Source organism: Globicephala melas, chromosome 4 (assembly GCF_963455315.2).
Source record: "Globicephala melas chromosome 4, mGloMel1.2, whole genome shotgun sequence".
Lineage (NCBI taxonomy): Eukaryota > Metazoa > Chordata > Mammalia > Artiodactyla > Delphinidae > Globicephala > Globicephala melas.
The window spans coordinates 57,336,857-57,408,945 of record NC_083317.1 but is presented as its reverse complement, the minus strand read 5'-3'; the positions used below and the strand labels follow the sequence as shown (position 1 = coordinate 57,408,945).

Genomic DNA, 72,089 nt, shown 5'->3' with positions numbered 1-72,089 from the left:
GCAAGGATTAGTGGAGAGAACCAGTTCACTTTTAATCTCAATTCTTCTCCTGTTTCCATAGTACAAAGGGAGTCTGGGCAAAGTCACATGGCCATATTGGTTGATCTCACTATTACTTGGTTTCTCTGAATGTAGTTGGTGCCTCATAGTTCTTGAGTAATCCTTTATTCATTTAAGTTGACTCCTTTTCACATTGATCTCATTTAGCCATGCAAATCTTTTTTGTTCTGCCAGGCTTGTATACTCATTCCTGATTGTTTAAGTGTGAGCTGACACAATTGATTAACTCTTAATGAAGGAAACTGTACATATTTATTATGAAATTTCCCAACTTTATTTCCTTCTAAACTATCTTTGTGCTTTTATGCACCATCTAAACTGTCTTTGAAGTTTTATTTATCTTCTGATTTTTCCTATTTCAAAAAATATGTGTTTCTTTTCCTCTTCAAGACTGTGCCTAGGATGCCATAACCTCCATCTTTTGGGGGGCCTTGTCTAAACAACCACTCTCTGTTGCATTTTTTTAGCCACCTTTTTTTGTATTTACTTTCTCCTAGACCTATACATTTTATTAAATTTCCCCCATCCTAAATTATAAACAAAGAACTACAAACAACTACTAGCATAAAAACGTTCCCCTCAATTGTTTTATATTTTTGCTTTGTTTCATGGCCTAATCTTATTTTGAAGAGCATGTTTTTCTGATTACAAAAGTAATGTATATACAGTTTAGAACATTTGGAAAACAGAATTTAAAGTAAAAAATTCACAGTTGAAAAATAATAATTATTAATATTTTAGGGTATATTCTTGCATCATTCTTTTCATACTACGCCTTTTTTTCTGTGATAAACATGGTACAATTCAGTTTATATACGTGTCTTTTATTGCATGTTACAAATGGCAATATAGTGGAAATATCTTCCTACGTCAGTTTTTTTTCCCCTGCAATTTGATTTTAATGACTACATAGCATGCTATTGTATAAATGTACCAAATTTACTTGGTGAATTCACAAATTTTCTATTGCTACTGGAAATTGTATCATATATTTATTTATTTATTAATTGTTGGTTTTCCCTACTATTATGGAAGTAGGGAACTTGATTGTCTTACTCCTCCCTGTTCAGTGCCTAGAGCAGTTCTTGGTACATAGTACTCAATGAAGGGATATTTATTTGTTATGAGTTAATATATTGATACATATTTAAATTATTTCTAGTTTTTACCATTGTAATAATACTTCAAGACAATTCTTATACATATTTTTGTGCAGGTTTCTTATGATTTATTTAGTATTAGTTTTTACAAGGTGAATTTCTAAGTCAAATTTTGCAAAATTTAAGGTTTGTAATAAATTGTTTGATAAATTCTCTTGACGGTACCAATGTACACTCCCATTAGCAGTGTGTATTCTAGCAGTCTTTTCCAAGATTGTATTTTAGTACTAAAAAAATCATTTCCAAGTGAGTAGGTAGAAAATGTTATCTTTATTTTTAATTGCGTTTCTTTGATTATATGTGAGGTTTGAGGACCTAATCTGTGTAATTTCAATTCTTTTGTATTTGTTAAATTACTCAGAAGATGGCTTATCTTGTTGAATGTTTCATGTGCTCTTGAAAATCATGTGTATTCTGCTGTTGTTTAGTAGTGTATTGTATAAATATAAATGAAGTTAAATAAGGTTGATAGGTCTTCTATTATATATCTGTATTGATTTTTTTGCCTAATTATTTTTTCAATTAATGAGAGACATAAATCTCCAACTGTAATTGTGAATTCGTTTATTTCTCCTTTTATTTGTATTAGTTTTTGCCTTATGTATTTTAAGCTTTGTTGTTAAGTCCATAAACATTTTGGATTATTATTTGTCTTCTTGGAGAATTAACCCCTTTATTGTTCTTTAACATTTCTCCTCATCCCTAACAATATTCTTTGTTCTCATGTCTACTTTGTCTGGTATTAATATAGGTACTCCAGATGTCTATCTTTAGCATTTGCATGATATATCTTCTTTTTTCCATTTCCTTTTTAAATTTATTTATTTTTGCAGTATGCGGGCCTCTCACTGCTGTGGCCTCTCGCGCTACGGAGCACAGGCTCCGGACGCACAGGCCCAGCGGCCATGGCTCACAGGCCCAGCCACTCCGTGGCATGTGGGATCCTCCCGGAGCGGGGCATGAACCCGCGTCCCCTGCACCGGCAGGCGGACTCTCAACCACTGCACCACCAGGGAAGCCCTCCATTTCCTTTTAATCCATCTATGGCTTTATATTTAAAGTGGGTATCTTTTAGACAGCATATATTTGTGTTTTGCTCTTTTATCTTAATTTATATATTAATAACAGTTATTTTTAATTCCTAGTCTGTTGTTTTCAACATTTATATCATATCTGAGATTGGGTATGTTTGTTGCTTTGTTTCTTGACAATGCATTGTTTTTTATTTACTTTGTTTGATGCCTTCTAATATTTTGTTGGCATTTGGATATCTTGTATAGGATAGCAAAGACTGAGATAAATAATTTTTATGCTTGAGGATGATGTAACACCTTTCTTCTGCTAGGCCTTTAGTATGGAGAGAGGTTGGGTCAGTGAAGTCAGGAGTTGAGCTCCATTTGTATTTTGTTGTTGCTATGGTTACCTTCTGTGCAACACAAACTTTGAATCTTTTAGCATTACCTTCTACCCACAGTGGAGGCTGGTTTGTCAGGTTTTTATGATGGCTGCTCTACCCTCTGCTTTAGATCTTCCCTTTGAGAGGGTCTCCCTCCACGATCTTGCTTGTTTCCCAAAAGCATACTGGTCTTCCTTGCTACTCACCTCTAGTTGCATGTTGGGGTGTGTGTGTGTGTGGTTGTGGTGGCATATTCTCTGTTGTTTTGATTAAGATTTAGTTTTAGGCAGGTACTGTGAACTGTGTCATAGGAGTGAGACCTCATGATATTGTTGCTCACCTAGCTGAAGAAGAGCTTCTGTGGTCTGGGCCAGCACTTGTTCTTACTCCTCCTTTAAAGGTGGAGAGTTGTTTTTCTATTCCAGTCCCTTAGCTACAGTGGGTTTCAACAGTGCCTTAGGGGAAGGGAGACAGGGCTTGTTTCCCTTCTTCAACAGTTGAAGGCCTTTGATCCTAGGAGAGATTGGAGAAAAGGATACAAGTAGGGGTGTGCTTTTCCAACAGACTGTTCCCTCACCAGGAGTGCATCTCAAGGGAAGCTTACTTAATACTTTCACAGTGTTTTTGTGAAAATTCTGCAAGGTCTCTGCAGAGTGGGTCTGCAAGTGGGGGCAGTTACCCCTTATGTTTGCAGCCCATAGGGATTCTATATTCTCCGACTAGCCAACACTCAGCCTGTAACAATTCTTTAAATATTTTAGATGAATTCTTATTACATGTGTCCAGGAGCATCTACCCCCAGCTCATCAAGTTCTTGCTTTCCATTTATCCTTGGAGTGCATTTTTTTTTTTTTAGATTTCAGGTTAGTTTGTTGCCCTGCAACCTCAGCCAAATGTTGGGTTCAAGTATTGTAGATTTTCCAGCATCTATTGTTGCATACTCAGTGTGAGATTATATGGAACTTAAAAATTGAACCACCGCACCTTGAGTATAGAATTGAAGCCGGTATTGAAGGCATAAGGACTCAAGCAGGACAGCCAATCTATACTGTTGTTCTATTCATAGCACTTGGCTGTTGGAGTGCTCCCAAACTGAAAATTCTTGTTCCTCTTCTGGTAGAGAAGATACTTCTATTTAAGGCTCTGTGTCTAAGAGGTTGGAATAGTGATTCTTGACCTCTTTAGAGTAGAAACAATGTAGTGAAAGAGTTGGATTTTGCAATATTCCTTGTTTTCAAGTATCCTTGATAGGTGATTTTTTAAAAAGCATAAAAATAAAAAAGAACAATGGTAAAAAGACAACTGAGTTCAGAATAGTGCTGAACAGTGCTGGAAAACCTGCTGGCCATCTCAGTTCTCTCATATCATGGCATCCATTTACTGATAGTCTTAAAGGGTATTTGACCAATTTAACATTGATAGTACATGGTGAGACTGCTGACTTTTTGGTCTGTTCATTTATATCATCTGATTATACAAGCATGGAGCCTGGTTGGATCAGAGAATGGAGCAGCTATTATTTATTGCAAAATTCAGCCATCTCATTATAAGTGAATGAAACTCAAATTGTCAGAGTATCAAGTACAATAAAAGCTTTATCTGCTTTCCTGTCCTTCCTGCCAAATACACATGACAAACACACATTTCACTTTTGGAAAAGACTTAAAAGTACTCTGAGGTGAAAACTATTCAAAGGTCTCCAGTTTCTGCAGAAAAAACTCACAACAGCAAGGCAATTGCAGATCAGACTGATCTTCAAGGTAATAGGATACCCTTTAAATCCCTTGAACTATGTCTCTTTTGTATAAAACACTACAGAATTGTCAGAGAAGAGAAAGGAGAATCCCATAGTACCTTTGAACCTTAAGCTTTAAAAAGCTAATTCATTTTATATTCAGTTATTAAAAAATGTAGGTCCTTAAATCCTGATCTGTAGTTTTCTTGATGGGATTGTATTGCCACTGAACACTGACAATGACACTGTTTAAATAGTGTTCTTCTTTCTTCTACCTGCTCTCTCTCGCTTTTCTGTCACACCAAGGCCCCTCCTTTGTGGCTTAAAAATTCTATACAAACTCATCATTTTTATGCAGCTTTCACAGATAGATGTCCCCAGGGCCTGGTCTCTCAGCAACAGTACAGACCTCATGTCTGGTTCTTTGCACAGCTGAAACTAGCTGTGTGTGTAAGTATATGTTTTTATATATTCGTATATTTATGTTTATCCTGTAAGACAGTAAGTCATATGCTTTTCAGATACCTTAAAACATATCTACTTCCTTCACACCTCTGTACAACATCTAGTATACTGTTCTGCTTAATAGTGTTAGGAGTAGAATTATGAATAGAATGATATAAAATCAAGCTATGAAAGTACTGATATTTGAAAAAAATCTTACTTGCCAATTATAATTGCAAACTGGTTGGAGTGTAATATGCAAAGGAAAGATGCTAATTTTTATTGAGCAAAGGGTTATGGACAGGCAATGATTTAATATATATATATTTCTCTTTAACTTCTCTCTCTCTCTCTCTCCATATATATGTGGTGTTTGTGTATATGTGCGTAATGAAGGCAGAATTAGAATTATTCCAGTTCTTATAGATGGGAAAAAATGAGCTCAAAAATTGAAGAGAGAATTTAAACATAGGAGTGTCTGCCTATAAAGCTAGTGGTATAGTCAACCACTGACTCTGACTCCCCATATAGACTCACCAGTGATTCTCTTGACATCCGGATGGGCTTCCATGAAATGAATAACCCATTAACTACCCCCCAGGGTAAGACTTTGGCACTCCTGGTACTTAAGTACCAATTTTACAAGAGCCCATATCGTGATACCAATTATGGAGCAATGTCCAGTTGGTCTTATTATTGAGATCTGATGGCTGATAAAGTCCACCTGGATTTAGCAATACCTGCTAACGATAATACTTATTTTTTCTTCCCCCAAACAAACAATTTTTTATTGAAGTATAGTTGATTTACAATGTTGTATTAGTTTCAGGGAAACTATAGCACAGTGATTCAGTTTTATATATATATATGTGTATATATATATATTCTTTTTCAGATTCTTTTCCATTATAGGTTATTACAAGATATTGAATATAGTTCCCTATGCCATACAGCAGGTCCTTGTTGTTTATCTAGTTTATATATAGTAGTGTGTATCTGTTAATCCCAAATTCCTACTAATTTATCCCTCCCCCCCTTTCCCCTTTGGTGACCATAAATTTGTTTTCTATATCTGAGTCTATTTCTGTTTTGTAAGTTCGTTTGTATCATTTTTTAGATTCCACATATAGGTGATACCACATGATATTTTCTTTCTCTGACTTACTTCACTTAGTACAATAATCTCTAGGTCCATACATGTTGCTGCAAATGGCATTATTTCATTCTTTTTTATGGGTGAGTAATATTTCATTGTGTATATATAGCACATCTTTATCCATTTATCTAACAATGGATATTTATGTTGCTCTTATGTCCTAGCTATTGTAATAGTGCTGCTATGAACTTCGGGGTGTATGTATCTTTTCAAATTAGAGTTTTTGAATTTATATGTCCAGGATTGGGATTGTTGGATCGTATGGTAACTCTGTTTTTAATTTTTTAAGGAACTTCCATACTGTTTTCCATAGTGGCTGCTCCAATTTACATTCCCACAGACATTGCAGGAGGGTTCCCTTTTCTCCACACCCTCTCCAGCATTTATTATTTGTGGACTTTCTCATGATGGCCATTCTGACTGGTATAAGGTGATACCTCAGTGTAGTTTTGATTTGCATTTCTCTGTTAGTGACGTTGAGCATCTTTTTATGTGCCTGTTGTCCATCTGTATGTCTTCTTTGGAGAAATGTCTATTTAGGTAAAGATATACTCAAAGGTGTTATTGTATTGGGTCTTTGCATATAAATTCCTAGTGGACAGTAACTAATACTAGTTAATAAATAGTTGTCCTAGACACACGTACAGCATTCTTTAACTGGGATGGAAAAATGCTATTTAAAATAAGAGCCAACTACAAAAGCTTTTGCACACAAGGGGAATAGCCAGATTGATATTGGAAAGATGGCTTTGGTTTGGAAATGGAAGCGATAACAGATATGACAGACTCACTCTTCCTGAATTCATGGTCTAAAACAGGGGTTTGGAAACACCTAGAAAACTAAAAATTCTGATGGCTGGGGTGAGGGCCCAGGCATCAGTTTTTAAAACTCCCCGCATGATTTCAGTGTGCCACAAGTTTGGAAATTACTGGTCTAGAATCTTGCTACTAGGGTAGTACGGGGTGCTTATTAGAAAGGCAGAATCTTGGGCCTTCACTTCACATCTACTGATCAGAATCTGTATTTTAACAAGACCCCCCAGTGGTTTCTATGCACATTAAAGCCCAAGGGGCACTGGGCTAGAAAAGTTTTCAACTTTGGCTGTACATTAGAATCACTTGGGGAACTTTTAAAATGTAATGATATTCTGGTCTCACCCACAGAGATGGTAATTCATTTGGTATAGGATGGGACCTGGTCTTTGGTATGCTATATGTTTCTCAGGTGATTCCAATGTACAGTCACTGTTGTGAAATAGAAGGCAAAGCTGAGTGCTGAATAACTTTGCATAAAAGAGAATCTAGAGGTAACTCAGGTAGCCTGGGAGAGAAGTTAGGGACAGTATGAAAGGTGAGATTTAAGGATGCTTATGCTGGTTGATGCAGCAATGTGTTAGGAAGCTGGGCTTTTTGAGAGGAAAGTTTTTCCAATGAGAGATTTCCATGGTGGTAGGGAGGGAAGAATAGAGGTTGATTGAAGGACTTTAAAAACAAAGATGGGTAATATTTGGTTTCAGGTTGTTGACTTTGCTGTGAAGCAGCATAAGAGGTGACCATGAGAGCATTTGACCCTAGTAGTTCTCAGAATTCTTGTGAAATATGTAAAATCCTCCGAGGATTATGACGGATGAGGCCTTGACCTACTTAAAATATAAACTACAGGAAGAGTGACCCCAGAAAATTGGAGAACTTAAAGATGGCGGCATCTTGTTATCAGTCATTTGGGAAATAAACTTATCGTATAAGGATAGTTTATACTTTGATCACCAGCTGCTTCTTCAGGAATGAGTAATATCTTTCCAGTTTGAATCTAGGTCAGTATATCATTCTTGCTTTTTTGTCATCTAGCCTTCTTTTTGCTCAATCATGCTGCCTTCTTCTTGAGTTTCAGGTTGTCCATTTATTGTTATATGTTGTCCAATAGTTGGAGGGACTTTCAGATTCTCATGTCTAGTTATTAAGGCAGTAAAACTTTTCATTCTTTTTTTAATTGAAGTAAAATTGACTTACAAGATTATATTAGTTTCAGGTGTACAACATAGTGAGTTGATATTTTTATGCATTATGAAATGATCACCACGATGTCTAGTTACCATTTGTCACCATACAAAGTTATTACCTTATTATTGACTATATTCCCTATGCCATACATCACATCCCTGTGACTTATTTATTTTGTAATTAGAAGTTAGTACCTCTTAATCCCTTTTGCCTATTTAGCTTATCTCTCTACTCCCCTACCTGCTAGCAACCGCCAGTTTGATCTCTGTACCTATGAATCTATTTCTGTTTTATTATTTTTGTTCATTTGTTTTGTTTTTTAGGTTCAACGTATAAGTAAATCATATGCTTTTTATCATTCTTTGTCTGACATATTTCACTTACCCTCTAGGTCCATCCATGTTGTTACAAATGGCAAGATTTCATTCTTTTTTAATGGCTGAGTAATATTCTATTTTATGTATATACCACATCTTCTTTTTCCATTCATTTCTCTGTGGACAGTTAGGTTGCTTCCATATCCTGGTTATTGTAACTAATGCTATAATGAACACTGGGGTACATATATCTTTTCAAATTGGTGTTTTCATTTCTTTCAGATAAATATCCAGAAGTGGAGTTGCTGGATCACATAGTAGTTCTATTTTTAATCTGAAGAAACTTCATACTGTTTTCCATAGTGGTTGTACAAATTTACATTTCCACCAAGAATGCACAAGGGTTCCCTTTTGTCCATATCCTTGCCAACACTTGTTCTTTCTTTTTTTTTTTTTGATAATAGCCATTCTGACAGGTGTGATGTGGTATCTCATTGTGATTTTGACTTGCATTTTCTGGGTGATCAGTCATGTTGACAACCTTTACATGTGCCTGTTGGCCATTAGTATGTCTTCTTTGGAAAAATGCAGGCATGGGGTCTTGTGGTGCCCTGTGCTAGGGCCACCTTTAGCTGGATTGCTGTAGCTGGTATGAGCGAAGGGCTTGGGGTGCACTGGGGCAGCCTTGGCAGACCACCTAGAGTGTGAGCCATATTTCCACCTTGCTATCAAGGTGGAGGAGGAATGCAAAATATGGTGCTCTCTGGAACCTTTGACCACAGAGAGAGTTCCAGCAGTTCCCCACTTTTTTGGCAGATCCTCTGGGGTTAGTAAATGGATTTCCTTAATGTATAGTCTAGGTGCCCTTTAAAATCACTGTTTTTTCACTGTGTCCCAGGGTGAGTCTACAACCTGGCTTCTCAGTGATATCCTTCCCTAATGCAGATTGCAGTGTTGGGTGTGGGATTCCCATTGGTACCATGTCTCTGTCTTTCCTACCCATCTCTGTGTAGTCCCTCTATTGTTTGCTGTGCAGAATCTGTTATCAGCTCTCAGTTCTTCTTCAGGAAGAACTGCTTTATGTGTAGGTGTATATTCACTGTGTCTGTGGTAGGAGGTGAGTTCAAGGTCTTCTACACCACCATTTTTAAACTGGAAAACCCAAGACTTTTCATTCTAACTTTTTATCTCTGATTCTTTGTCATTACATCCAGTCACCCCTAAGCAGTGAAGAAACTTTTCTGATTGCTGAGTGAAGGATATATGCCCCTCCCTTTTTTTGGAAGGCAGGAAGGAAAAGTTTATTCTTGTTTGTCTTAAGTATTTGATATATGATTGACTTAATTCTTTTCAGATAACATCTCTAGTTAATTCAATCAAAATGAGACTCACTTTTTAAAAATTTTTTATATCTTTATTGGAGCATAATTGCTTTACAATGTTGTATTAGTTTCTGCTTTATAACAAAGTGAATCAGCTATACATATACATATATCCCCATATCTCCTCCCTCCCTTTTAAGCACTTTAGATCTACACAATTCCAAGAAGCCATCTGTGTTTTTTCTCAGAGCAGACAAATGGGGAGTGCATTACGTCTTTTAAATAATGAGACAAACATAAAAAAAGCCAAATGACAAACCTAGAACTCTGTTTCCCTCTGAAATAAGAGGGGTCATTTATCTACACCTTCTTATTTCAGAGGGAAGTATAAAAAACTCCCCTTGAGGCATCCAGGTCATTTGTATTAAACTTAGGTACACATTCATGTTTAGTGTAGCTGTATCTTATATCTATGACATTTAATCCAAAGGAAATATTAAGTATAGTTGCAAGGTTAAGATATTGAGCAAGCAGATTCTCAAGGGAGGAAATGCTTACTTCATTTCATCTAACCTCTCCTGCCTCCTTTCTGAAAGAAGGAATCATGGACTAGACGTAGGAGTTGGGAAAGATTTTGTGTTTAAGGTGGTGACATGTTTTCCAAAAAATGCTATTTTTGTGTATATCTTATCTTGAAGCACATAATAGAGTGGGACTTCTTTGGAGCTTTTGCTGTTGCACAGAAGTGTCAATGTGAAAAATTGGCTAAAGGCTGAGTGTGGACAGTGTGCACAAGGGTGAGTGTAAGGCAAAAATCAGATGAGAGAAGGCAAGATGATAATAGCAAGGCACTCTCCCGCTACCTGTCAAGTAGTATATAATTTTCACTATCAAAATTTAGCATAAAATTTCTCTAAATCAGAATCAGCCTATGCATGAATCTCATACATTGTGCTGTTTAGCCGAGTAGAACCACATTTTTCCTTTGTGAGTCAGTATGACACAAAATGACTAAAACTAATTTTTCCTCTATCAGCCTTTACTTCATGTTAGGTTCCACCCAGAAAGTGAGCAAAGGATGTCTAGGAAGCCAGCCTAGGGATAAAGGAAGAAACTGCTTAAATAACTAGAGCAGCAGTCTGTGGACATTTAGTGAAGAGGCTGCCCTCCATATCATTAGACTTGCCACAGAGGAAGAGATGCTAAAAATTGGCATCTAGACTAACTTAGTAGGTGGGAGGAATTCAGTGAGTCCGTTCTGAAATCCGAAGTCCTCAATTGCTATGCGACATCCAGAACATCAGCAGGATGCTCATGATAGGATTTCTGTGTTACCAAGAAAAGGGTAAATGCTATTGTGTATGTTATTTGAGCAGGGAGGAGTCCTATATATCTCAGTGAGCTTTTCAACAAAATGATTGCCTTGTTTGTAGTCACATGTAACGGGTTAAGATTTCATTATTCTAAATATTCACTTACTTGGATGACCTACCCTCCATCTTCCTGGATACTACTTTGGGTAACTTAGATGTCATGATATAAATATTTAGTTCTCTCTTAGTTACCAAATAGCATGCTTCTTCCTCATCTAATCTGCTTGCATCTGTCCTTTTGACAGTGGACTAATATCACAATGGCAAGTTAATTTAAAATTATATTTATTTGCTTGCTTGTTAAAGTGTGTTGGTATGAACTTCTCCCTCTTTCCTTCCCTTTCTCAGGCACATACTTCTTAAACGCGACCAAACATAATTTGATCAGACTGTTTCCCTGCTTCCTCTCTAGACTCTCCGTTCTGTTTCTCATCTCCTATATTGACACTAACACCTAGGGAGTTTGTTTCTCGGTCATTGTCACTGCTCACCTCCAATTTTAGCTCTTCAAATGATATCACCCTTCTCTCTCAACACATATGCAACTAATTTAGCTGCTCGACGTGTTTACTCCTCACATTTATACAAAACACATTGAAACTTTCACTTTTCATTTGCATCTGCATTTCATCCTCTTTAGAAGAAAGCTCACACAAGAGAAGCATCTGCCAGAGCTGCAATTCTTCCTTCAATTTCATTGTGCTTGTTTTTTTCTTTTCTTTCTTCAACTCATCTAGTAATGAGAGAAACTACACCGGGGTTGCATAATACTTGGCTCTTAACATCTCAAACAAGGTACTAGTACCTCCTTAATAAATTTATACCTGTGTAAATATTTTGGGGAGTAATATTTCTCCATGTGTATGTATTTCACATGGATGGATGCACATGGTCATGTATATAACATATATTTATTATAAGGTTAGAAGACTGGCAACTTAGCTTTCTCTTCCTGTTAAGCAGGAAACAAACCGGTCTCTTCTTTAGCACAAAACCACCAAAGAGTTAGTGTTGTCTGGCAGTTGCTTTCAGGTGAATGATCAATTGTTCCTCTGCTTCCAGTTCTACTAGTGAAATCTCTATCATGAACCAGAAATACTCCAAAGCCACAGTTTACCCTTTCAGTACTTTCAGACTCTAGCTCAGGCCCCAGATTTTATCTTAAACACTCAAGAGTTTTTTTCATTTAATTGTATCCATATAATAATTTCTCGGTCTCTTCTTCAGAATTTGCTCAAATATAATTAAATAACTGCAAATGCTGCTGCTGCAGGCAGTATAAGGGTAAGAAGACAGGCTGGTGTGGTAGCCAAGCCACACGCCTAGAAGTGATCATTTATAATATGCAGTGCTTTGTGACCCTCAGCTACTTTTTGCCTAGTTTCGTTTTTGGTAAGCTGGGGCCAGTGTGGGTTGATAGTGAGTATTGGCATGGCTTATATTAAATAAATAGACAAAAATATTATGTACTTCTTAAATCACAGAATCCTACTTTGTTCTAACCTTCGGTGACACTTTCTCAGATTATCTGGATTTTATGTTCATGGCTCCTTTTGTGCCTGAAGGATTTCTAAAAGTCATTCTACATGTCATTGTTCTTTTCTTCTTTGGATGTAGGGTTATCCATTGATTCTATATGCTACTAACCTCATCTTGTGTGACCTCAGGAAATTCATTAACCAGTCCACATCTTCGGGCTAGTATAGCTCCTGCACAATAAAATACACAAATCAATCTTTTTTTCTGTGTACTTGCTTCTGTTCATTTGTCTTTCAAAGCACCTCAGTTTCTCTTTTCCCAGGTCTGTACTTATTCAGAGCCTGGGTAACTTGTTGACTGGAGGCTTTAACTTCTGCTCCCCTTCATAAAATATGAAAAGCTTCTCTTGCTCGGTCAACATAGCCTGTTATTAAGAATCTGTGTTGCAAGTATCTATTATACTCTACCTTGGTTTAGAAGCAAAGTTACCTTTTGGAAATGTAGGCACCTGGTGAACAAGAATTCTAATGAGGGATTTTTAACATTTCACACCAATGGTATTAATAGAGGTAGGAAACACTGCCTTAGCTAGAAGGGAATTAAAAGCCTTGCAGTAAAGCTTGCTGCACTTTTCTCCTCAGGAAATTCTTGTACTGTAGCTCACAGTGCCTGTCAAACATGGTAATGTGTCTGTAAATTTCAGTTGACAGAAAACACATCAGTTAATCAGCAACCTCAGAAAGTAAACAGAGCTGAGCCGCAGAGAGCGACTGCTAAGCAGCCAGCGTGGTTCCTAGAGGTGATGTTAGGAAAAGCATACGGAGACTAGAAGGAACCAAAGATGATTCTCTTTATCCTGGGTGGGAAACCAACTGCCCTCCAGTCACTCCCAGACGCTGTGACATTAAATACCTGCCTGTCTCACATGGCTGGTAATTAGCTGGCAGGCAGTGTACCTTAATGCTCTACACCAGGGGTCCCCAACCCCTGGGCCTTGGACCACTGATGGTCCTCAGTCCTAGGCCCGTTAGGAACCAGGCTGCACAGCAGGAGGTGAGTGGTGGGTGAGCGAGCGAAGTTTCATCTGCCGTTCCCCATCGCCCCCCATCGCTCACATTACAGCCTGAACCCTGCCCCCGGCCCCCACCCCGTCTGTGGAAAAACTGTCTTCCACGAAACCGGTCCCTGGTGCCAAAAAGGTTGGGGACCACTGCTCTATACTCTGTCGTCAAAACCCTGTCCGTCTTTCTCTTTTTCTGTTTTAAAAAATTACACACACCATCATTACCATAAAACTGCTGAGAATATAACAAATCCACATGTACCTGCCTGGAATTTAAAAATGGGGCCATTTTCATTCACATTGTTTTGAACTTAAAGCACAGATAAAGTTGACTTTCTTTCCTCCACCTAACCAGTTCCATTTTCCTCCCTACTTCCCTCACAGAGAGAACCATTTTCTGAACCTGATGTGATCTTTCCAGTCAGTTTTTTTAAACTACTTATAAATATAGCCCTGATACATATAATTTTTTTTAAACATCTTTATTGGAGCATAATTGCTTTACAATGGTATGTTAGTTTCAGCTTCACAACAAAATGAATCAGTTATATATATACATATGTTTATAATTTTTTTGTATGTGTAAAAAGGTACATGAATGTTAGCCTTGTGTACTTTACCAATCATTTCCCTGCTCTCTATATTATACTTTCATAGCTCTGTCTTTCCTTTTATTTTTTCTTGCATATTCTTTCTCCTCATTTATACTTATATCTGTCTCATTCCAGTCCCTTCACTTTTCTCCTTCCTTATCCTTGCGCTATTATCTTACTTATAGCATGCACACACACACACACACACACACACACACACACACACACACACGCACATGACTATCTAAACTGTACACTAAAAAAAACCCCTTCACAGCAAGCCCTACCCATCTGCTTGCTGGTGGACCTTCCCATATGTACCAACAGAGCAGTAAGTCTACACCGCCAAAGGAGGATAAGTAAAGGAGCATGAAGTCTTCAACCTCTTGACTAACTAAAGTCTCTAATAAATCTTCTTATGGAAAATGACCACTTTGAGAGTGATATATAAGCCTTGTTGAGGATTGACCACTGCAGTGACTAGTGCGTTAAAATTAATGTGGCTGCCTCAGTCTTATCTTAATTTGCGTCTTCCCTGGTTATGGAAGCAGCTGAGTTTCTGACTACAACTTGCATAGGGTTGTGAGGGATTCGACATCTAAAAGGAGTTCACTTTTTCCCCAGTGGTTTTGTGACTAGGTCTTAGAATTTCCCTAGAGAATAATCTCTGTACTGTATACACCTCCTGTTGTAATTTTCTGGTCCACTTACGGAACTCCCACTCAGATCAAAGGGCCATATGTATTGACTCACTAAATTCTTGACCAACTCCTGCCCTCTCCTAGGTTACCTGATGCTTTTACCATGTGTCTTCTTTACCACATGTTCCTACCCTCAGTCAAATACTGACACTCACTTGTATTTCCTTGTGCACTTTTGATTTACCTCTTCCTCTTGCAAGAGAACCAAAGAGCATGCTTATACTCAGACAAATGGCAAACCTCTTCCAAGGAGCCATTATGAATATCCTCCTCTCATTTTCACAAAACTTTCACATGCACAAGGGATACTGAAGAGAGGAGGCAGAGAAGTAAGGTATCGTTTCCCCCACCACTGATTTGCTCTTCTTAGAATACTTCTTTTCTATGTAGTTGGTCCTTGATTCATTCACAGTTTAGTTTTGTCTGTCGAAGTGGATTTAATGTCTTTGAGGGTAAGGCTCATGGCTGTGTCATTCAGTGTAGTTGTGTGAAGCAGGCCCTACCTAAGGAGCCCTCTGTGCCACAGGCATACTGAACTTTTTTTTTTTTTTAGTTTCTTGAATACGGTATGAATATACCATAGGTCCTTGAACACACAGTTTCCCGTGCTTGGAGCATCCCTAACATAAACCCTTCCCCCACTACAACTCCCATCCCAGTTCACCCCAAATTTTCATCTGGATAACTCATCCTCATATATCATGTCTTAGCTTAGACAATGCTGTTTCCAAGGGATCTTCCTAGATATTCCAAGTCTGAAAAATCTCCTCGTCACTTACCGTATTCTGTCCTTATTGCTGATTTACTTTTGTGCTGTCCTGACGAGATGGCAAGCTCTGTGTCTGTCATGTTCAGATTGTACCTTGAACGCCTGGCACAGAGTCTGGTACATAGTAAACATCTTCCAATGAACCAGAGGTCTAGATTGCGGGGGCTCTTATTTTTCTCTGTCCAACGACCTGGCAAAAGCATTTACCTTTTTCCCACTTCCCCTTTTTTTCTTTTCCTAGACAGTTTTCTTGAGCAAATTGCAGAGCAAGGAAAGTTGTTTTGCTCTTAACCTTTCTATGAGTTAATACATTGCACCTCTGCCCACTTTAACCAAGGGAGAAAAACATCTTTATATGTTTTTAGCTACTTGGGTTTACCTGGCTTAAAACCTTGAGTTTAAGGAGTATGAAACTTACCTTGCTAAAACCCTCATCCTAAGGAATATGAAGCACCTTTAGCAGAACTCATATTTCATTTTAAGAAAACTCAAATAATGCTCCTGATGACACATTCACCAATGTCTCCTGTGTATAATATATATACTTTTTATCTTAGGATTTCACATGGCTTTATCCATACTAATTAACTGACGGAAACATGGTCCCCTGTGTAGAGGTAAGGAGATGGCATCGATAGCTCCTTTTATCATTGTGAACTAAGAAACCCCTAGATTCTTATCCACTAATGAGAAAATGCACATCAAAAGTTATATTAGTCCAAGGCTTTTCTTTATCCAGGAGGCTTTCCTGCCTTCTGACAGTCATTCCTATGTAGACTATCCATGTAATTATTAGTTGAATACTTTTGAAACTTTGACCCCTGAGTGTGTAGCCAAGCTGAACAACTTCTCAAATAGTTAAACAATTATTTTTTCCTGCAAGATCCTTTGTACGTGAAAGGGGAAAAGAATCTGGTAGCTCATGTCAAAAAAGTAAACAAAGGCCCTGAAATGTACAAAATGGCAGTATACTGACTTATCACATTTACACTTACATTGTAGCTTATTTTAATATAAATTCAAGCTGCTAAAAATTACTCCCACAGGCAGCTGTGTAAAGTCATTTTTTTCCCTACACATTTCCTTGTAATAAACAAAGTCTTAGAGTAATTCCTTTAAATAGCTGTAGAGGAGAAAATGAAGATTGTGTGCCAATTTCCAAATTAGGAAACTTCACCTCAGTGCGGTGACTATTTCCTGAAGAGGGACTCCAGAGAGCTGAGGCTCCTCTCGCTTGGGAGATCCTGCTCTTGTCCAGCGTTAAGGCCTTGCCTCCTGCGAGGCCAGTCTCCTTACTATGTAGAATAGGTGCCTTGGGGGAGCCTGGCACAAAAGGCTAGGTTCTGGAATCAGAGAATATTTGCTCAGATATTCTCTCTGCTGCCTTCTAGCTGTGTCACTTATAGTGATTTATTTGTCACTTCTACTTACCTCCCAGGCTTGCTGTGAGGGTCACATTAGATAATATAAGTGAGGTATGAAGTACTCTGACCAGCACATAGCAGTTACTCAATAAATATTAGTTCCTTCCTCTCTCCTCTGCTTGTGACTTTGCACATTATCTTTTCCGCTTGGTATATTCTCTTCTATCTTCTCACCTTCAAGGAACAGCACTTATAACACTCACTCTGAGAATTTCTTTATGAGTCCAGTCCACACTGGGTCACATCCTGCTTTAAGATGCACTTAATTTCAGTTGGGGTCACTGGTTTATTATTGCATTTTTCTAGTTATACATGTAAGTATATACTGAATACACAACAAAAATGTCTGTAGACTTGTAGCGTTTTATTTTTATATAGTTACCCTAATATCTAACATTGTGGGTAGGTAATCTAGGAGTTCCAAACTATGTAATTGATTATTATTATCTAGGACTCAGGCAGATATGTCAAAGATGTCGAAAAGGCTAATCTCTAAAAAGACTAACACAGTGGTTTACCCACTTTGGGGTTTCAAGCTTCTAGTTAATTAAACAGTCATCCTTTCATTCTGGGAGCTGACCTACTTTTTATGATAAACTATCAGCTTGTTGAGTTTTCTTTTTTTCCCACATTTTTTTTCTGGAAAGATCAAAACAAACCCCAAATTTCTCAGCCTGTTATTACATTTGAATTTCAGTGACTTCGGATAGCTAAGCAATTATTGTACAGCCCCTTACTCTATTCATAAGGATTTAGACGATGGGTTTAATTTTGGTGGTGTGAGAAACAAGCTTCAGGGAAGATAACCAGTAACATTCCTGCCAACTGTGATCAAATACACTGAGGGAAGACAACATAGAGAAGGTTCTTTGGGAGCTGCTAACCAACATAAATTGAAGATGAGAGTCAGGCTTAAATTTAGCTAAGTCTATTTATAAGTGCATAAAAAAGTTCACAGCAAAAAGTTACAGATTGTTAGATAAACTAAAACACCTCAACACTTACAAACATATAAACAATTTCTTTCAATTGTTTATTTCTCTAAAGAAATTATCATCCATCATTAAATACACAAATCCCTGTGTGCCCCACCCCAGAGAACCTTAATTATATGGAGTTGCCCATTTGAGAAGCAACTTAAATGCAAAATGATACTTGTGATTCAAGAGTCTGGTATTGTGATTTTTCCCTTTAGGACTAAGGCAAATATATATTACAGTTTGTTCAGGATAGTGCTGGTTTATATCTGTTGTCTTGGCGTAATCATTCATCGCACGCACTTCCACTATCAAATGTATTTTAGTTTGGACAATAAATTTTTAAAAATTCTTTTTAGGGTCCTAGTTGCAGCTCTGTTTGTTTTCTGTGTTCATAGCATCTTATAGCCCGGGTCCTGTCTCTCCAGATGGGTATTTAAGCGCCTGGCATAGCAGAGTTCTCCACCCATGTTGGTTAATGGTTCCTGTTGTTTCTTGAATTTTGTCCCTCCAAAAGAAAGTTTAATGTTCTAACCTCAGTACCTTATTTGGAAATCAGGTATTTACAGATGTAATCAGCTAAATGAGGTGATATTGGATTAGGGTGGGCCCTAAATCCAGTGACTGGTGTCTTTATGAGGAGAGAGATTTGAAGACACGGAGAAGACACAGTAAGAAGGCCATGTGAATGCTGAGGCAGAGACTGGAGTTAGGCTGCCACAAACTAAGGAATGCAAAGGATTGCCAGCAACCACCAAATGCTAGAAGAGGCAAGGAAGGATCCCTCCCTAGTGTGTTTACAGGGAACGTGGCCCTGCCCACACCCTGATTTCACTAGTCTCCAAGCCTGTGAGAGAATAAATTTCTGTTGTTTTAGGCCACTCAGATTGTACTAATAAGTTACAGGAGCCCTAGCAAACTAACACATTTTTTCAATTCACCTGTTCTGGAAGATGACAGATAGGTTCTTTGGGGTTCACAAAGTGAAATTTGTATATCCTATATAACCCGAGTCTTAAGTCAGGCCATCCAAAATGTATACTTCAAATGAGGTGAAAATATATCCTCAATTTTGGCTACCTTAGAAAGTCTCCCAGATTGAACTTTGCATTTGACACAGAGTCTGTATTTTAAGTCAGATCATCCCAATCATACCTTTCAAATTTGGTGAAAATCTCATGTAGTATGGCAACTTCGGGTAAACTGACAAGTTGTCAGAAACTCTTTAAAAATGTTTGTATAGACAGATAAATATGGATACAGATTTACTTATTATAACTTTTTAAACAGGGTGTCTATCTAGTTGTTTGAAAAATTTTATATCTCTGTATAGATGCAGCTATAGATATGGATATCTATCTGTCTCATCTATCTATCTTTATGTCTATATCTCTATCTATATATGGTATTTTTCAAACAATTTCCATCCATCTGTTACTCTGACATATCTGTTTATCTGTCAATTGATAGATGGATCAATACATGTTGATAGACATTCATATATAGATGTACAGGTCATTATATATGTAGGAAATGCCATGAATAAAAACCAACTTTCAGAATACTTCACAATTGGATCTCGCTATTTACATTGTATAAAGATATTGTACTGTTTCTGAAGCTGTCTTCCTTCTATTGCCGACTTCTATTCCATGGGAATAAAATCTACATGCTTTACTAATCTGCTGTTAGGATTTAGGGAAAACATTCAAGGCCTGGTGGCATTAATGGCAGAGAGACCAGGAAGGGGTGGATGCTGCTGAAACCCTGCTGGGGAATAAGGAATGAGCCATCTGGACCTCCAGCTGAGGACAATTGGATCCAGACAAGAGCTGCCAGCAGGAATGGTCTGGATCTGGATGAGGGCCATCCCTGCCTAAGGAAGTGGGTTGGTCCTCGAGCAGAGGGAAAGGGATGCTCTCCTCAGGAGAAAGGATTTGGAAGATAAGTTCTTTCAGAGGTCACAGCAGGGACAGACATGCTATAATTATTAACACTGACTGAAGGCAGCAAGATGATGAGCACTGTTGAGAACATAGAAGCATTCTTGATCTCTGTTCAGGGAATCATTTATTCTGGTAAAGAAGTCAACTCTTTGGCATTCTTGTTCCTTATATTTTAACTCTGCAGAGGTGTCATTTTACCTGAACCAAAGAGACCAACCTTTTTCTTCTGTCAGTCGTACCTCAGATGTTATGTTTCCATTGAAAATTTCTTTCTTCTGATGTTGCCATTCTCATTTCTTTCCTCTCAATTACTTTTGTATCAACTCTAGAAGAAAACAAACATCCCCTGGTTCATCCACATCTTTCCTATTAGTATCTACAATATGTTGAAATGATGTAGTTTTAGTATAATTATTACTTCACTTTTATAGATTATCTAGTTCCTAGATTTGTATAAGCACCTCTTTAATTTTAGAGCAGGCAAAGGGTAGCACTTGAACGAATTCTCATTATCTACTATAGTTTATTCACTGAGTTTAAAAATAAGCTCTTGGTGAAATTTTGTTAAAATATGTGATTTTTAAGTCTAGTTTAGATAAGAGGTGATTGAAGATGATTACTGTGCTTACTGAGTTGGCCTGTTCTTTTGCAGAATGAGTCAGTGGTGTTAGACACTTCTCTGTGCATTAGTATCATGAAAAGCGTAAGTAGCCATTGTTGCTCTGAGCACCATGACAGAGGACCCAAAGGAAAAGTCCTGCCAATGAATTTTTAACTACCCTAAACCATTTTATTCAATTTTTTTCTCATCAAATTAATTGGTTTGGGTACTAACTGGACAATAAGTAAGCAATGATTTATTGTTACCAGAAATGCACATCAGATCCCCTTGGGGAGTTTGACTAACTGTTTTTAAAATACTTGTGTCTAGGCCACCTCTAGAGCTTTTGATTCATTTGTTCTAGGGTAGATACCAGCTCTGTGTAATTTTGCAAAGCCATCTCAGGTGAACCTGATATATACCCCTGAATAAGAGCCATTATTTTAAAGAATGTTTTGGTGTATATCATACACTCAGCAACTGAAAGGTTTCAATACTCTCCTAGTTTTTGTCTCATTTTTTTCTTTCTTAAATTCTAAGATTATAGTCTGTACATGTTGTCTCTGTACATGTGGGCCTGCAAACTCAAGCCCATCGAATTATTTATTCCTAGTAGTCAAATGTTTCCATAACTATGAATATCAAAGACTTTTATTGATATGTAAGCCTTAACCTTGTCCCTAATTTGATCTTCTGGCGATAGCAGGATGAACTAATCTAGATTTAGTCTTTTTTATTTCCTCCTTTACCCAGTGCTGAGTAATAAAAGGGCCAAGAGGGAGGTTGGCAGTAGTGAGCTGAAGCAAGGATCCTCACCACTCAGATAACTAGTCATTGGGCATCCATTCCCTGGGTAATGGAGAGTAGACTGAAAAAGGCTGAGACAGATGCAGTAAAGTGAAAAGTGAGGTGGCTAACACAGTCTGCCTCAGCTGTAAACACAAAGCCAAATAAAAGAGCAACAAAGGATTAACAAAATAAGAGAGGGTTAAATAGTATTGTAATAGACTATATTTCATTTGAGACTGTTTCTACTGGAACATATCACAGGCCTAAATTGGAAATAAAGTCTATTAAGTTTCAGTCAACCCATGAAATTATTACTGCAAACATTCATTATTTTTTGAAGCTGCCTATTGACAGCCCCTTGCCTGAAGAATGAATTATATACCCAAGTCACAGCGTAACACAGTCACTGAGTTTCAGATTATAAATTCATCACTGTGCTCATAAGCCCATGCCATTGTTTCAAGCAATATTAAGGTAAAATATATGTACATTTTGTAGCTTTTTTTTTACACTTTTAGTGAGATATGTTGCTTGATGGAAATCATAATGCTGAAAGTCAAAATGAGCCAGGTGATGCACAGAAGCACTTTGATGTTATGGAGATGGCGTCTTCTCTGAAGCCTCATGAACTAGCCTCTGTTAGCCTTCAACTTTTCTTCTGTAGCTTCCTTACCTTTCTCAGCCTTCATAAAATTAAAGAGAGTTAGGGCCTTGCTTTGGATTAGCCTTTGGCTTAAGGGACTGTTGTGGCTGGTTTGATCTTCCATATAGACCACTAAAACTTTCTCCATATCAGCGGTAAGGCTATTTTGCTTTCTTATTCTTCTGTTCACTGGAGGAGCACTTTTATTTTCTTCAAGAATTTTTCCTTGCGTTTACAACTTGGCTAACTGTTTGGTGCAAGAGGCCTTGCTTTCAGCCTATCTTGGCGGCTTTCGACACGTCTTCCTCCTTAAGATTTCTAGCTTTTGTTGTAAAGTGAGATATGTGTAACTCTTCCTTTTACTTGAACACTAGAGGCCATTGTAGGGTTATTGATTGGCCTAATTTCAATATTGTTGTGTCTTGGGGAATAGGGAGGCCCGAGGAGAAGGCGAGAGATGGGGGAATGGCCAGTTGGTAGAGTAGTCAGAACACACAACATTTATCTATTAACTTCATGTCTTATATGGGCATGGTTTGTGGCACCCCAAAACAATTCCAAGAGTAAAATCAAAGATCGCTGATCACAGATCACCATAACAAATGTAATAATAATGAAAACATTTGAAATATTGTGAGAATTACCAAAATGTGACACAGAGACGTGAAGTGAGCAAATACTATTGGAAGAATGGTGCTGACAGACTTGCTCAATGCAAGGTTGCCACAAACCTTCAATTTGTAAAAGAAAATGCACTATCTGTTGAGGTGTAGTGAAGTTAAGCACAATAAAATGAGGTATATACCTGCATAGGATAGGGAATAAATAGATCTGAAGATGCAATTTTGGACGTATGTACAGAATGATCTTCCTATTATACGAGTAGATATTGTTCATTTGTCACTTATTCAATCAAATAAACATTTATTGGGCAGCTACTGTGTCCCATATACTGAGCTAGGCATTGGGAAAACAAAGTTGAGTAAGTAATGCTTCTAGTTCTTAAGGACAAATAGATATGTATGTCAAAGACTACAGGGTAGAATAAGTAACTGCACCTTTATAGAGTTGTGTGTAATGGGCTATAGGAGCACCGAGGAGAGATGTTTCAATGGAACTTGGTAGTTAAAGGAGGACTTGCCAAACAGGTGACATTAGAGCTGTCTTAAAGGAACGTCTTAATCCACATTACACTTTTGGTGTACATGGAGCAAAGGGCAAGAGAAAGTGAAAGAAAGTTACTCTTGGAGTTGAATATCCACAATGCCTTATATTCTTGATCTTCTGGGCTACAAGTTTGTAAAAAATTCATTTTGAAAGTTGTTTTCTTAGTTTTATTTCTGAGCAATGTATTTTTGAGAGTGACAATTTCAACAAAGTATCTTTTATTATCTATATTCAGAGAGATTTATCAATTTAGTAGGATTAAAAATTTCTATTTTCTTTATTCATTTTCAGTTTGGTGGAGTACCTTATGCTGCAGTGCAAACAAACTAGGGAATGGATGATTCTCTTGTGTCACAAGGACATTATTAAGTGATCTGATACATTAGTTCTGATTAGAACAAAGTAAACTTCAGTTTGAGCTGAGATATCTAGGGCTCCTATTTACCGCAGCAAGAAAAATGCTTTTTATAGCATTTGTCAGTGTACTTTCAGAATAGAATAGGTCAGTGTACTTTCAGAATAGAATTTGATACATTTTCAGCATAAACAATGTTAAGAGCATTTAGATTTCTGTCTTACATTTACTGGGTGAATAGAAACCCAATAAATTTCTGGATTTCTCTTTGACTTGGCAGGGAAATACAGAAAGCACTTTTGTTTCATATTTTATAAGGATAATGAAGCATATAAACAAGAACATCCATATTCTGGTAGTAATGAGGTAGTACTAAGGAAAAATATATTCATATTTAATTCTTTGAATAAAAGCAGAGTCTTTGAAAAGGAAATATTGGACATATGCTGAGGTAACTTGATTATCGTGTACAGAAGAATCTTATCATGTAGTGTGGATATGGTTTACTACAGTGATCACATTGTACATACAGCGTGTAGACCACAGATTTGGTGTAATCCTAGCCTGAGAATAAATTGAGTCACGAGATAAAGTATCTTGAGAAGTCTACGAATTAGGCTGAATTTAAAGGTTCCATATAAAGTTCAATTTCTGGCAGCAACCAAAGAGAGATTCATTTTCTAATTTTTTTGGTACAAATTATGTACACCAAATGCCTTTCTTCCTCCTACTCCATTTTATAAAGCTTTGGCAATAGGTTAACATGTGCCAGTGATAGAATTTCAAGTGCCTTGAGGATTAGATAAGTACATGGTAGATTTAGGATAATCTGTGGATTTGATTTCTCTAAGCTCTCATTTTCCTATTCTGATCTTCCTCTTCCCTTCCTTTCTCTTTCTTCAAGTCACATAATAAGTCAAAGTTAAAAACATCCCATTAATTTCTCATCTGATTGTTAGAAGATTATTTTTAAAAAGTCACCATCTTAGTCATATTGAGTATCTAACATACACGCTGCTAATGTAGGGGAATTGTCTTAAACCAAGAATGATCTTAGGAAAAGGGAGATGTAGATAAGCAGCTGAGAGAGTGACCTATAATTTCTACTTTTTTTGAGATTTGAACCTTTTGCATCTCCATTTGTTATTTTAAAATGTTTCCGATCTCATTTTCTGTATCCACCCATGTGTTTGATGCTCTAAGCTCATTAGATTTCTTGAAGTTCACCAAGTTTGCAGTACACTTTCACTCCCCTGTGTCTTGACTCATGTTGGTCTCTCAGTCTCCATCTATTCAAACCCTTTACATCCTGATGGATCAACTCAAGGGCCACTGCCTAGGTGTGGTGGAAGGACATGGCAGACATAAAGAGTCCTGGGCACAAGTGCTACCTCTCACAGCTTAGCTCTCTTGCGAGTTATTGTATCCCTTTGAACTTCAATTTCCTCTTCTGCAAATTAGGGATAATATAAGATTATTAAGTGAGGAAAAAAAGTATTTTCCTTTTCCTCCTCAGCCTCTTTCTTTTGTGAAGCTTTTTCTGATGACCCTCATCAGTACCTCATAGAGAATCCTTCCTTCCTATGTGTTACCATACTTGTTTTGCCTCAATAATAAAAGTACTCTCTTTTATTACAATTAAGTGTTTATGTGTCCACTTTCTGTAGTAAGCTGAAAGCCCCTTGAGGGCAGGGACATTATTTAGCCTAGTGCATACTAAACATTCAGTAAAAATATGATGGCATTTAGTAAAGTGGAAATTATGTAATACTTCTGTCCCACCTCTTCCAATTTTCTATACCCAGAATCATCTTTAGGCATTTTCTAAGATCTGATGTTATAAATACATATGACACTGAAGTTGTGACAGACAGTAGCATCATCTCAACTCATTTTGTCTACTTAGTGGTTTGTTTTGTTTTTTGTTTGTATCTTAGGATCAGAGGATTGAATCATTCCTAAGTGAACATATTCTTAGGTTGTTATTACATTTCAGGATGCTTTGGTTTCTTGTTTAGGTTAGGTTTCTGTCTATGACCACCTGCAGGTAGATCTAAATTGGGTACATTGTTAGGGCAGTGATGAGATAAAAAGCATGACTGGTTTCTTCCCTGGGCCCCGCTTTATGGGGAGCTATAGCACTGCACAGCAATGAAGTGTTCTTCCTCACTTTGCCTATGTAGGCCCCTTCCAGAAGTGCAGTGCAGGCGAAAAGGTGTGGGTGATGAGTGCATGTGCGCTATGTGTGTCTGAGAAAGAGACAGGGGCCGGGGGTGGGGAGGGAGTGCAAGCACACTGGGTGATGTGATAAAACATTTGGCATGCTTCTACATCAGTTGGAAAGAGCCAGCCAAACCACCTGTTGTATTTCAGTTCTCCATTCCTCAGGGACCTGGCTGCTTGCAGCAAAAGGTTTAAGATAGCAGAAATCCACAAGAGTAGAGAAGTTATAGGTCACCCAGTTCTGTTCCCTGGGGATCCCCATCAGACCATTCTCAGCCATGGGCTCTTTGACACAATACAGAACATTTCTGAAACAGTACACTCTTTGTCTCGCTGAGTTTAAAACATTCTAAGGAACAAAGGTTTCACTCTTTTCTAAAGGAGATGAATCTGAAAATCCCATTGTTTACAATGTCAAGAAATGTGTCCTTGACTGTCAGCGACAGAGTCACTTTCAGAACTTCCTAGTATTTCATACCTCATTCTTTTTGTACGTTGCATCTTGAATGGGGAAGGCACTGACTTATCTTGGCCCCTAAAATACCCTGCAGGATGTTTTAACACACTGAAAAAAGGTTTAATCTATTTTTGTTAAAACCTGGAGGAAACCTTTCAGTCCTCTCCAAGAGCTACTAACCCTGGGATGCCTTCTTTCTCTCTCTCTCTTGTTTTCTGTTACCTGTTCTACCTTTCTTACAGTCTCTAAGCCCTCCCTCCATTGGTTTATTTTTAAAATGTTTCCTTCCTTCCTTCCTTCCTCCCTTTCTTTTTCTTTCTTTCTTTCTTTCTCTCTTTCTTTCTTTCTTTCTTTCTGTCTTTCTTTCTCTCTCTCTCTCTTCCTTCCTTCCTCCCTCCCTCCCTCTTTCCCTCCCTCCCTCTCTCTCTCTCCCTTTCTCTCTTTCTTTCTTTCTCCCTTCCTCTCTTCCTTCCCTCCTTCCTTCCTTCCTTCCTTTCTTCCTCTTTCTTTCTTTCTTTCTGTCTTTCTGTCTTTCTTTCTGTCTTTCTTTCTCTCTCTCTCTTCCTTCCTTCCTCCCTCCCTCCCTCTTTCCCTCCCTCCCCCTCTCTCTCTCCCTTTCTCTCTTTCTTTCTTTCTCCCTTCCTCTCTTCGTTCCCTCCTTCCTTCCTTTCTTTCTTTCTTTCTTTCTTTCTTTCTTTCTTACTTTCTCTTCTTCTTCTTCTCCTCCCCTTCCCCTTCTCCTTCCTTTTACATAGTAAAATTTTACAATACAAATATAAAACCTGTTTTTCCAGTTTCCTAACTCAAAGTCTTATTCAAACAGAGAAATTCAGAGGTAAGCTGTTCCAACTCCCTCATTTTATAACATAGGAAACTAATACTCAGAGTGAGGAAGTGCTTTTCCAGGAAAAAATCAGGAGGAAGAATTCTAATCTCCTAAAGCCTAGCCCAGGACAGTAGCAATAATGAGCGTTCCCAGCATGCAGAGAGTATGACACTGTCTCGCTCCCCCTCTGTCCAAATGAAGGGGATAAGAGCTACCCCAGTATGCTAACCTCTGTGAGCACTTGCCACGAAGTCTCAAAGACGGTGTGGCAGCAGCTGCAGGAGTTGTCAAGAATCTTACACCTGCCTCTGTTGGTCTGGCTGGATGTCAGGCTGTCTGCTCTGGGATGTCCTCTTGTTAGGCTCTGGAGATTCCCTGGTTCACTTTAGAAAGGGGGTCCTGATCCCCACCTGGCTGTAGTGGATTCTCAGCTAATGTTAAACAGCTGCACCAATTCTGGCCTTTGTTGGAACAAAGAGCTTTCATTTAGCTTCACAGCAAGCCCTCCTGCTTCCTGCTATAGTGCAAGCAAGTAGTCTGTGTACCTTAGTGGTTACCCATCAGGCTCTGGAACCTCACAGCCTGGGTTTGAATCCCCAGGTTATCACTGATCAGCTTGTAGCCTTGGGACCTTAATCTCTTTAAGACTCAGGTTTCTCATCTATAAAAAGAAAATATTAGTACCTGCCTCACAGAATTCACTTGAGGATCAAGTAAACTAGGAAGTCAAAAGCAATGGCATGTTCAAGGCACTCAGTAAACATTAACTAAGTTTTTTTCTACCCAAGGAATCCTGAGTAAACATGGAGTCGCTTTGATAGTTTTACCATATTTCACTGGTTTTTACAGGTCATTGCTGGACTCTAGCCCTCTAAACAGCTTTACTGCCCCAGCTCAGTATTTATGAGGAGGCAACAAGGGTATTTCTCTCTTGTGCTCAGTCTCAGCAAGACTGAGTATTTATCATATGGTACATTTGCATGGAGCTGCTTCACTGGGCCTCTTCTGCTGGGGGCTGCCACTGACGCAGGGGGTTATTCTGTAGTGAATTGGGGTGGGGGGAATGCCTCTCTCCCATTTTTGGGAGGGTTAACTTTTATTAGAAATTCTTTAAAAGTAGTAGTAACTTGCATGCCAGTGTCTTTTTAGTTTTTACTCATAGCTTCCGTCTCCAAATCTGAGTCCTTGGAGGGCTGAAATGTCAGAAACCAAGCTGGTTTTATCATCTGAGCCTTTGGGTCTGACTCCTTCTTTTCCTAGAAAAAAATAATCTTCCAAGAGGTTCCAGAGCCCTTCTGGAAAATAAACTTTAGCAGCCAAGTCTCTAGTTTATAAGATTTCCCCAAGCATGTTTGACTCTCATCTGCGGGACCTGTGCTAATGCTCATTTAATCTGAAATGGCAGAATTCAGAGCAGTAATACTCATCTGAGTGAAGTTAAGGAAGATGTTAACTCATTTAAGAGGAGGGTGTAAGGCACAATGTCTGTGACCAGCCACCGCCCGAGTCACAGTTAAAACTTCTCTCAGGCATTAAAACCTGCCACACAAGAAAGCTATGAGACTTAACTTTCTTTTTATCTTAACACAAAATCTTTTATCTGTCTCAGAATGGCTAATTTAAAAGTCTGGTCTGCCTAAAGCCTGTCAGTATTTCAAGGACTCGTATTGGTTCTCGTTTTTGGCTTCAACCTTCAGCATCTCTCAGAGCTGCCACTTACTAGTGGGCTAGGTGTGGGAGATGCCAGGGATAATAAGGAGGTGATTTGTCAGCTTACAGGGTGTCACTGGTCATCAAAGGGCCTTTTTTCTTTGGTATGAGCTGTAAAATCTATCTGAGTCACGAAGTCAAACAGGTGGCCCTTGGTAAATGAACATTTATGCCAATTACAGACTCAGCGCATGAGAAAGAACAGAACTGATTTAGCCATTAGATAGGTAACTCACCTTGGGGCTCTAAGAAAAAGAGCTTCATGTTAAGTAACAACCAAAATAGAAGCTACATTTGACCTGACTAGTTCCAGTCTGCTGCCATTAGTCTAGTTATTTCTTTTAGGGTCATGGAGACAAATCCTCACAAAGGAGTGGATTCCCCAAAATAAGTTAATTAGTATTTTGTGAGGCAGAAATATGAATATTGATATATAATATTATGAGTTTAAATATATATGTAACAAGAAGTGCCACACGAGGTTAACAACATATATGATGTTAGTTCCTACTTGCAACTTTCTACAATCTAGTTTGAATAAAGATATACACATGGAAAAGGAACTGGTAATTCCATGAGATAATTCCATGGCAAATAAGTGGAAGAGACACTTGACACTTCGGATGGACTATTCCTTTTATTTGGGATGGCCAGGAGAGTTTCTTATAGGAAATGTGATCTAAGCTGGTCTTTGAATGATGGGAAAAGTGAGTATAGGTTGATAGTAAGAAGAAAGGAACTCTTCTGTTAGAGATATGAAGTACAAAAACAAAAAAGAGGAAAATACCAGGTGTTTTGGGTGGGGGAGGGGAGGGGAGGGGAGGGACTACTAGTAGAGTGCTTAGTCTGGAGCAGAGGGGTGAATTAGGAGGAGAGCAGTGGAGGGAAGCCTGGGAATGCAGGTTGAAGCTGTGTCGTGAATTCTTTTGAGTGCTAGGCTAAGGATTTTATATATTCTCAAGCAGTCAAAAAGAGCGCCGTTGAACCTGGAGTATTCTGTATTGGAGTCCTTTTTGAACGATTGGTATATGATGGCTTTGAAATGTACTTTCTTGGATATACACAAACTAGTGTTTTGGGGAGTCAATCTTGAAATTGTGAGGGATGGATCAGGGAGGTGAGACTGAAAATAGGCCGGCCAGTTAAGAGGCTTGGAATATTGTGTGGGGTGAGCTTTGCTAGAGTTTATAATGGCTAATGGTTGACCTAGGAAGAAAAACCTCCTCAATAATGTGGGAATAAATAATTAAATAAGTAAACATGTATGGAAAGGGTCACAGGCCTTGGTGACTTACCAAGATGAAGGAAGAGGGAGAATGAGAAGTGACCTCAGCGTTTTAAGCTTGGATGATGGTGGGACCAATAATAAAAGTGGGAAAATCAAGAGGGGAAAGGAGTTTTTGCTTGGAGTATTGCTAAATCTTCCTAAATGTCCTTTTTTAGAAATAAATCTTTCAACTTGGCCAACTTTAATTTCTGTACAAATCTCAAGACCTGTAAAGGCCATCTGTTGAGAACAATTAAGATTAGGTATGTGCCCTGAGAAAACCATAATTCAAAAAGAGTCATGTACCCCAATGTTCATTGCAGCTCTATTTACAATAGCCAGGACATGGAAGCAACCTAAGTGTCCATTGACAGATGAATGGATAAAGAAGATGTGGCACATATATACAATGGAATATTACTCAGCCATAAAAAGAAACGAAACTGAGTTATTTGTAATGAGGTGGAGGGACCTAGAGTCTGTCATACAGAGTGAAGCAAGTCAGAAAGAGAAATACAAATACCATATGCTAACACATATATATGGAATCTAAAAAACAAGAAAATGGTTCTGAAGAACCTAGGGACAGGACAAGAATAAAGATGCAGATGTAGAGAATGGACTTGAAGACACAGGGAGGGGGAAGGGTAAGCTGGGACGAAGTGAGAGAGTGGCATGGACATATATACACTACCAAATGTAAAATAGATAGCTAGTGGGAAGCAGCCGTATAGCACAGGGAGATCAGCTCAGTGTTTTGTGACCACCTAGAGGGGTGGGTTAGGGAGGGTGGGAGGGAGACGCAAGAGGGAGGAGATACGGGGATATATGTATACTTATAGCTGATTCATTTTGTTATAAAGCAGAAACTCACACACTATTGTAAAGCAATTATACTCCAATAAAGATGTTAAAAAAAAAAAGATTAGGTATGTGAAAGTGGGTTGTACCATGTAAAACATTTAGGTAAAGTATTAAGTATATGGACATCATTGACTACCCTCAGAATTTGTTAGAAATTATTCTCTGAGGGCTTCCCTGGTGGCGCAGTGGTTGAGAGTCTGCCTGCCGATGCAGGGGACACAGGTTCATGCCCCGGTCCGGGAAGATCCCACATGCCGCGGAGCGGCTGGGCCCGTGAGCCATGGCCGCTGAGCCTGCGCGTCTGGAGCCTGTGCTCCATGACGGGAGAGGCCACAACAGTGAGAGGCCCGCGTACCGCAAAAAAAAAAGAAATTATTCTCTGAAAATGTCACCTTTATATGGAATTGCATTTATTTTTCTCTAATAAATCAGTACTGTCTCTAGAGGATTTGTTTTAAAAGATTAAGTAGCTAACTCCTTAATGAACAGGGCTTCAGCTAATTATTATTTTCTTTACTAAGAGATTTTCAAAATAGCATCTGAAATTTGAGATTGGTAATGCTAGCTGAATTCTGTTGCTAAACTGTTATTGAGTTAAATGGGACTGAGTTTGAATCCTTGCTCTCCACTTAATAACCGTATGATCTTTTATCAAAGTGGGTCCCTTTGTAGAGTAAGACATGGTGAAGATTAAGTGAGTTAATATGTGTGAAGGGCTTGTTGTAGTGTTTGGCATAAGCTGGTAAGCTTTGAATAAATGTTGTGATGTATTTTTACACAGACTCACCAGCAATTATGAACCCCAGAACAAAATAAAGTCATGTTTCTTTAAATATCCTATTCAGTATGACCTGGAGAAGCCATTTTGGCATTGTAAGAACAACTCTGTCCTCTCAGAGCCCAGGAACCCAGAGGCTATCTTAGATCTTGTGCTTAGTTAGGATTATAATCAAATCCCATCAAGAGGAAATTGGTTGGTTGTCTGCATCCTTTGGCCTCACTGAGTAGGTGTTCACTGTTGAAAATGGTAATGCAGTCCCCCCTTATCTGTGGGGGATACATTCCAAGACCCCCAGTGGGTACCTGAAACCATGGATAGTACTGAACCCTATATGTAGTATGTTTTTCCCATACATACATACCCATGATAAAGTTTAATTTATAAATTAGGCACAGTAAGAGCTTAACAATAACAACTAATAGTAAAATACAACAATTGTAACAATATAGTGTAATAACAGTTATGTGAATACTGTCTCTCTCTCAAAATATCTTATTGTACAAACTTGAAATCTTTTCCATCTTAAGCACTTATCATGCACTATGACCATCACTTTTGCAGTTTGAGGTATGACAGCAAAACTAGCATGAATTTCTTTTTCCTTCTTCAAAATTTCATGGAAAGAAGATTTGTTCTTAATGTAGATTTTAGCAACCTCAGCGTACGATTTTTTTTTTTTCTTGTAAGTCTAGAACTTTCACCTTTTCATTTAAAAGAATCACTTTATGGCTTCTCTTTGGCATATCAGAATTGCCAGCATCATTATTCTTGCATTTAGGGGCCATTATTAAGTAAAATAAGGGTTACTTGAGCACAAGGACTGTAGTACAGTGGTGGTCGATAGGATAACCAAGACAGCCTACTAAGTGACTAACGTGTGGGATATGCCAGACAAGGGGATGCTGATTTAAGATTTTATCATGCTACTCAGAATGGCACACAATTTTAAGCTTCTGAGTTGTTTATTTCTGGAATTTTCCATTTAATATTTTTGGACCGTGGTTGACTGTGGGTAATTGAAACTGCCAAAAGTGCAACTGCAGCTAAGAAGGGACCACTGTGTTGCCTTTCCACTGTGCCCTGCTGAGGTGCCTCAGGGTGCAGGTCTGTAGAGGGAGAGGAAGTCTTCCTAGCCAGGGTCCTCCCAGCCATGGCGGTCACCCAGTGCCATCAGATGACTGGACCTCCAATATCAGGCAGCTATTTAGGTTTGCATACACACACACACACTCAAACTTGCTCACACAGCTTTTTGTTGTTGTTCCCTGTGGCAAACCCACTGTGTCAGGGCGGTGGGTTCAGGCAATTTTTCCACAGAAGTAATACACGCCTAAGACAACTCAGGCCAGGTCGGGAATCTGGCTCTCTAGTTCAGAATCTGTTTCTCATATCAAGTTTTCTCTGAGCAACGAAAGCACCAGCTAACCTCAGCCATGTCAGCCGTAGTCAGCTAGAGGTGTTTGAATAACCTGCAACCTCAAAAGGAGCAAGGGTAAAGTTTTCCATCTCTTTTTTTCCCGGAAATCACCTCAGCAATTTGTACATTTCTATCTCAGCATTCTTTTTTTAAATTCTTTTTAAAGTTTTTTTTTTAATGTGGACCATTTTTAGTCTTTATTGAATTTGTTACAGTATTGCTTCTGTTTTATATTTTGGTTTTTTGGCTGTGAGGCATGTGGAATCTTAGCTCCCAGACCAGGGATTGAATCTGCACCCCCTGCATTGGAAGGCAAAGTCTTAACCACTGGACCGCCAGGGAAGTCCCTATCTCAGCATTCTTAGAGCTCCTTATTCCAAGGGATTTATGGTGGAGCAGCTTCAGTCATGGGGGAAAAAGAAAAAGGAAGCCTGTTACACTTTTACCCCATAACACAGGATGCCTATTTGTTTTACACCACTTAATGAAAAATGGTTCTTCCCACAGCTAATTGATGTCTTCCCTTGTAGAAGCTGAAGGGATTGGCAGTTTTTAAAATACATATTCTCTCATTAGAAAACTTCAAGTTCTGCCTTACCAGTCATCCCTCTACACTATTATTTTTATTCTTATTATTGTTGTTTCAGAACTGAGGAGCTAAATAGCCCCTTGGGAAGACAACTTGAGAGAAAGGCAAGTCTGATTTTTTAAAAATCCTGTACGCAAGTCAATTACCATTCTAGCTTTGGTCTGTCATATACAAGAAGATGTCCTAGCCTTATAATGAGGCTTTCTTGTATGATATATTGAATTTTAGGTCCATATCAGTTGACCATAATTATAATTTTTTTTAAAGATTTTTTTGATGTGGACCATTTTTAAAGTCTTTATTGAATTTGTGACAGTACTGCTTCTGTTTTATGTTTTGGTTTTTTGGCCATGAGGCATGTGTGATCGTAGCTCCCTGACCAGGGATCAAGTCTGCACCCCCTGTATCGGAAGGCAGAGTCTTAACCACTGGACCATCAGGGTAGTCCCCATAATATTTTTTTAATTAAAAATTTCTCAGTAGTTTGTCCCTTTAAAAAAGCCTTAGCAGGGGCTTCCCTGGTGGTGCAGTGGTTGGGAGTCTGCCTGCCGATGCAGGGGGCGCGGGTTCGTGCCCTGGTCCAGGAGGATCCCACGTGCAGTGGAGCGGCTGGGCCCGTGAGCCATGGCCGCTGAGCCTGCGCGTCCGGAGCCTGTGCTCCGCAACGGGAGAGGCCACGACAGTGAGAGGCCCGCGTACCAAAAAAAAAAAAAAAAAAAAAAGCCTTAGGAAGTTCTCATTTGTCGTAGTTCATATGAAAACCAGATAACCACCTTCTACCTGTGGCTTTAATAAAGGGAGAAAAAGCCTTGTTGTTACAGTATTATCACTGTTAGTTTGACATTCTCATCAAAGAAAACAGCTCTCCAAGCAAGGCTGTCCTTAAAGCCAGAGACAGACTTGTCAGCGACTCAGAGCCAGAAAAACTTGATTTTCAGAACTGTGGTCAAACTGTCAGGACAATGCTGCTTACATGGGAATCAAGACTAGCCCACCTGTCTGAATTTTTTTTCCCAGATGTAACTAAGAGCTCCAAAGATAAACCAACCAGCTGAGTGAAAGACATCAAACAATTGCATCAGTATTTCCCTTAAGGGGTTTGGTCCTGAAGACTAAGAAAACTCTTAAATGAGCTCTAGTTAAATGCTGTGGATCTACTGTTCCACCATTCAGAAAATGGATGGCCTCATTTTGTTTTGTTTTTGTTTTGTTTCATGTTACTAGTGGGAGTAGGACAATTGAGATTCTTTAAAAGAAGATTAAAAATATGGAAGGGACAAAAGGAAGTAGAGTAAGAAAAAAAAAGAAGAAAAGAAAGCAAGGACAAGGTTATTGTGGATCTCTTGTGGACAAGTGGATGGTGGCCCTAGGTAACCATTCAGTATGCGTTGACAGAATTGGTTCACGTGATCACTCAGGTGGTACATGAGCCATATTGATTATGGAGTGATATGTATAGATTAGTAAGATGACTGATAGTGCCTTTCTCACTGGCTGACTACATGTACAGACAAGATCAAGTTATTTTGCATAGGCTATTTCTTAGGATGTGTGGCAGGGGAGGTGGCAATAGGGGGATTCACCAGACACTCTGCTTTAAGTTATCCTGACAAAATAGGGTTATTTTCAGATTTATCATAAAGTGTTTCTGCACAAAGGAAATGTTTTGTGGAAGGAATTCATGACACCATACGAGCATGTTTCTTTAATTGGAAACTGGATACACTCTACTAAACATTTTATTGGAATATTTATTTCACACTTTAGGAATGATCCTGAGAGAAATGCTTTGTGATTAACTGTGATTGCCCACATATGAAAAATGAGTAAAGGGACAAAAATGAATATGCAATTCGTAGGGCAAGCTTCCAATTCTTTATTCATTTTCTAAGATTTCTACCAGTACCATTTCTCCCAAAGTTAATAATATTAAGCACCCAAACTAGTTAGTTTGGTACCCTGTTATCTTTTATTGTTATTTCAATCTTTAATACTATTTGGCTGTAAGTAGGAAGCTAGAGATACCATTATAATCCTATAAGCAGTTTCATTTGAACAGAGAGAACAATGAGACCCAAGACCTGTGCTGTTTTTATGTTCTTAGATAATACTCCTGACTTGCAGACTAGTGGCTTTTTTCTTTCGTTATAGTTTTATATTTTTGAATGAACAGATCCTGTACACTATGCAAGTACAGTCCCTAGGTGAGCAGCATCAGCATCACCTGGAAACTTGTAAAAAGTTCAGATTCTCGGGCTTCCCTGGTGGCGCAGTGGTTGGGAGTCTGCCTGCCGATGTAGGGGGCGCGGGTTCGTGCCCCGGTCCGGGAAGATCCCACGTGCCGCGGAGCGGCTGGGCCCGTGAGCCATGGCCGCTGAGCCTGCGCGTCTGGAGCCTGTGCTACGCAACGGGAGAGGCCACAGCAGTGAGAGGCCCGCGTACCGCAAAGGAAAAAAAAAAAAAAAAAGTTCAGATTCTCAGGTCAATCCCAGACCTACTGAATCAGAAACTCTGTGGGAGGGGGCCCGGCGATCTCTGTTCAACAAGCCCTCTGAGGTGCTTCTGAAGCCCACTGAAGTTTGAGAACCACTGAACTATGCTACTCAACACCCTCCTGTCCTTGCGTTGCATTCTAAGCATAGCGTGCAGCCATGACTTAGAACAAAGTGTAGTTCACCGCCTCTCACTAAACCTTTGTAGTTTCATAAGGACCATGCTCCAAACAATTGAGCTAAGCAGTCAATGATAAAGGAAATGTGTGCGTTTCCCCCCACTTTCCCTTTTTTGGAAAGAAGCATGGTATTTAAAGGCAGGCATTTAAAGGTCTCATTTCAAGTTCTGATGTGTCTTAGTAGTTGTGGGGCTTGAAACCAGTTGCTTAACCCCTCTAACTCTTGTGTTCACCTATAAGCACATTCTTAATGGAGTTATTTTGAGTATGAAATGAGATCTGGCAAACTCCAGCACACACAGTGCCTTTATGTGAATTAGAAAAAGGTGCCGCACTGCGGGGTGTCGGGGGCTGGGTAACATTGTCCATGTGTCTTCCTAAATTTGGCAAGGAGAACCTGGCCTGGATTTCAGCCCTGACTTCTGTCTGCTTTGCTGGACTCCTTTGTCCAGGGCACAAGTATATGCAGAGTTCTTGAATGAGATAATGTGTGTAAAGCACCTGGCATATGAGTTGCTTTTTATACAGTATATTACATACATAACACATATTACACGTGAACATAATCTTCTTATATGTATCTGTCACAGTTCATGGAGAAGATAGTACTTGGTAGTCATTTGGTTATCAGTGAAGATGCTTAAACTGTCCAGTGAAAGTTTAAGAAGAATCATTGCATTTCTCAATGCTGTGATGTATGGATCAAATTAACAGGTTAATTGAAATCATTTAATTTTACCCTTCATGCAGTATAGATTTAGGCTCTCTGGACCATTAAAAAGCAACATCTGGAAAGAAAACTGGTTTCACATTTGCTACTCATATACTATCCATGACTTATCTACAGACTGATGAAATAATATAAATAGGGGACTGACATTGCAAAATAGTAGATAAGACTTAGATACATGAAATGTGGAGAGGATATTCCCTGGCATGATATCATCTAGGTGCTGAAGACTGGTTTTGGTTCATTTTTTAAGGGCAAAGGTCAACAGGGAGAAAAGCCTGGACTTCTGCAAAAAGAGGATGAAGAGGGAGATATAAGAAGGGGAAGAGTGAAGTTTTTGGCTTCTTCACAAATTTACATAGGGTTGACCATTCCTGGATTTTCACATTTAAGAAATTGAGTGTTCTCACTCTAGGAAAGGCATACAACCTCCTGTCATGTTTGGTGGTCTTAGACTTTGGTATCCACTTTTAGCACAGCTCGTTAGTACTTATTATCACTTCCCTGATGTAAGGTGCTGGGATCCTGCCTAACACTCATCATTACATATTAAATTAGCACAATGAAAATGATGGAACAAAGCACTGGCTTTAAAAGCAACAAATTCTTTAAAGGCTACACTAAATCCTTGTCCATGCCTTACTACGTTACAGTACTGCTACCATAATTAAATGCTATATGAGAAAATGTAACAAGATATTATGTGGCCAAAGGAAAATGCTAACCTAAATAGCATCGTTAAAATGTAACACAGGAAATAAAATTGGAAATCACTATTAGAACACTGCTCATGTTACAAGATGTCAGAATCATGCATAATGCAAGAGTGGAACTGCTTACAGAGACTTTACACAAGATAATTTAAACTTGCTTCTATGGACATGCGGAACTGCTCTTTGAAGCATGGGCTCTGATGAGATTCTGCCTGGTGCTAATGACATTCCAAGGGAATGTTCTCTTTCCATCTGATGCATATTTATTTATAGGGTGCTGAATGAAGGAGTGTTCATACTGCATGGCAGATTGCACCTCCACCATATTTTTCATTAATCACCTTTTCTTTGGCATTTTCACCATTGCTTTATTATTGATCTGTTTTTTGAACCCTCTTTGTGAATAAACCTACAATCACAAAATTACCCATTGATCAATGTCAGCAAACACATTCCTGCAAACACAACCTTTAACTCCTTTTCTCTCTGAACCGTCATTCCATTTCATCTCTCGGGCAAAGGACTGAAAAAACAGATGATCCTTGTATTATTCCCTGAAGGTCAACAAATCCAGACTTTGCTAGGTTTACAAGGCTGAACATAAAGCCCATCTCAAAGAGAATACTTCTCCTCTGCTGCTCAGACTTTAAGTCAAAAGGTCTTTCTTATGCATTCTAACATTTCCCTCTACTGTGTGTAAAGACTGTAGATCACATATTGGTTTTTGTTGCCACATACAGAGAAATCACAATCTCTGAATACATGTACCAAATACAAACATATTTATCCACATACCAACCTCTCTAATTTGGACATAATTAGAGAAAGGGCTATTTAATTAGTGAAAAGTCTTAAATTATAGATGGCTGATTACTTCTGAGTACATAAAATAATGGCAGGAAGTGACTAACAAAGTGTTGCCAAGTGCAAGACCTGCCAGGCCTGTTTTAATGAATAGCTAAAGATCATTGAAATTAGCACATTAATTGTATGCATGTAAATTGCTTCTGTTAAGTACATTAAAATGTTGTTCTCTTTGTAATCATGTTGAAATTATTTATTTGGTTTGTACACCCTTTTCACAATTATTCATGGAATACAAAAATGTGAATTTCAACATAGTCCTTGCCTAAACCGAAACACTACCAATTATGAGCCTCCTAATTTTACCATGCACACCAAGGACTCATGACTTAGTTTTTAAAAAAACAAAATGCACATCTAATAAGAACACCCCCCCCCCCCCGCTTCAAGGTACCCATTTCCTTGCTTCATGTCTTTCTTTCAGACTCATGGACAGTAAGAAAGATCTCAGGGTCCAGATCAAACTCCCCAAGTGTGCCATCCCCTGAGTGCTCTACCACTTCAGAGCCATGTGACTTTGGGCACATTGCTAACTGTCTCTGAACCTTAGTTTCTCTTCTGCCCTCCAGGATTGTTATGAGAGTTAAATGGATAAAATGATACTTTGAAAGTGTTTCTCAAACTTCCATGATGATAAAAATCACCTGGGGGCACTTGTTAAAACCAAAAGTTTCCCAGGCTCATCCTCTGAGGCCTCTGCACCTACTGATTCAGTGGGGGCGACCAGCACCCTCCCCCCCAGGGGATTCTTATCATCTGGGAAACACAGTTTGGAGGCACCTGGCTTATAGTAGTTTCTTTTCTGTCATACTCTGTGCACTATATGTTGTATTGGTGAGCCAAGAAAAACAAAGGAAAAGTAGACTGAAGATACAGAACCAAACAAGTCATCACAGCATGTCTGGCAATTTTTTTCAACACCTCCAGTAAAGAGGAGTTCACCATCTTATAGAGAAAGCAGTTTTCTCCACAGTTGAACAGTTCCATTGGTTCAAAAGACAAATCTCTTATTGTGTTGGAATCTGTTTCTTTTGAAGTTCTGTCTGTTGTTCTTGCCTGCTATTTGGAGCAACATGGAACAAGTCTACTTACTCGTCCATTCGACAGACTTTTTAAACATTAGAAGAGGTCTCTTGTCTCCTCTTGATCTTCTCCTTCCAAGCTAAATATACCAAGTTCCTTCATCCATTATTGGTCATAGAACATGGTTTCTATAGTTCTCACAACCTTAGTCACCCTCCTTTGGATCCAACTTGAGACCACCAATTTTCCTCTTCATATGTGTTTTGTGACAGAATTGGATTGAATGCTATAAATTTCTGAGTAGCACAGAATATAGACAAAACATATTTCTATAAAAAATGCTCAAAATAGATTATCTGAAAAGAATGATGCACTTAAGTTAAAAGAAAGGTTTCTAATGCCAGTTTGCCAGTTCATTGACTTCCTGCATGACCTTATATGAGTCGTCTAGCATATCCAGACGCTGGATGACTGATCTCTGAAACTGGGATAGCGATCTTCCTCTGTCTACCCGTTCACCTCCTAGGATTCTTCAGAGGATAAAATATAAAAGAAAGCAGTCTGAATAATTATGTGCTACTTTTATGACCAAATCAACATAGCTATGAATCTATGTTAAAAATAATAGTTAAGATATATTTTAAGGGCTTCCCTGGTGGCGCAGTGGTTGAGAGTCCGCCTGACGATGCAGGGGACGCGGGTTCGTGCCTCGGTCTGGGAAGATCCCACATGCCGCGAAGCAGCTGGGCTCGTGAGCCATGGCCGCTGAGCCGGCGCGTCCGGAGCCTGTGCTCCGCAACGGGAGAGGCCACGACAGTGAGAGGCCCATGTACCGCAAAAAAAGATATATTTTAAAATAAAAAAAAGAAAATGGCTTGTTACCTGAAAATTCCATATAAAATAAAAGTTATTAGGTTTTTAAAGTTTTTTTCTCTTGCTTTTATAGAAAAACATGTCACACATAGGCTCATATAAAACTCATGTCAATTTAATAAAAATCCCTGAGGTTTTTTTTGACATAGATTTTTGCCAAGCCGGGTTACCTTGAGTTTGCAAACTCGAATTTTGAACTTTAAAAAAAACCAAAAAACCTTTCATGCTTCCAGAATGAGGGTCAATAGCCAGGAGACTGGACTACTAAAAAATCTTAACGACTTACCTGTTAGGTCTGAAGAGAGAATTGGACAGCACCCTCACCTCTCTTGAGTTTATTGGAATTCTTTTCAGGGAGGAAAGTGCAGCTGCAGGAGTGTTTTATTCCTCAATTCATTTCAGAGATTTTATTATCAGTACTTTCCTCTTTTCTTCTTTTTCTTCTGGTGTGATCTTAAGATCAAGTTTAGAGTAAATGAGAAGTAGGTCTCTCTCTGTCACAAAAGATTGGGGCTTAGATTCATGGGAGAAATAACCTCATTATAAATATAAAAATTAGACTTGCTGATGTTTTCAAATAATATTTAATTATACAAGGACATGTTCTTTTGTCTAATGGTGAGAGTAAATAGAAAAATAAAGAACACTGGATGGAAATAAACCAAAATATAAAAGCGATTAGTTCTAGTCAGTGAGATTACAAGTGTTTTCTTCTTTTTATACTTCCCTGTATTTTCTAAATTTTCTACAATATTCATGTATTCCTTTTGTAATCAGAAACATGTTAGCAACAAAATGAAAGAAAGCAAAGTTCTTTAACTATGCTGCTGGTGAAAAGTTGATGTTTGTATTAGAAACACAGTTTCATGAATACAGTTTTTACTAGCACCAACTCCTGAAGGTGGGAAAAGGACCTTCTTTTATTCTTCTTCCCATTTCATTTCATCTGACATGTAGGAGCCTCTATTAATCATAGATTTCAATGAGGGAAAGGCACCTGGGGCAACAATCAAGGGAGATTGAATTACACTGTGACAAAATCTTTAGAACTACTTTTCTGTTTGTGCCGGCAAACAGACTGCAACAGGTGTAAATTCTTTTTCTTTTTTAAAGTAATTTTCAAGCAGACTTCTTATACATTGGGATACACATTGATTATTTTTAAAAATCTAGCTTATTTTTAAATAGTATTAAGATTCTCACTTCCACATTAATTTCTGGTCTTTTATCTAAATTTAGGAAGTCAGGGCAGTGGTACCTGACCACTAGACTGAAAGCTCTATGAAAGTAGGAATGATGTTTGTCTGTCGGTTCTTAATTCATCTCTGGATCTCACCTCAGCATCTGGCTTAAGGCCTAACGTTTAGTAAGTACCAATAGAACAGGGTAGAAACAAGCCCTTAAGCCAGCTGACCAGGATACAGAATAGAGCTCCTTTCCCTTCTCCCTAGGGAAGGATGCCTGAATAAAGGACAGAGAAACCCTAAGAGACCTGGGCAAAAGGGGACTGAGTAGACTCTGTCAGAATATGGACAAACTGGGGAGGAGTTGGTAGAGGCAGGCTAGGGAATCCGGCTGGAATCTCCTCCACATTGTTACTGAACTGTGGAAGCTTTGTGTTTGCTCTTTGGCTTATTGCTTTTTTTTGGGGGGGTGGGGGAAGGGATGGGGTGGATTACAGATAGCTGTAAATTCACTCTGAAATGTTTGAGAAAGGGTTGGGACAGGGCCTGGGCTGACAAAGTGACAAATATCAGAGTCAGTAGGCCCCATTTCCGCCAGAAATAGAGACAGGGACTTTGGCATATACTGGATTACCAGAACAGGTGACCAAAGCAAGGAGGGGCCAGGCCTTGGGAACAAGAGGCTCAGTGTGACTTCAGATAAACTCCTTTGTTATTGGGCTTAAACTCTGTTAGGAATGACCTTTGGGTTTGGGATGTGGGGAAGGGCAAATGGGAATCAAGTAACTAAAGCTCTTGGGACATTTAGTCTGGAGAGACTGAGAAAAGAGGTGGATGGTGTGGGGTGGGTGCTCAGAGGCCTTGGCTGCCTGACCTGAAACAATAAAGCAGGGAAGATCCTTCGAAGGCAAGCTAGAGAAGACAACTCAGTAACCACCACATACCCGCAGTTTGCTGACATGCATATAACTTGTGTTCCAAAATTCCTCTCCATGTAGTAAAGCTGCAGAGATTTTTGCATCTTAAATTGCGGGCTGGAATGTGTGAGGATCCAGATGACTCACTAGGAAAGATAGCATGAGGGAGATCTGCCTTCCCAAAGCTAGGATTTCAAGAGAAAAACCACTTTTGTCCCTTGGTGGCAACAGAAGAGCAAGAGTTTCTAATTGAGTTGCACGATAATACACGCTAAATTAAACAGGGTTTAGGGAGTCAGCACCCTGACCTAAGTGGTGACTTGTGGTGGGAATTGGAAGTGAGAACCTTGAGAGGAATAATGAATTGGGGCTGCTGAACCTCTCATATCTGGACAGTCTGGACAGCTCCATATTAAGGCTAGATGTGGTTTCCAAGGGATTATTTATCCCTAGAGAGATTTGGACACAGCATTGCTAAATTAACCTATTCAAGGTTCCATCCTGTGCATCGGGAGTCCTTTTGAGCTAAAGTTACCAAATAGCCAATTTGCTAGTCCAGTCAATTCTGTGCTAGTCAGGTCAGTTCTTTGAAATCCAAGTCCTCTGGTCTGTACCGTTGCCCTTCCTGGGGCCTGCTGTAAATCTGTCAACCTCCTTCTAGTTGATTCTACCCACTCTTTCTAGATTAACTTAACAAAAACACTGCTTCCATCATGTTTTTCTCCTGTGCAGTAAACTTTGGTGCAGTAAACCCATGGAGCATTGGGTCTCAAGATGTGGCTCTAGAATCGGCAACATCAGCATTACGTGGAAAGTTGTGAGAAATGTACATTTGGTGGCCCCGTCTCAGTGCTACGAATTAGAAACTCTGGTAGTGGGGTCCACTGGTGTGTTTTAATCAACACTGATGCATGCTGGAGTTTGCCATTGAAGACAGCCTGGCATTCACAGCACTCCTTCCTCTACAGTCTTCTGATGCTTGCCTCTTGTATTTGGTGTTCCTTGATCCTGCCTTGTATTATGGTTTTTTTGTTAGTGTGATCTGATTTCAAATTCAGAATTGTAAACTCCTTGGGGTCCTGGTCTGTGCGTTTTCTGGATTTACTAACTTGTGAAATCATAAAACTGGAAAAATACTATCCAGCGTCTTCATTTTGCAAACCTTTGAACAGTACCGTGTGCATAGTGGACATTCAATTAACAATTGCTAAATGAAATAACATGTCCTCAGGGGTCACAGGGGTGAATTAAGACTGCTGAGACCTCAGTGTCATTGCCTTAATTTAGATGGTCCCTTCTGGCACCCTCTAAGGGTTTGTGAATGCCTGTGGAAAGCCTTGGATGCCTTTGCCAGCCTTTCCCCCATGGTCCTTTGCATGGACTCTGTAATTTGCTTGCTGAATACAAGGCAACATGGTGTTTTGAGATAAAAATGGCAGAGCAGTTGAATTAAGAAGAAAATCAAAACAAAAACAAAATTGGTGTTGTTTCCTTATTGCTGCTTTGAGACTCGGCATGAAGTATGAATCTGTCATAACCAAGAAATAATATCTTGCCCGAATATCTAAGGCATAAATAAAAATTAATTGCAGCACACAGCTGTTAATTATTAGGCTTTGGAGCATTCCAGGAGCATTTGTTCATGAACACCTATTTAGATAAAGATCCCTTGCTCCTTAGGACATGCTGACATCAACTATGGAGACATTTGCCAGTTGTGGATTGGTTGCATCTGCATAGTCTAGAGGTCCAGGCTGCCGGTGGTCATGGCACTTGTAAGGGATACTCTTTCTCCATTTCACAAACGTTCACATCTAAAAGAGGAGATTCTTGACTTCTAAGGATGGCTTTGTGGCGATTCTTCTTCTAAATGAATTGGGCCATGGGTGTGACAGACATTTGTGTGTGTTTGTCACTTTGTGGCAGGCAGCAGATCATAATGGTGTGCTAAATACATAAATAACTTTTATCTTGGATTTTTATTATCAGAGTTTAATGCTTTAGGGCCTTGTTAGAATCTGTTTCTCTCAAAAGAATGGCCAAGACCTGAAAAATCTCTTTACTGTTCTTTAGAAGGAGGACAAAGACAAAAAAAGCCTTTGTGTCCCAGAGATGAGAAGAAATTCAAAAGGTGCTTCATTCTTATAGGTTAAATTCACATACTAATAAAAAGGAGGGAAAATAGGAAAAGAGATGCTTTTTCATTTTCTGTGGGCAGGGCAGCTGTACCAAATTTAAAAAGCCTATCATTTCACTCTAGGTCAAGTTCTTTAAGACAAACTCACATGGACTTTCCTAATTTTTGTTTTGTGGTTGTTGTACTGGGATTTGGTTTAAAGTGCTGCTACTTGTTGTTTAGAAAGTTTCAGGGTAATTATATTGATTGTAATCTCCGAACTGCGGGCCTGGTTTTCCTGATCTGGTTATTGTCAGGTCCTTCCTATTCTCCAGTTTCTGCCACCCTCCTCTCCCTGTGACTGAGCCTTCTAAGCTCACTGTGGCCAGACTTGACCTGGGAGAGGAGGCATTCAAGGAACTCTAACCCAACACTTTTGTTCCGCAGCATCGTTAGTTTGGCTTCTAGTCTGCCTTTGGCTTCTGCCATATTTCTAAAATCATATATGTCTTTCATTCCTTGGATTCAGTATCTACCTTGTACTTTAGTTCTTGTGCCCAGATTTTTGTCTCATTACCAAGGACTGAGTTCCTGTCTCAGGAACTTGCCAGGTGTGCCCAAGTCCTCTAAGGACACATAAGACTCAACCTTACCCTTGCCATTCCTCCCCTTTCTCAGTCACCAGGGTCCAGCCTCTGCACCATAGGCTGACTGAGGCTCCACTATCACAGATTAGGCAGTACGATGCTGCCTGCCTGAATCCTGGGGCATTTTTCACTTCTGGATCTCTCGGCACCACGCTGTAATTTTGTATTGAGTGAACTTCTACTGTTTTATGTTTGTCTCCTGATTCCAGTTTCCTGGCTGCATTATCAACTCTTATGTATTGCATATTCTTCAGCTACTTTGCTCTGTCTGCCAGACTGGACATCCTACCAGTACCTGCAGCTGGGCCATCCTCCCTGGTGGCAGGTTTAGTTTCAGGTCCCAGATTCTTCCACTATGACCTGCCCAGGCTGAGCTTAACAAATTCAACAAATGTAAAATATGCCCTTTAAAATGTTTATGTTTCAAATACTGTAGTTTAATCATTTTTACTCCAATTAGGTTCTGTTACACTTAAAGAATTATTTCCACACTTTTTTATTATTCTATGTGGATTGTGAAAATGGTTGCCTTTACCTATTTGCAGGTCTTTTAAATAATAAAATGCAAATGAACCTTGCTTTTAATGGACATTCTGAGCAAAATTCTTCCGAGAATAACTTTATATTTAAGAGTGATATGATCTATTGAAATTGTGCCTATTTCTGTCCTATTATCCATGGGAGAAACCCTGGGCCTAATTATTATGCTTATCTATTGCCCTCAATCCTAAACTAAATGTGAAGAGTCATCGAACAGGCAAAAGCAAAGAAAATCTATTTGTGCCTGAGTGTGGCTGTGTGTGTGTGCGCCTGTGCGCACGCCTTGAGAGAGTAAACGGTGAGAAAGGGCAGGGCCAAGCAACTCCATTCACTTGACAAATGTATAAAGGATCCCTGTTCATATGATAGTTATCAATTATGTGAATACTTATGTTGGATCAGGCAGTATGATGGACACTTGAATTACCTCATTAAAGCCCCCTTAATTAGGTACTAATTTTGTTTCCACTTCACATGAGAGAAAACTGAGGTTTAGAGAGGTTAATTAATTTACCTGACTCCACACACAACATGATTGCTGGATTAGAGATGTGCTTCCCTGCAGTGAGGTCCAAATTTGTATCCTCTGGATTATCCTCTGCTTTCCTGTTCTTCACTAAGACGTCTCCAGGTTATTTTTGCATAACCAGGGAAGTAATAGAGAATGTGGGAGGAAAATAACTAACGTTTACTAGTTACAATTTTCCGAGGATTTTTACATACAATATCTGCTTAGTCCTCAGAAAAAGTTAAGTGTTATTGTTGTCTCCATTTAAGATGGCAAAACAGAAACATCAGATGACTCCATATTGTCGTAGGTAGCTGTAGCTTCCTTACCTGACTATTGTTTACTATTCCATTGTGAGACTCTACCACATTATCCTAACAATGGACGTTTAGATTTTTTCAAACTTTTTGTATTGTAAGTAGTTCCTCTGTGAACATTCATATGCATATTTCTAGTGCACATTTTGCATAGCCTTTTCTTAGGTATATACCTAAGAGTATATATGTTGAAACTGAACACTTAAGACAATAAGTAAAAAAAAAAAGCCATGTGTGGAGCAATGATGAGAGTGTGTCATGAACCAGCAATTTTGATTAAATTAATTCTATGCACCTGAGGTCAAAAACGAATTCTGTAAACCTGAGGTCTCACTTTTCTCCCCCAAGACAATCACCTAACTTGGTAACTTATCTAGGGCAACAGAGTGGTGGAGCTGGGACTGACTGCACCTAAGTTCTGTAATTCCAGACAGTTCCCAGGCCTGTCCCACCTCAACACAGGAACATCATTCTCACCATTCTACTTGGGTGGCCTGAGATCTACAAACTTCACAGGAGGATTTTACACCATTGAGTTGCAAGTCTGTTTCTGCAGAAGAGATTTGGTTTTGAGAAATTACTCAAGAGTGTTTATATTGCTTCACCCATGGGCCTGTGTGCTGCTAAGCTTGAAATGAAAAGAATGGCTTCGTGGTTTCGTTTTATGGGGGAACCAAAGCCATAGAATTATGATCCAGTGCATATAACATTGAAGGATAACAATTTAAAGTCCAATAATTCTTTGCTATTTATCTTCACCAGAGGATCTCAAAGAGTTTTATGAGAAATTATAGACTAAGAATTTGGAAGAGTTATGTGCAATTTATAGTTAAAAAAAGGAAGTGCTAAAGTTTTCTGGAATGCTCCAAGGCTGTCATTAGAGAAGGCATGAAGACAGCCCAGGATCATTGACTCTTTGGCTAGGAACCCTGGCAGGACTAGATGTGACCAGACGACTCGGTGATCCTGAATGGCTTCAGCTTGCTTTGTGTGGCAGTGTTCCTTTTCCAGGGGTCCTGCTGCTTGAAGGAGGACTTAGAAGAGCCGGCATGAGTTAGTTCCCCAGAACCTTTAAGAAACAGGTGGTGGTTTATATTTAAGAAATATTGTGGTGGTCATATTAATACAGCTTTTGTAATGTACTCTCTTTCTGGTTAGTATTTCTCCCTCTTCAATTGGAATTTTAAGCACCATAATGATGTGAGCCAGCTGAAGCTTTTAAACAGCACAAATATAAATGGTTATCCTAAATTATATTAGGGAGAAACTCTACTTGAATTATTTAGGTTAATAAATAAAGACACTACATTAATATAAGCTTAATACGTTTTAAGACTAAATATGCAGTTCTATAAAACTTTGGTGATTTGTATGCTTTCTGTTGGCTGGCCGTAGGATTTTTAATTGAATTACTACAGAAAATTCAGCACAAAATATTATCAGATTTAACCACCCACTGAGTGTGTTATTTGTTACTGTTTCACTAGGCTAAATCAAAGGTCACACGTCTGTTTTTCTGCATTGATTTTCAGCCCAGAGGGGTAAAGTTTTAAAATGAGATGATGAAATTTTAGAAAAGAGCAAGAACTTAATAGAAGGATAATACTCAATTATTTTCCTTAGAAAAATAAAGCTTTCATGACTACCTTATATGTGCATTCCTAGCTTTTTAATAGTTCGCTTCTTTGACGTTCACATTCTGAAGCCTGTAACTAGTCTGAGGTTGAAACTGGAAGCAGAGTTGTAGGGGGACAGAGGTGCTCATGGAGAGAAAAGACCTGTTGGCAAACCCAGTATCCACATTTCAAGCATAGTGCCTTCTGGCCATATCCCTCTAAAAGTTCAAAATGTAGGTGGGAAGGCAGCCTGGCTGGAGGATTCAACCCAGCAAATAATCTTTTCAGAGCCTATATGTCTTCGTTAGTCATAATAAGTGGTTAGGAGTGACCCCTCCCTTTTTTAGCTTATTACGAGTCAGTGTGTCTCATTTTACACCTGAGATTATTTAATTCAATGGTTCTCAAAGCGCAGTCTCCAGACCAGCAGCATCACCTAGGAACTTGTTGGAAGTATATGTTCTCATTTGTTCATCCAGACCTACTGAATCAGAACCACTAGGGATGGGGCTCAGCATTCTGTTTTAAAAGCCCTCCATGTGATTTTCATGCCTGCTAAAGTTAAAAAACAACTGACTTACGTTGATCAGTGTATGCTTTTTGGTAACCATATCAAAGAGTGACTTTCCCAATGTCTGATTCATAGTAGGCTCTCAATAAATATTACCCTGAAAATGAAAATATACTTAAGTTGTAATGCTACATTCTATAATGTTTACTATCATATTTTAGTCCCTTTGTAACTGTATATTCAGATTATTCATTTCCTTTCCCTTTAAGATTAGCTCTTCAGCCTTTTATTTAATATGAAAGGTTATCTTCAAAGAAAATCGTTGCCCGATGCTTCAGTTATTTAATTCTCTGGAGAGTCACTGAGAAGCAAAGTTGGCTCATGCCAATCATTTCTTTCCCATTTTTAAAGAGGGATAGTCACTTCACTGTCAATAATGATTAGTGAATCTTTTTCTAATCTCTTCTGCAGGACCAGCCAGAAGTTCAGTGGCCACGAATTTGTTGTTTTAGAACTTCTAAGTTGGCTTTGAGTCTGCTTAGACAGCAAATTCATCCAAGGGCTTTAATACTCTCAGCTTTGCTTCATGTAATATGTGAAATGAGGAAAAATCAATCACAGAGAATTTTGAAGTGCAGTAGGTTTATGGAGACAAAGGGGTTCATACTGTGACATGTGAATTCATGTGTATTATATACCCAAATAATTTTTGATTTGTGAAATTCAGAGGAATCATGGACTTGAGATTGAGTGACATTCATGTGGTACAAATCTCTTTTGCATCTTGTCAGGCAAATGCCCTCTGGGGGTGGGGTTGAACAGCATCCCTGCATATGAGCACATCTAGCTCTTGTGGAGAGGTTCCTCAGGTTGGAGCATCAAAAGGGAGAGTCAGGGCCTGAAATTGTGTATGTGTCCTATGGGAATGAAATAGCAGATTCTGGGTAAAAATTTGCTGTCCAGGGATCACTGAGATTTGGGGGAGGCCCGGCATGAAGCAGGGTGGGGATGTAAGGATGGCCAGGGTGTGCTGACACTCTATGAGGAAGATGAAAAAGTGTGGTAGGGGTGGGAGGGAAATGGGCCTGCAGGGACCCAGGGATCTGAATAACTATAGGGCCTCCCTGGGTAGCATTCCTTGTGATTCTAGGGGGGAAGTGGGTAGGAGCATGCTGCTAGTCTAGAGTTGTGCTGAGTAGGGCTAACCACTCCCTGAGTAGCTCTTTTTTTTTTTTCCTGAGTGAAGCCAGCTACTGACATCACAGGCTCCAGATTGGTAGCTGGATTTACAGCTGAGCCCTGGCCGGCACTGCTCAGTTTTGTACCCCAAACTTCAATTCGTTCAGAGAGAGGGGAGAATGGAACTGTAGAGCCCAGGCTCTGGGAGGCAGCCTGTAAAGACCTGCATTTTGAAGTCCACAAACACTGAACACCTTCCAGGTGCCAAGAACCTTGAAGACACTAGGGATGAAGTGACAAGCAAGACTTCCTGCCCTCAGGAAGCGCCGAGCCTAGTGAAGGGGACAGATATCTAAACAGGTTATTATAATCCAGTGGGTTGATTTTTGTAGACACAGAATGTTACCTGAATCAATTCAGTTTTCTTCTGCCTGAGGAAGTCAGCTAAGTCTTCCTAGAAGAGGTGATACTGTCACTAGGCCAGGTAGCAAAGAGGGGAAGGGGCACTGCAGGCAAAATGAAAAGCATCTAAAGAAGTATAGTGCTCTCAGGAAATGGCAAATGTTACGTTTTCACAGTAGCAGAAGATACCTGAGGGTGACTGGTGGACCTGAAGTTGGACAGGTGATGTAGAGTCAGATCACAGAGGACCTGTATCTTTCTGGGGGAATAGGGAGCAGCAGAGCTTTAAATAGGAGAGAGACATGATCAGATTTATTTTAGAAAGATTATTCTAGCTCATTTGTGGAGGGTGAATTAGAGGGAGTAGAGCCTTGTCAAAGTATGGTTGAGGCATGGTGAGGGTTTGATTCAGGGCGATTTCAAGGCAGTGGAGAAGTCAAGTTGACTTTTGGACTCTTTGCCCAGCTGACTTCTCTTTTTTAGTTCTATCCTCACCTCTTTGGGGGCTGCTCTGGCTGCTGCTTCTATAGTTGCTGTCTCCATAGTTGCTTCTGATACAGCAGATAGATAGAACTTGAGCCTACATTCTCTCATTTATTCCATGGAACATTTTTGTCTCTCAAAGATTTTACAAACTTTCCTAAGAGTGTGGAACTAAAGTTAATTACAAAGAATCCTATGTTAATATACTAGTAAATAAATTCTGTCCTTAAATACCATCTTTTGTGATAAGCAGTATTCTTTGGACTTGACATGTAATCTAAGTGGCTTACACTAGATGCATTAATTCATTCATGAAACTTTTATTGACATTTAACATGTGAAGGCACTGTTAGCTTTACTGAAGGGTAACATAAAAAGTACTGAATGACCTCTTGCAGAATGTACCAACACTGCTTAATTCTTTACAGCTATAATGCAAGGAACTTTCTAAAAGCACTTGGTTCATTCATTCATACGTTTACTCATCCATCCATTAATCCATCAGTCAGCATATATTGGTTGAGTATATACTTTGTGAAGGCAAAGGAATGAAAGGAGGAACACATTAGGGGTAGAAATAAAAATAGAACAGAATTTGGGTGGAGCTCACAGTTCTCAGAAAGTCCAGAATATAAAAATAACCTCAAGATTCTGGACAACTTACTCTTTAATACTAGGGTCATTTTCATTATTAAAAAGCATCTTGGTTTAGAAAGTGATGTTTTAGCTCCTTAGATAACCTCTCCTATCTTTGCTTCCATGTTTCTCTGGTAGTTACTTGAAGCTTTTGATCACTGGACTGTGGAACTATATTCATCAGGCCACAATAATTTCAAGAAATGAATAATGAAAGTATTTTCCATTATCTTTCTATAGGATTTTCTCCTCAGTCAAAAAGGGACCAAATAGTATGCTTTTCTAGGCAGGTGTGATAGAAGATATTCAGTGTACTCCTCCCACTTCCCAACTGATGGATTCGTTTGAAAAGTGACCCAGTTTCAGAATTTAGCTACTAGTTGTTTGTGTAAAGGGTCATAAGAGACCATCTTAGAAATACTACATACCCAGACATATTTTGATCTTTTCCTACTTTAAAGTCCTGCTTTAATTGAAGAAGGCCTTTCTCTTTCTATAGTCTTCTAGTCTTTTATGGAAAGAGCACTTGCTGGGAGTTAGATGACTTGATTTCTAATCCCAGCTATGCTGCTGACTAGCTGTATGACTTTAGGCCAGGGGTTGGCAGGCTACAGCCTGCTGCCTAATCTGGCCTACCACCTGTTTTTGTAAATAAAATTTTATTGGAACACAGTCATGATTATCTGTTTACGTATTGACTGTGGGTGCTTTCGTGCTATAGCAGAGATGAATATTTGTAACAGGGCCATATGCGCCACAGAGCCTAAAATATTTACTATTAGGTCCTTTATGGAAAAAAGACTCCAAGCTCAGCATTACGCAGGTCATTATCTTACTTGAGTCTCAGCTTCCCCATCTGTAAACTTTAGGAATTGGATTAGGTTTTTCCCCAGGGCCCATGTCCTTCTTAGCATTCTGTTACTCTATAGCTCTTCCCACAGAAAAGCCTCATCTAATACAATCACTGTACACTGGGATATAAACCTATTCATGTTTTCATTCACTTATTCGATTCATTAGGCACCTGGCAAGCCTCTGTAGAAAACTAACAAGTCTAAGAGACTCCCTGCCCTTGAGAAGCTTATAATCTGGTTAGAGACATAGTTACAATGTTCAGAAGTTAAATTATAATAGAAAATAATAAAGGATAACATTCCAAATTTAGTGATTATTATTAAAGGTGTTCAGAGGAGAGAAATCATTATGGGCTGAGATGATTAGGGAAAACCTATAGGGGAAAAGTGGAATGTTTTTAAAGAATAGTCATCTCTATGACTCCATAGAATACTGGATTTAGTGTCCCTCTAAGGTAGTAGTTTTCAAATTTTATAGTGCAGGAAAATCACTTAAGTTACTGGGAAAAAATGTAAATTCCTGGAACCCAGCTTTAGAGATTCTGAATGTAGGTCTGGGGTATGTCCCAGAAATCTGTTTTTTCAAAAAGTACCCCAGGTGATTCTGATATACATGGAGAATACTGCTCTGGAAATTTGGCAAGTTTCTGCCTAGGAATTTATTCTAGGTTTGGCCGAGTCTTATTAAATCATGGATTTTGTGTGACCAGGAGGAACTCCACTGTCCATGGAGCAATTACTTCAGTGACTTGCTCTCTCCTTTTAGGGAATCTGAGATCTCCCAGGCCAAGAAGAACAACCTGAGGACTCTATTTCTGAAGGCCATTGAACTCCTTTAGATAAGTCCAGAGGGGAAATCTGAGATCAGTACAGCTGTTTGTCTACGATAGCTGAGGGTAAATCATTGGAGTCAGGGAACTAACTACTTCCATTAGCATCTGACTGTTGGTCCTTTTGTTGTGAGCTCCTTGTTTCTGCAAAGATGGCTGGGGTCAGCATAGTGGGTCAAAAAAAAAAAACCCTAGATGAGAGAGGTTGGGAATCTCCAGTCTGCATCCCAAACCGTGTCGCTGATGACTTGAGCATATCACCAGATACTGAAGATACAGAGGATAGATTCCACCCATGGGAGAATGACCCTCTGAAGAGAAGTTTGGAATTATCATCAGAGCCATGGGAGGGGACATCTGGAAGACATGTGGGTGATGTTTCATAAGATCCTGTCAGGCCTCCAGTCCAGAAGAGAAAGCTAGATCCACTTCCAAAAAAACATAGACATCTTAGAAAGGTCATAAGGACAAAGAGAATGAGAAAGAGGAAGAGGAAAGTGGAGACCCACTGCCCTGACATTCTTCCAACGCCTTTGTTACCACCACAAAGTGAAGAAGATGAGGTGGTAGATAAAAAGATGACCCTACTCAGTGCCAAGGAAAGTGATCCTGACCTTCCCAATGAGGTAGGGATGAGGCATGGGGTAGAAAAATTCTGGGCTTGCCACACACACTCCAAGCATATACCCAAACGTATAATGGCTCAATACTCTAAAAATGTATTTCTTTCCCAAATAACAATTCTAAGTGGTTCCAGGATGGAGGCTGAAGGAAGAGGACGTGGGTACCACAAAGGCATTCAGTGATCCAGGCTGATGGTGCCTCTGCCAACCTCAGCATGCAGTTTCCATGGGGGATCCTGCGTTACTCCAGAAGGGAAAATAACGACAACTCTTCACCTGGGGTGGGAGGAGCTGGGGATAAGGAACTTGAGAAACAAACTAGGATCCTTGGGCCCAGATAGGGTATGAAAGAACTGGTTCTGAAGGTCAGGTTCTTTCTGTATAGTGCATTTGCATTGAGGGCTTTTAAACGTTTTGTTCTACTTGCAGAACAGATTACAGAGCCAGCAGGATGAAGGTACCTGTATGATGCCTCAGTAATGTCAGATCCAGCCCTGTGAGCTCTCAGGGTCCCAGGAGCTCAGGCCCTCTTCTCCTGCAGTGAGATCCTTGGCATCACCACCACTCTGTCTTCGTTGCTTTTTAAGCTGTGTCTGCCAGACGTTCTCAAGGTCTAGGAAGAGGAAATCTCCTGGAGGAGAGGGCACCAGGCAAGCTGAGACAGGAGGTGATGCTAAGGCTCTGAGACCTGGTCTGCTGAGGGTTCTAGGCAAAAACAAAGTACAGCCTCACTGAAGTCTGTAGCCAGTTGAAATTGATTTAGGTTTCCCTTGTGTTTAGTTTAATAGTTTTCTCTGTGTCATTGTTCCTGTTACTTGAGCTCTTGTCTGTCTAAAAGAGCTGCTTTTAAGTTGAGATCCTCAAGCCTAAAGAGGTAGTAAAAGCAAAGTAACTTTGAGGCTTTTAATACTGTGCCCAGGAGTGGGATTGCTTCTTACTTCCTCCCATTAGACTGAAGTAGGATTCACTCTGGAGCAGTGGTTCCCAAATTCATGCATATTTCACTCATGTATTTAGTTGGCTTAATTTTCACTAACTTCCCTGAGGATGGAAGTTGTACAGTTTCATCATTTTGAGTAATGTCTCCTGATATCTATCACCAAGTAGAGATTTCTTATGCCCAGCTCCTCTCATTTTTTCTTTTTAACCTTTAGCTAGAGATTCATTTTGCATTCTTCATTTTCAGTACTTCGTTGAAATTCTGCCACTTTCTACTTGATTTGGCAATGCCAAATCAGCGGGTGGTGGTTATTACTGTTCTTTCACATGATGCCACAATTACTCTCCCATCTCTAAGCATTGTTTCATTTTCTTTTTCTTACTTGTTAGTAAGATACCTGGCTTCTGAAGTGTGCCTGCGGTGTTCTCTCTGTATTGAAAACATAGTCACACTAGGTAATGCTCCTTCCTTGTCATTCTTTAGCCAGACTCTCACAGAATCCTGAGTTCTTCTGAGAATCCCAAATACAATAAGTACTTTAAAAAAAAGTTCTAGATCATTTCACTTCCCCCTTGTTCTGGTATGCTGGGTTAATCCTCTTCCCAGGATAGAAAATAAGAGTTTAAATTAACCTTATACCCTCCTAGGAGGAGGGAGTAGGTTTAAGAAGAGTTTGAGAGTTTCTCTGTAACTTTAATTACCTATTGTTATTTCCTACTTGTCCCAGTTTCCCAACTCATATAAGATTAATAAATAAAAGTAGAAATATCAATAAGTGTGTAAAGGATCTGCATAGGAAGGAAGTTGTATATTTTCTTGCTTCCTTAAGACTGACCTTGATGGTTACTATATTGGAATTAGAGAAGATGACCAATATGTTTGTTTTGTTCTTTTCTCTCCTGGAACAGGGCTTTGTACTGTTGAGAGAATGTAGTTGGAAAGGGAATAGAATGAGTTGCAAGAGCAGTGGCAAAGATCCTTAAGACTCCCTTGGAGGTAATTGGTAGAAATTGACCTTGAAGAAGTCTTTTGTGTTATGGTGTGTTGACAATTTCAAATTAGAATTAGGAATTTTGCTAAATGTCATACTCAGTGCCTGGAGTAAAATGGGGCCCATTTCTAAATCAGTCATGCTTTGAAACCTTTATTTTTTTTAAAAAGTCATTGATTTCTTGTTTTAGAAAGTATGGAGTTTTAATAGAGTTAATAGACCGTTGGAAATGGGGCTCAAGCTATTACATGAATTTCCAATTATCCAAACTATATTTATGTGCATGTTTTCTCAATTTAATACAGGCAAGGCATAATGTACATAAAGTCTTGAGTCATAGAGCCTATTATTAAAGGCTCAAAGGAAGGTAGATATTAGTGTTGCTATTAATACTTTAGTACTGTTATTGTTTCTTATCATAAGATGTTTCAGGATGAGCTGTTTTATCATAGAAAAACTATCAATTGGAGCCTAGTTTGCCATATCTCCAACCCATCTCCCATACTGATTTTCACATAAGGTTTATTTACTCCAAATTTAGAGGACAGGTTTCAGATAAGGAAAGATCTGTATAAGCACTTAGTTTTGAAACTCTTTTGCTCATGTGTCTTGACCCCTTGCTCACAAACAGGAGAAAGGGTGTCCACCTCTCTTCTGATGCATTTGTAAATGAGGAAGTACATGTTCTCTGGTTTCAGATTTTGTGTTGCCTTTTTTTTTTTACAAGTAATAAATTTTATTAGAAGTTGAGTATCTGTTAATTAGCAGGCAGCTATATAACTTAACTATAAAGCCACTACAATTCAAACATTGTAGCATTACTACATGAATGAGCACATATACAAATTATACAGAAAAGAATATCCACAAATAGTTCTAAGTATGTCTGGGAAGTTTGATTGTGACAAAGTCAAGGTATAATCTTTAAAATTGATGCCTAGAAAACTACACACCCATTTAAAACTAAAGTCTGTACCTCACACTACATACCAAAATAAGTTAAACCAGTTGCACATGTAAAAAGCTTGCAAGATGCCACTTTATCCTAACAAGATGTGTCTTTTACAAATGTTTTCTCCCACTCTGTGGCTTGTCTTTTCATTATCTTTTTTTTTTTACAGGTTTCTTCTTTTATTGATTAAAATTTAATACATATTAGATGAATAAGTTCACACGGTTTTCCTTGACAGTGGCTATTATCCTCACGTTATGTAGGATGCAATGGGCGCATTAACCATGACCTTCTTTACCCAAGAACAAATCACCATAGTTAAGAAGCCAAAATTTCTGGCTTTCAAAACATGTATTCTTGTTGTAAAGATAATGGAACATTTTTTTAAACAAACTAAAAAAAAAAATCACTTATTAATCCAAATCTCCATCCCCAGCCCCCAGTACAATAATAGCCTTGGTCTTTTGTCTTCCACTCCAGATGCTGGTGTCTAGGTCTTGCTCTTTCCCAGTTGTGGTTTATGTTCCACTGCAACACAAGCAGTTTTCTAAGTCTGCAGATGGTGGAAGACTCAAGGAGGTTTTTTCTCTACAGCTTTATCAGCACTGATGAAATACTGGCAGGGAGAAGTGATGGGAGCTTCAACTCTTTCCAAAGAAAGAAAGTTTAGGGAAAGAGGGGTAATTCACATTTGGATTAGAGGATAAAAGAAAGTCTATTTTCTTAGATGAAAAAGGGTTGATAGTCATAAATGGTTTCTGCAGGTTCTCATGTTTGTGAAGAGCCTTGTGTATCCACTCACTCCTCCATGCCATCTCCTCATGTACAGTTTTCAAAAAGAGATGAAACTTGCCCACAGTGATCTAGAAGTCAAGGTCCCAAATAAATTGTCACACTGATGGTTCTGACAAGCACCAAACAAAAGGAATTAAGATAGTACAGGTAGCAGACAAATAGCAATAGAAAATGAGTTAGGCAGTGATCCAATAATTTCTTGTTGATTTTAGTCCTTTGCTCATAAAGAAAATTAACATAAAGTGTTTATTTTTATTTCTTTATATCTTTATTGGAGTATGATTGCTTTACAATGGTGTGTTAGTTTCTACTTTATACCAAAGTGAATCAGTTATACATATACATATGTTCCCATATCTCTTCCCTCTGCGTCTCCCTCGCTTCCACCCTCCCTATCCCACCCCTCCAGGCGGTCACAAAGCACCAAGCTGATCTGCCTGTGCTATGCCGCTGCTTCCCAATAGCTATCTACCTTACGTTTGGTAGTGTACATATGTCCATGCTTCTCTCTCTCTTTGTCACAGCTCACCCTTCCCCCTCCCCATATCCTCAAGTCCATTCTCTAGTAGGTCTGTGTCTTTATTCCTGTCTTACCCCTAGGTTCTTCATGACATTTTTTTTCTTAAATTCCATATATATGTGCTAGCATATGGTATTTGTCTATCTCTTTCTGACTTACTTCACTCTGTATGACAGACTCTAGGTCCATCCACCTAATTACAGATAGCTCAATTTTCGTTTCTTTTTATGGCTGAGTAATATTCCATTGTATATATGTGCCACATCTTCTTTATCCATTCATCCGATGATGGACACTAGGTTGTTTCCATGTCCTGGCTATTGTAAATAGAGCTGCAATGAACATTTTGATACATGACTCTTTTTGAATTCTGGTTTTCTCAGGGTATATGCCCAGTAGTGGGATTGCTGGGTCATATGGTAGTTCTATTTGTAGTTTTTTAAGGAACCTCCATACTGTTCTCCATAGTGGCTGTATCAATTCACATTCCTACCAGCAGTGCAAGAGTGTTCCCTTTTCTCCACACCCTCTCCAGCATTTATTGTTTCTAGATCTTTTGATGATGGCCATTCTGACTGGTGTGAGATGATATCTCATTGTAGTTTTGATTTGCATTTCTCTAATGATTAATGATGCTGAGCATTCTTTCATCTGTTTGTTGGCAGTCTGTATATCCATTTTGGAGAAATGTCTATTTAGGTCTTCTGCCCATTTTTGGATTGGGTTGTTTGTTTTTTTGTTATTGAGCTGCAAGAGCTGCTTATAAATTTTGGAGATTAATCCTTTGCCAGTTGCTTTGTTTGCAAATATTTTCTCCCATTCTGAGGGTTGTCTTTTGGTCTTGTTTATGGTTTCCTTTGCTGTGCAAAAGCTTTGAAGTTTCATTAGGTCCCATTTGTTTATTTTTGTTTTTATTTCCATTTCTCTAGGAGGTGGGTCAAAAAGGATCTTGCTGTGATTTATGTCATAGAGTGTTCTGCCTATATTTTCCTCTAAGAGTTTGATAGTTTCTGGCCTTACATTTAGGTCTTTAATCCATTTTGAGCTTATTTTTGTGTATGGTATTAGGGAGTGATCTAATCTCATACTTTTACATGTATCTGTCCAGTGTTCCCAGCACCACTTATTGAAGAGGCTGTCCTTTCTCCACTGTACATTCCTGCCTCCTTTATCAAAGATAAGGTGACCATATGTGCGTGGATTTATCTCTGGGCTTTCTATCCTGTTCCATTGATCTATATTTCTGTTTTTGTGCCAGTACCATACTGTCTTGATTACTGTAGCTTTGTAGTATAGTCTGAAGTCAGGGAGCCTGATTCCTCCAGATCTGTTTTTCGTTCTCAAGATTGCTTTGGCTATTCGGGGTCTTTTGTGTTTCCATACAAATTGTGAAATTTTTTGTTCTAGTTCTGTGAAAATTACCAGTGATAGTTTGATAGGGATTGGATTGAATCTATAGATTGCTTTGGGTAGTAGAGTCATTTTCACAATGTTGATTCTTCCAATCCAAGAACATGGTATATCTCTCCATCTATTTGTATCATCTTTAATTTCTTTCATCGATGTCTTATAATTTTCTGCAGACAGGTCTTTTGTCTCCTTAGGTAGGTCTATTCCTAGATATTTTATTCTTTATGTTGCAGTGGTAAATGGGAGTGTTTTCTTGATTTCACTTTCAGTTTTTTCATCATTAGTGTATAGGAATGCCAGAGATTTCTGTGCGTTACTTTTGTATCCTGCTACTTTACCTAATTCATTGATTACCTGTAGTAGTTTTCTGGTAGCCTCTTTAGGATTCTCTATGTATAGTATCATGTCATCTGCAAACAGTGACAGCTTTACTTTTTCTTTTTCGATTAGGATTCCTTTGATTTCCTTTTCTTCTCTGATTGCTGTGGCTAAAACTTCCAAAACTATGTTGAATAAGAGTGGTTAGAGTGGGCAACCTTGTCTTGGTCCTGATCTCAGTGGAAATGCTTTCAGTTTTTCACCATTGAGGACAATGTTGGCTGTGGGTTTGTCATATATGGCCTTTATTATGTTGAGGAAAGTTCCCTCTATGCCTACTTTCTGCAGGGTTTTTATCATAAATGGGTGTTGAATTTTGTCAAAAGCTTTCTCTGCATCTATTGAGATGATCATATGGTTTTTCTCCTTCAATTTGTTAATATGGTGTATCACGTTGATTGATTTACGTATATTGAAGAATCCTTGCATTCCTGGAATAAACCCCACTTGATCATGGTGTATGATCCTTTTAATGTGCTGTTGGATTCTGTCTGCTAGTATTTTGTTGAGGAGTTTTGCATCTGTGTTCATCAGTGATATGGGCCTATAGTTTTCTTTCTTTGTGGCATCCTTGTCTGGATTTGGTATCAAGGTGATGATGGCCTCGTAGAATGAGTTTGGGAGTGTTCCTCCCTCTGCTATATTTTGGAAGAGTCTGAGAAGGATAGGTGATAGCTCTTCTCTAAATGCTTGATAGAATTCACCTGTGAAGCCATCTGGTCCTGGACTTTTGTTTGTTGGAATTTTTAATCCCAGTTTCAATTTCAGTGCTTGTGATCGGTTTGTTCATATTTTCTATTTCTTCCTGATTCAGTCTTGGCACGTTGTGCACTTCTAAGAATTTATCCATTTCTTCCAGGTTGTCCATTTTATTGGCATAGAGTTGCTAGTTGTAATCTCTCATGATCTTTTGTATTTCTGCAGTGTCAGTTCTTACTTCTCCTTTTTCATTTCTAATTCTATTGATTTGAGTCTTCTCCCTTTTTTTCTTGATGAGTCTGGCTAATGGTTTATCAATTTTGTTTATCTTCTCAAAGAACCAGCTTTTAGTTTTATTGATCTTTGCTATCGTTTCCTTCATTTCTTTTTCATTTATTTCTGATCTGATTTTTATGATTTCTTTCCTTTTGCTAACTTTGGGGTTTTTTTTGTTCTTTTTTCTCTAATTGCTTTAGGTGCAAGGTTAGGTTGTTTATTTGAGATGTTTCCTGTTTCTTAAGGTAGGATTGTATTGCTATAAACTACCCTCTTAGAACTGCTTTTGCTGCATCCCATAGGTTTTGGGTCGTAGTGTCTCCATTGTCATTTGTTTCTAGGTATTTTTTGATTTCCTCTTTGATTTCTTCAGTGATTACTTCATTATTAAGTAGTGTATTGTTTAGCCTCCACGTGTTTGTATTTTTTACAGATCTTTTCCTGTAATTGATATATAGTCTCATAGCGCTGTGGTCAGAAAAGATACTTGATACAATTTCAATTTTCTGAAATTTACCAAGGGTTTATTCGTAACTCAAGATACGATCTATCTTGGAGAATGTTCCATGGGCACTTGAGAAAAATGTGTATTCTGTTGTTTTTGGATGGAATGTCCTATAAATATCAATTAAGTCCATTTTGTTTAATGTATCATTTAAAGCTTGTGTTTCCTTATTTATTTTCATTTTGGATGATCTGTCCATTGGTGAAAGTGGGGTGTTAAAGTCCCATACTATGAATGTGTTACTGTCAAATTCCCCTTTTATGGCTGTTAGTATTTGCCTTATGTATTGAGGTGCTCCTATGGTGGGTGCATAAATATTTACAATTGTTATATCTTCTTCTTGGATCGATCCCTTGATCATTATGTAGTGTCCTTCTTTGTCTCTTCTAACAGTCTTTATTTTAAAGTCTATTTTGTCTGATATGAGAAGTGCTACTCCAGCTTTCTTTTGGTTTCCATTTGCATGGAATATCTTTTTCCATTCCCTAACTTCCATTCCCTAACTTTCAGTCTGTATGTGCCACTAGGTCTGAGGTGGGTCTCTTGTAGACAGCCTATATATGGGTCTTGTTTTTGTATCCATTCAGCCAATCTGTGTCTTTTGGTGGGAGCATTTAGTCCATTTACATTTAAGGTAATTTTCGATATGTATGTTCCTATTCCCATTTTCTTAATTGTTTTGGGTTCGATATTGTAGGTCTTTTCCTTCTCTTGTGTTTCTTGCCTAGAGAAGTTCCTTTAGCATTTGTTGTAAAGCTGGTTTGGTGGTGCTGAACTCTCTCAGCTTTTGCTTGTCTGTGAAGGTTTTAATTTCTCCATCAAATCTGAATGAGATCCTTGCTGGGTAGAGTAAACTTGGTTGCAGGTTTTTCTCCTTCATCACTTTAAATATTTCCTGTCAGTCCCTTCTGGCTTGCAGAGTTTCTGCTGAAAGATCAGCTGTTAACCTTATGGGGATTCCCCTGTGTGTTATTTGTTGTTCTTTCCTTGCTGCTTTTAATATGTTTTCTTTGTATTTAATTTTGACAGTTTGATTAATATGTGTCTTGGCGTATTTCTCCTTGGATTTATCCTGTATGGGACTCTGTGCTTCCTGGACTTGATCAACTATTTCCTTGCCCATATTAGGGAAGTTTTCAACTATAATCTCTTCAAATATTTTCTCAGTCCTTTTCTTTTTCTCTTCTTCTTCTGGAACCCCTATAATTCGAATGTTGGTGTGCTTAATGTTGTCCCAGAGGTCTCTGAGACTGTCCTCAGTTCTTTTCATTCTTTTTTCTTTATTCAGCTCTGCAGTAGTTATTTCCACTATTTTATCTTCCAGGTCACTTGTCCACTCTTCTGCCTCAGTTATTCTGCTATTCATCCCATCTAGAGTATTTTAAATTTCATTTATTGTGTTGTTCATCGTTGCTTATTTCATCTTTAGTTCTTCTAGGTCCTTGTTAAATGTTTCTTGCATTTTGTCTATTCTATTTCCAAGATTTTGGATCATCTTTGCTATCATTATTCTGACTTCTTTTCCAGGTAGACTGCCTATTTCTTCTTCATTTGTTAGGTCTGGTGGGTTTTTATCTTGCTCCTTCATCTGCTGTGTGTTTTTCTGTCTTCTCATTTTGCTTATTTTACGGTGTTTGGGGTCTCCTTTTTGAAGGCTGCAGGTTCGTAGTTCTGTTGTTTTCCGTGTCTGTCCCCGGTGGCTAAAGTTGGTTCAGTGGGTTGTGTAGGCTTCCTGGTGGAGGGGAGTAGTGCCTGTGTTCTGGTGGATGAGGCTGGATCTTGTCTTTCTGGTTGGCAGGTCCATGTCTGGTGGTGTGTTTTGGGGTGTCTGTGGACTTATTATGATTTTAGGCAGCCTCTCTGCTAATGGGTGGGGTTGTGTTCCTGTCTTGCTAGTTGTTTGGCATAGGGTGTCCAGCACTGTAGCTTGCTGGTCGTTGAGTGAAGCTGGGTGCTGGTGCTGCGATGGAGATCTGTGGGAGGTTTTCGCCATTTGGTATTATGTGGAGCTGGGAGGTGTCTTGTGGACCAGCGTCCTGAAGTTGGCTCTCCCACCTCAGAGGCACAGCACTGACTCTTGGCTGCAGCCCCAGAAGCCTTTCATCCACACAGCTCAGAATAAAAGGGAGAAAAAGTAGAAAGAAAGAATTAGTTGAAGAAGAAAAAAAGAAAGAAAGAAAGGAGGGAGGGAGGGAAGAAGGAAGGAGGGAAGGAAGGGAAAAAAGAAAGAAAGAAAGAAGATAAAGTAAAATAAAGTAAGATAAAGTAAAATAAAGTTATTAAAATAAGAAGTAATTATTAAGAAAAAAAATGGACGGATAGAACCCTAGGACAAATGGTTGAAGCAAAGCTATAAAGACAAAATCTCACACAGAAGCATACACATACATACTCACGAAAAGAGGAAAAGAGGAAAAAATCATAAATCTTGCTCTCAAAGTCCACCTCCTCAATTTGGGATGATTCGTTGTCTAAAGGAGGGAAGGAAGGAAGGAAGGATGGAAGGAAGGAAAGAAAGAAAGAAAGAAAGAAAGAAGAAAATAAAGTAAGATAAAATAAAATAAATTTATTAAAATAAAAAATAATTATAAAGAAAAAAATTAAAACAAAAAAAAAAACCGGACAGATAGAACGCTAGGACACATGGTGGAAGCAAAGGTATACAGACAAGATCTCACACAGAAGCATACACATACACACTCACAAAAAGAGGAAAAGGGGAAAAACTCATAAATCTTGCTCTCAAAGTCCACCTCCTCAGTTTGGGATGATTCGTTGTCTATTCATATATTCCACAGATGCAGGGTACATCAAGTTGATTGTGGAGCTTTCATTCGCTGCTTCTGAGGCTGCTGTGAGAGATTTCCCTTTCTCTTCTTTGTTCTCACAGCTCCCAGGGGCTCAGCTTTGGATTTGGCCCCGCCTCTGCACGTAGGTCGCTGGAGGGCATCTGTTCTTCGCTCAGACAGGACGGGGTTAAAGGAGCAGCTGCTTCGGGGACTCTGGCTCATTCAGGCCGGGGGGAGGGAGGGGTACGGAGTGCGGGGTGAGCCTGCGGCGGCAGAGGCCACCGTGACGTTGCACCAGCCTGAGGTGCGCCGTGCATTCTCCCGGGGAAGTTGTCCCTGGATCCCAGGACCCTGGCAGTGGCGGGCTGCACAGGTTCCCCGGAAGGGGGTGTGGATAGTGACCTGTGCTCGCACACAGGCTTCTTGGTGGCGGCAGCAGCAGCCTTAGTGTCTTATGCCCGTCTCTGGGGTCCGCGCTTTTAGCTGCGGCTCGCACCCGTCTCTGGAGCTCCTTTAAGCGGCGCTCTTAATCCCCTCTCCTCGCGCACCAGGAAACAAAGAGGGAAGAAAGTCTCTTGCCTCTTCAGCAGGTCCAGAGTTTTCCCCGGACTCCTTACCGGTTAGCCGTGGAGCACTAACCCACTGCAGGCTGTGTTCACGCCGCCAACCCCAGTCCTCTCCCTGGGATTCGACCGAAGCCCGAGCCTCAGCTCCCAGCCCCGCCCGCCCTGGTGGGTGAGCAGATAAGCCTCTCGAGCTGGTGAGTGCCGGTCGCCACCGATCCTCTGTGCGGGAACCTCTCCCCTTTGCCCTCCGCACCCCTGTTGCTGCGCTCTCCTCTGCGACTCCGAAGCTTTCCCCTTCTGCCACCCGCAGTCTCTGCCCGCGAAGGGGCTTCCTAGTGTGTGGAAACCTTTCCTCCTTCACAGCTCCCTCCCACTGGTGCAGGTACCGTCCCTATCCTTTTGTCTCTGTTTATTCTTTTTTTCTTTTTCCCTACCCAGGTACGTGGGGGAGTTTCTTGCCTTTTGGTAGGTCTGAGGTCTTCTGCCAGCATTCAGTAGGTGTTCTGTAGGAGTTGTTCCACGTGTAGATGTATTTCTGGTATATCTGTGGGGAGGAAGGTGATCTCCGCGTCTTACTCTTCCGCCATCTTCCCCTCGTCCCGTCTTTTTGGTTTGAATTATTAGACATGGTTTATGGCTTAATAAAGTTGCTTTTATTAAATATATTTAGAAAGTTACTACAACTGTATCAAAGTAAAAAGAAATTAAAAAATAAAATCTACTATTATTGATGAGAGATAAAGCTTAGGGGTCATTTTTTAAAATTGTTTTCCAGCAAGGCAGATAAACATATTATGAATGTGTTGTAAACAGAAATAATTGACAAGTATAAAAATGATCATATTTAATGTGTTTAGTTCCCTATTTTTTCATGGGAGTTCTAAGAACTAGGTAGGTGGCAGGTGTACTTATTGCTATAGATCAATTAAGTTGAGATTAAGCGGGTCAATTAAACTTTTCCAGTGATTTTCCTAAGTTCACTCATTAAATCTGATAGGGAATCATAATACAAGTTCTTTAAACAGATTATTTTACCACAAATCTATGGTTTTCTTTTCTATATGTGATTGCTTTTGCTCTGTTCTTATTCCAGCATGCCATATGAAATACTTCCTGCTAACCATTTTGTTTTTTTCACCTTGTCCTCACATTACTGTCCAAATTCCAACTAATGTCATCTTTACTTACCTGGAAAATTTTAACATGAAAAAACTCTGGCTGATGTAAAGTTGTACAAAGAACAAACACAGACTGTAAGTAACTGATTTACTTATTAAAATGAGTTTTGACAGAAAAAGTAGAAATTGTCTAGCCCCACCCTCCTATTTATCCAAGGAACCTGAAGCACAGGTAGCTCTCTCAAGATGACAGCTGGTTAGGGGCAAAGCTAAAACAAGTAATAGCTAATAGATTAAATATTGTACTTTTATGTATCATCTATGATCTTCAGGCAATCTGTGTATGGTTGATATTAATATTTTCATTTTAAAGATGAGATAATTTAAGTTCATAAAGGTCCCAGAACTTGATAAGTCTTGATGTGAAATCCAGACCCAGGTTTATTAGTCTCCAAAGCCTATACTCATTACATTCTACCTCTCAGTATTATAATATTATAAAATCTCTTTGTTTCTAGTCTAACTCTGTAAGGTCAAGAACAGGCAATTTTTTTTATTTGCCAGAATTTAGATTTTTAACCTTTATACATCTGCAATAAAAATAGTCCAATAAAAAGAGTCTAATTAATATGACTGTTTCTTCCAGGTAAAATTTCTATATTTGGTAGTAAATAATAAAATAGTTAACCTAAGTATCATTGATAAAAGAAAACTGCAGTATAATATAAACAAAGTTTTAATCATTACAACCAATTAAGCTTAGACAATTACTTAACTGAAAAACAATCAAGGAAAAAAGGGATAGTACACAATCAAAGCAGGGCCCTTCACTTGACAGGGTCACAAGATAAAGCACAGCAAAGGTGAATTATGTCCCATAGAGAGCTAATAGACTTGAGAGTGTTTCTAACCCATTTTCAGGTGAATGATTTGGGACGTGGGTAGCAGAGAGACAGGTTCTTCTGCGTAACCCAGTGACCCTTGAAATAAGTGAGTATACTCCTGCTAATGAACTCCAGGCTTTAAATAGGAAATTTGAATTTTCTCACGCCTTAAAACATTCTTTTCATTCTGATTTGACAAGACCTCTTTCAAGACAAAAGGAAAGAACAACAAAACTGGAAGATTCAAGCCACTGGACTGTGTGGCCAAGGAATGTTGTTCTTCATTTTTTCAAATTCAAGTCGTGAGGACAGCTGTTGTACATGGGAGATCAGCTTGGTACAGATTTCTTGTACTATATTATGTCAACTATAAAGAATTGCAGCACTGCTCCCATCATGGAAGCTCTGTGATAGACTGTCTCAGACACATGGTTAAAACCCTCCTGGTTCACAGTGCTAGAGGAAGTAAGTCTTTGACTAGGATCCTTGTTCCGCCTCTCCCCACCAACCCCCGTGCCTTAGAATCAGTCCTGCAGTTGGTAAGAGACTCAAGGAAGGCTGTTTTATTAGAGGAACACTATTTTTATAGAGGTTTATAGTCTACATGAGGACAAAACCCAGAACAGATTAAAAGGATCTTTAAATAAGTTACATAATTTTGGATAAATTCAGAATTCTGGGATTCTATTAGAAATGATTTCTAATGTGAACTTCTTTCCTGGTCGTAATCACCATTCTGATTCTTGGATGCCTGTGAAAATACACAGCTCTGGCTCATTACAATGGTAGCCCTTCTGGTGAGCAGGACAATAGATCCATTCACAGAGAGTGATGAAACAGTAACTGGGATTTTTAATAACTGCTGTGAGAAATAGCCCCTTAATGTCTGTCCCTTTTCTTGAAAGAAAGAAGAATTATAATGACTGTAAAAATAAGGAAAATAGTACATTTCAATCAGCATTTAGTACCAAAACTTCTACTTGGCCTGTGATGCTCAATAAGAATCTCTGGATAAAAATTATGTATAGAAGATAATAGATCCCATATGGTTATCCCATAACCCCTTTCCTAAAAGCTACCATTCGTCTTAATTTAAAATTTGGTTTCATTTTAAAATTAAAATTATGAAGCAAAGGTCTATATCTAACTCTGTAAGTTGTCTAATTCTACCTGTTACATAATTATATAATAAGTAGTTGGGAAATATCTGCCTGAATCTGGATTTAAAAGTTGAAAAATTTAAATACTGAATCCTGGTTTTGCCATTTGCTATTGTGTAACTTTGGCTATTTATTTAAACTCATTATTCTTTGGTCTCCTCGTCTAAAAATGGAAGATAGTAACACCCCAAAGGTGTTTTTGAGGACTTCATGAGATAATATCTCTGAAAAAGTCTAGTGACTATTTTGTCGTAGAAAGCTTTTGACATGGTAATGCTTATTGAATTCTTAGAAAACAAAACAAAACATTAACTTCACTAAGTGCTGTACAAGGGTAAGCAATGCATGGCAATCTTTACTTCTCAGAGCTAAGTCCATTTCTGGGGGTACCACGTGGAGCAAATAATTTTCCTATTTCTTTAATCCCAATTTGAGTGTCTCTTGAGAAAATTTTTATCTCAGAATTTAAGTCAAAACCCCTTTATTGTTACAATCTGTGAAATCAATATTAGTTCAGCCTTTATTCTTTTTTTTGGTTTGTTCTTTTATTGGGGAATAGTTGTGTTACAATGTTGTGTTAGTTTCCGATGTATAGCGAAGTGAAGTAGAGTTCCCTGTGCTATATAGCAGGTTCTCATTAATTATCTATTTTATATATATTAGTGTATATATGTCAATCCCAATATCCCAATTCATTCCCCCACTTTCCCGCCTTGGTGGCCATACGTTTGTTCTCTACACCTGTGTCTGTATTTCTGCCTTGCAAACTGGTTCATCTGTACCATTTTTCTAGACTCCACATATATGCATTAATATACGATATTTGTTTTTCTCTTTCTGACTTACTTCACTCTGTATGACACTCTCTAGGTCCATCCATGTCTCTACAAATGACCCACTTTTGTTCCTTTTTATGGCTGAGTAATATTCCATTGTATAGATGTACCACATCTTCTTTATCCATTCGTCTGTTGGTGGACATTTAGGTTGCTTCCATGTCCTGGCTATTGTAAATAGTGCTGCAGTGGACATTGGGGTGTATGTGTCTTTTTTTAAAAAAATTATTTATTTTATTTATTTACCTTTGGCTTTGTTGGGTCTTCGTTGCTGCACACGGGCTTTCTCTAGCTGTGGCAAGTGGGGGCTACTCTTTATTGTGGTGTGCGGGCTTCTCATTGCAGTGGCTTCTCTTGCTGTGGAGCACGGGCTCTGGGCACGTGAGCTTCAATAGTTGTGGCATGCGGGCTCATGGGCTCTAGAGCGCAGGCTCAGTAGTTGTGGTGCATGGGCTTAGCTGCTCTGCGGCATGTGGGATCTTCCTGGACCAGGGATCGAACCTGTGTCCCCTGCATTGGCAGGCGGATTCTTAACCACTGCGCCACCAGGGAAGTCCTACATGTGTCTTTCTGAATTATGGTCTTTTCTGGGTATATGCCCAGTAGTGGGATTGCTGGGTCGCGTGGTAATTGTATTTTTGGTTTTTTAAGGAACCTCCATACTGTTCTCCATAGTGACTATATCAATTTACATTCCCACCAACAATGCAAGAGGGTTCCCTTTTCTCCACACCCTCTCCAGCATTAGTTGTTTGTAGATATTCTGATGATGCCCATTCTAACTGGTGTGAAGTGATACCTCATTGTAGTTTTGATTTGCATTTCTCTGATAATTAGTGATGTTGAGCATCTTTTCATGTGCCTCTTGAGGGCCTTTATTCTTTCTGGTAGGGCTGCATAGATACTCATCTAGTCATAAACTGGTTTAATGCAACATCTTTTTTTATAAGTCATTAACATTTTCTAAGAAAACTTCATTGTAAAGACAGTTTATTCAATGGCTGTTATAGAGTGATGGTTCTTAACTTTTTCTGCTTAAACCGTCCTAAATGATAGGAGATATCCTGTCAATAACAATACTTCACTATAGCAATGATTATTGAATGTTTAATGAAATGATGATAGAGACACCTACCAGCTATATTAGAATTCTGGAGACATTATCATTGGGAAAAGTGCCCCCGCCCCTGTATTTTATCTTTTTTTTTTTTTTTTGCGATACGCAGGCCTCTCACTGCTGTGGCCTCTCCCGTTGCAGAGCACAGGCTCCGGACGCGCAGGCTCAGAGGCCATGGCTCACGGGCCCAGACGCTCCGTGGCATGCGGGATCTTCCCGGACCGGGGCACAAACCCGTGTCCCCTGCATCGGCAGGCGGACTCCCAACCACTGCGCCAACAGGGAAGCCCCCCTCCCCTGTATTTTAATAACTTCCTTTACCATTTCCTTTATCTATCTGTTGAATATTACTACAAGACTGACTGTGTAAAGGACCATTAGATTCCAGTGATTGTGATCTGAAATTTTATTTTGTTCTACTCAATAAGCATATATGGAACATATGTGCCTAAGCTGAAGCTATTTTATCTCAAAGTAAAGCAAAGGAAACATACATAAAAAGTAGAAGAACCTGTCTGTCCTATCAAATAATTTTCAGACTGTTCAGAGAAAATAAGACAAGCACTCACACTGTGACTACCAAACGATATTAAAAGCATCCAAATGAGCTTAAGAGAGCATTTGACAATGTTTAAGTAAGAACTGATAGGATGCCTTGTATTGGAAGGATATTGCAAGGTGGAATATAGGAGATGCCATCTTTGAATAGGTAAATTTTGACCTGAATTTGAGGGAAGAATATGGGCTAGATTTTATCCAGTCCCACAGCCAAACAAGTTAAAATTACTTTACTGGATGGAGTCCTGGAGGCTGGATGGAGCCAGAGCACCAGGTGTGACCAGATACAATAGAAAGCTGGCAGAAATGGTGAAGCCATTACAGACGAGTCCTTTGTTCAAGGGTAGGCAGTTTAAAAGATGGGTCAGGAACAGAAGACAGAGCTACAAAGTTAGGCCCTGAGTAAAGGCAGTAATGGTACAGAGGCAGTCACAAAAGAGAGAGTAAAGAGGGTCTAAGACGTTTACCTGAACAGTAGAAAGGGCTATGGTGTGTTGGTCATGAAGCATTTTGGGGGGAAGGTCCCCTCCAAAGGAAAACAGGGTGGATAACATTGAAGGAGATGAAAGTGGATGATTCAGATCGAGGACATCATGAAGAAAGACAGAAATGTGGCATTATTAGGTCATATATGGGGGACATGGAGTAGCTTAGAAATGTGTGGTGGAAAGTAATGAGAAATAAGATGGGGCCATTTGAACGCCATTATTGTATTCTATACTTGGCTCTGATTCATAGTTCAGAGAGAGCCATTGTAAATTCTTGATCTTCTCTAAGGAGGTAACATTGCCCAAGTTAGCAAGCCTAAGAAGGAGCAAGTGTGGGAGTAGAGATGTGCAAGGGCATTAACCTAAATTCAGCAATGACCTCTAAGAATATGTTGTTTGGTTAGCTGCTTTCTACTATACATCTGGGCTAGATGATCGCCTCTTTTTCACCACTTGCTTACAAATAATATATATATATAATTTTTTAAAAGTTTTTTTGATGTGGACCATTTTTTTTTGTCTTTATTGAATTTGTTACAATATTGCTTCTGTTTTATATTTTGGTTTTTTGGCCACAAGGCATGTGGGATCTTAGCTCCCTGACCAGAGATCGAACCTGCACCCCCTCTGCATTGGAAGGCAAAGTCTTAACCACTGGACCACCAGGGATGTCCCACAAATAATATATTTTTGTAAGAATGGTAGATAAAATTAATGCTTACGAAGGAACCCTTATGTGAAAACACATAGTAGTTTGTATTATGAAGAATGTAGAAAATCATGATCTGACTTAGGTTTCACATTCTGCATTAGTCAAAAATTAAACATAATACATTTGGTGGAAACGTCTAAATGCTTATTCATAAGGTAATGTTACTGACCCTCCAGAGCTCGTCTCCAGGAAGGGTCCTTCTGTCCAGTGTCGTTGGTGCGAATAGAAGGAGATGAGTTCAGTTCAGAAACAAAGGAAAGCTTTATTCTTGGGTCAGAGAATGGAGAAGTGCGAGCTCTCTTGCTCTAAAGCACAGGCTCTCCTGACAGGCTTGGGGGCGGGAATGCTTTATAGAGATCCCCTCAGCGGGGAGGGGGCAGAGTTCTCACCCGTTGGTGAGAGGTGTGTTGCCCTCGCTGCAGATCGCAGTGCGGGCACAACGTCTCTGCACGTGACCCGCCACCGCCACACTGAATTGCAGTGTGGAGCGCAGCGCTTCTGCACGCAGTCGCTGAGCTGAGGTGCGGGCACGGCAGTTGCACACGAGGAACTC

The 72,089-nt window shown here is 39.1% G+C and overlaps 1 pseudogene; it reads left to right on the top strand.

Moving 5' to 3' along the window:
* The first annotated feature begins 32,749 nt into the window (after positions 1-32,749).
* Positions 32,750-54,677, top strand: LOC138842643 (uncharacterized; annotated as a pseudogene).
* The last annotated feature ends 17,412 nt before the right edge of the window (positions 54,678-72,089 follow it).